Source organism: Hydra vulgaris, chromosome 01, assembly GCF_038396675.1.
Source record: "Hydra vulgaris chromosome 01, alternate assembly HydraT2T_AEP".
In the NCBI taxonomy this organism is placed as follows: domain Eukaryota; kingdom Metazoa; phylum Cnidaria; class Hydrozoa; order Anthoathecata; family Hydridae; genus Hydra; species Hydra vulgaris.
In genome coordinates, this window is record NC_088920.1 from 13,544,665 (window position 1) to 13,616,753 (window position 72,089).

Sequence of the window (72,089 nt, forward strand, 5' to 3'; positions counted from 1 at the left end):
CATATCATAAAATACAGTTATCGGATGACAACTTAACTTAGGTATCCAACAACATTCATTGTAAATATAAGTTGATCACTGAGCGTATTAACATACTATTCGTATTTTATTAATAATGGCGTTGCGCATTGTATTTAAAGTGTTCTAATGTAAAACGTCATTCATGAAATATTATTTATTAAATTATATTAAAAAAATTATAAAACAATGTTTAAAAAAAAAAAAAAATCAAATCAAACTATTCTGAAGAAATCAAATCAAGCTATTCTAAAATTCTGCACTAAAAATCGGCCAATTAAAAAAATGAACAAGGATTTTTTTAAATAAAATTTAAAAAAAAAAAACTCTCAGATTCGTAGATACTATGTTTGGATGTCTTTGTCTTCATTGTGAATTGATCTGCACATTTTTGTCGCGCTAAACTGTGGGTCGAAAAGTTATTTATATTCTTGATATTATTTAAATTTTTGATTTAAGAAAAAAGGGAAATATTTTGAAGATCATATCTTATGCATGACATTTTCTTGTTATAGCATAATTAACTAAATGAGTGATAAGTTTTTTAAAAACGGCATCGTATTAAGTTTTTGTTGTTGCAAGTGCAATTTAAAAACAATCTTGATATTTTGCGTCATCTGGTATAATAGAATTCTTTATAAAGAAACCGTCAAAACAGACCGTTATAGAAAATAGCGTTTAAAAAAGGAAATTTAATATATTTAATAAAAAAAGAAAACTAACAAATATGTTGGTGATATCATTAAAACCTAATAAAAATAAAACAATAAAAAGAAAAGGATGTATTCTTAATCATAGAGAAAAAATATACAACCTTTTTTTTACAAAAATTACAATTTTTTGTAATATTTTTGACTAAAATTTTTAGTCAAAAATATTACAAAAAATTGTAATTTTAATTTTTAGTAAAAATTAAACTTCTTGCAATCAGCTAAATTTAGCATTAAATGAGAGAACCTATCAATCAATCTATTATTATAAGATAACTTTTATAAGCAATTTGAAATTAATTTTAAGTAAATACCTTCAAATACTATAACAAATCAAACAATAATATTAGTTTTATGTTTTTTATTGCAAAAATAAGGTGCTTTTTTTGTTTTATAAAAATATTTTATGAGACAAACTTTAACAACCTTTTTTGCATGCTCTGATTTTGATAGAACATGCCGAACAAATGATGCAATTATAACTGCAAGAATAACTCAAACTCACAATAGGAGTAAATAAACATGTTCGAGTTCTTTATTTCAATTTTTAGTTTCAAAAAAGTTTATTTTTTATTATAAAAAATACGTGTGTAAAAAATACGTGTGTAAAAAATACGTGTGTGATGGGGAGGAAAAAACGGTTTTGAGTGAAGGCGATTCTACGGGTGAGGGAGGGAAGGGGTGTCATTCTGCCCCCATCTTAGAATAGTATAAAGCTAGTTAAGTATTTGAAAAGCGGAAAAAATACTTTCATAAATATTTTAAAATAGAGATTCTTGCTAATGTTGTTTTTAATCAGGACGAATTTTAGTGTATTTTACAAATTCCAAATTTGGATAGGTGTTAAAGCCAAGTGGACTAACCTTAATTTTCGAAATTATTCAGGAGACAGTTTTTTTAGTTAATTATAAATTATATTCAATAAAAATATTTGTAACAATTATCCACTCGGTTATAAATAAAATATAGTCTTATTAATGCAGAAACACAATAATAATAAAAACCGAAAATTGAAATGTTAGTCCACTTGGCTTTTTCACCATCCGTTTACAAGTACTAAATTTAATAACCTTAAATATTGATCAAGTTATATAGAACTATCAACAATTGGAGAGTTCACGGGAAAAAACGACAGAGTAATATTTAAAAAGTTTTGAGAAAGTATATATTAATCATCTACAAAAGTTTTCATATAAAGCATAGAAGTAAATTAGAAAAAAATATTTTTTGATTAATTTATCTGAAGTTTACATTTTTAATAAAATATATGTAATTTTTATTATAAAAAATTTTTTCCTTACTTTATACAAAGACTTTTATAAATGATTAATATATACTTTCTCAAAACTTTTTAAATGTGACTCCGTTTTTTCCCGTGAACTCTTCAATTAGATTGATAGAGATAAAGGAGTAGATTTATAAATCAAAATGATGGTGTCAGATTCAAGGATTTATTTATTGCTTTTTAGCGGAAGAAAATCCTAATAAGATTAGGAAATACAAAAGAATATAGCAAAATAAATTTAAAACAATTTTTGCATATATATAATTATATTTATATCAAATAGAAATAAATAAGGATTAAAAATACAAAAGATTAAAAGTAAAACAAAAAAAATCAAATAATATAAATACAAAACAATTTTAAAATCAATAGATGGTTACAACAAGGAAACCTTATTGTAACCAAGGAAACCAGTACACTTTGAAAGTAAAGCTTTGAAATAAAAACATATTTATTTTATTAATCAAAGTGTTTAAGTAAAAAACAAATTTAAAATGGAATGAATATAAGTAAAAAATAAAAAACTATGAATGAAATGAAGTAAAAACCACAAAGAGCAAAAATGTACGAACATTGAATAAAACATTCATAAACAAGCTGTAAAACTTTAAATTCTACTTAGGGTAAGGTTGCTAATATTGTATCCCCTAAAACTAAATTAAAAAATGCAGACCATCTACTGAGTTTAAACGTGGATATTCAATTGTATTTCATAATTTAGGGATTGATTGTTGTAAAGATTTTAAAAAAACTCATAATTTAAAAAGCGCTAAGTTCAAAGAATCAAATTAAAAAAATAGCGCTAAGAGTACTATTAAGGAAACTAGATCCTTAATTATACCATTGTAATCCAATATTGTATCACTTTCTTGATTTCAAATACTTTACAACTTAGCAAATATTTTATAATTTTAGAAGAACTGATTAAAACGAATGGTTTTTGTAAAATCAGCAATTGGAAATATTCTGATATAACATAACATAACACTTAACTGCCCATAATCAAAATAGATAAAGTTTTTTATTTAATAAACTCTATGCAACTTGAATTTTTTTTTCTTTTGGAAAATGTCAAAAACACGTATCACCAAATATGGCACAATTTTTATTTAAATTTTATGCTTATCAAAGGGCTAGCTACGATTAGAATAGATAAGGAAGGCAGGTATTAAAGACAGTTATATTAAATAATGTAAAAATATACTAAATTATACTAAATAATGTATAAGTTATACTAAGTTATACTAAATAATGTAAAACAATATATACTATATCTGTTTTAAAAACAATTATACAAAATAATGTAAAATAAAATACATAAAAACTTTTTTTTTTGTGGCAAAAGTTGCAAATATATTGTTTCTGTTTTTGATTAACACCTGCACAGTCAATAGGACACCAGCCTTGACAAGCAAGACACTTTATCATATTCTTTTCTATATTTTCTTCACAAAGGTAACAAAACCAACTTTCACTAAGAGAAGATGTATTTGCATGCTTGAACCCTTTTACACCATTCCTACCCTATTCTATCTTTATAGTTAATATTGGTAAAATTAGCTAGAGAGAGCATCTTTATAAGGACTACTTGCCAATACAAGAGTAGTACTGAAATTTTTCTTTTTTTGTTTAAGTGTTAAAGTTCGTATTGGAAGTATGGATATTTCTTAATTAGAATCTCAAAATTAAAAAATATGTTAACATAAAATAGGTAACAATTGTTAAATTTGAATAACCAACAACAATTGGATAATTTTAATTAGAAAATAACTACTTACTGCTAGGAAAGTTTTTGATTGTTGTTTATTTGAACTCAACTCTGAGTAAATTGGAAGGTGCAAAGTCTTCTTCCTGAAACACTGAGTTGTCTACTGGTCATATCCCAGTGTCTCTAAATCCATTAATAGCTATTTCCATACCAGCAATCTTTGCATAAGCCTCTCCAAAAAATTGAGACACTTGAAATTGAGTAATACATCTGCCTGGATGACTTAACATCCATTTATTACAGGCAATGTTATATTTAGAATTCAAAGCTTTGAAAAACGATCTATCTAAAGGTTGTAGCCTATGAGTAGTATGTAATGTCAAAAAATAGCATTACTATTTCATGATCTTGAGCTAAAACTAATGCTTCTAGATTTTTGTGTGTATTTAATAACCATCAACGATAAGAAGGACTTTTTTTTGTTCTGGATGTTCTGGGAAAATTTTAAGACAAAGATAGTTTATAAAATGCGTAATTTAAAAAGTAAACAAATCTGTGGTTATCCAACCACTATCAGAACATCCAAAAAATGTCAATAGTGGTGCTCCATCTTTGAGCTCATTTTTGAATCTCTTGCCTTTAAAAATTAGCAAAGGAGGTACAAAAGATCCAGCAGCATTCATGCAACATATTTCAGTGGTATTTGAACCTCTCTCTCTGGTTTCTGAACTGTACTTATTCCAGTTTCATCTACGTTGTAGATCAAACCAGCAGTAATATTGTAATTATCAACAACTTTTATAAGTTTATTGAAAAGTAGTTCAAACTTTTCTCTACAGAAACCAGTGGCTCTTACCATAGATGTTGGTTTGGGTAACCTCAAACTGAGGCAGGGGTGACGTTTCATGAATTGGTAATACCACTTCTTTCCAGTCATGCCCAAATTCTTGTTGAACTGATGAGGTATTTTATTCTTCTCAGCAATTTCAAATGCCAATCGTCTTAGGACTTTAGTGTTAATTCCAAATATACACGATTCGAGTTTCAAGACATGTTCAACTAACTCTTTCTCAATTTCAAGAGATAATTACTACACCTACCAAAATGTTTAGTTGAGTTACTTGTCTATACATTTTTATGTTCCACATGCCTTTTAAAGATTGGTTTAGGATTTCTGTATTTTAAACAAACGGCATTTATTCCGATATCGCTATTACGATAAGCAAAAATAGCCTTTTCCATATCCTTTTCTCTCAATGATCCATATCTATGTGTTGACATTTCAAATTTTATTTTTTATAAAAGGGAATTTGTTAAACTTTTTACGCATTTTTTAGTGGTCAAAATGGTAGCGTCGGTACACTTTAGGATTTGCCTTGAGGTACAATTTACGCAACTAATCTGATATTCGGTTAACTAAAATATTTGACAACTGATAATAAGGTATTTTAAATTCTAGGTAGTTATTATAAATTTAGATAAATTATGCTTTAACATAAATACACTGAACAAATCATATCTTCTACTTTCTTTAGTGAAATACGCTTAGCCACAAATCCCTAAAATAAGAAATCTCCAATAACAAACCAAAAAGAGCTTACTCCGATCTTAATGCAGTTGGATGACAAAAAAACAGTTGACTCCTTAATTTTATTTAGCAAAGATAAAAAATGAATTAAAAAACTTCTTGTCGGTTGTAAAAATAACGAGTTATGTTAATAGTACAGTATAGGCATTGGTACAATATTAGCAACCTTACCCTATGTTCTAATCTTACTTAATTTTTAGGGGCTACTACGGTAAAATAGACTACTTTTTATATATTTTAAATATGTTTTTCTAACCCTCTCTTAATCAAAAGAGCTCCGAAACACGAAACTTTATGAGCCAAGCCGAAAATAACTGAGTATGACAATAAATAAAAAGTTGCCATTTAATATGACAGATTACTCAAATAAAAACATGTTAAATCTAAACAAAATATACTAAATGTTGTATATTATTGTATATTTATTTTAATTATTTACTTTTATATAATATTTTTATTCTTTCAAACTCATTTGCACTAATTTCAAAACGAGTATTAAAATTAGTGCTAATGAGTTTGGTAGACTGAAACCAGTTCTAATACATAACAGTTTTGAAATTCTAAAAAAAATATTTTTCAAAACCTGAAGTTTAAAAAAAAATCATTAAGTTAATAAATCTTTTCATGTCTTTTAACTGACCATTTTTTTAACCCTTAAGACCTTTAACCCTTAATTTTAAACAAATATTTAAACCCTTGTTTAAATATTTGTTTAAAAGAATATCTAAATATAAAAGTAAACCTTTTTGATAAAAAATTATGCTTTACATTATTAAACAAAAATATTCCCCTTCTAAATTGGAAGAATAAATACATATATTCAATGCTAAACAATTGCATGTAATCAACAGCAAAATTATTAATGAAGACTTTACCTTCACATCCGCCAAGTTTCGTTCTCTAGTCTAAATACAGTATGAGTATATATATATATATATATATATATATATATATATATATATATATATATATATATATATATATATATATATATATATATATATATAAATATATATATATATATATATATACGAATGATATTATAATATATATTCTAAAGTTTTGGACCATAGTAAGATAATGCTCGAATTTATTTGCTGGTCATTTACTTGATATTCTATTCAGGGCTAGCGTATTTTATTACAACGAAGAAAGCGTTTTTTGCGTTTTTAGCGTTTAATGAACATCTCAGTATCCGAAAGTTTAAAATTAAATATTTTCAGAAAAAAAAAAATAGACATTAAAGAGTTTAGGTAAATTCCGCGCTCCATAAAAGTAAGCATTTTACACCACAAATATTTCTTATCGGTGCTTAAACGAAAAATTAGACAATAATTTTCAAATTTGAATGGATCATTTGTAATTTTTCATGACAAACATATTAGTTTTTTATAAATGGGCAGCAGAATTTATATTTATATTCTAAATTTCTGATAACAATTTCGGATCAGAAAAATTTTGCTGTGCAGTATTGCTTTTTTAAGATGAGCCAGTGCCACCTGGATGGGTTTGTCTACAAGTACATTCAATTTTTCCCAAAATCAAGCTAACATAATTTACAAGATGGTGTTACAGAGTTACGGGTTGTTTAAAATAAAGAACTTTTGATATTAGAAACTTTTCCATTTGATAGCTATATTATAATATTAGGAATATCATTTATATCACTTTCAGCAAAAATTTTTGTTTCAAGATTATGTTCTTTACTCTCTTTCAGGGGCACACAGAGGGCGGGGGATCCGAGTCGGTTTCCCCCAAGCATCACGTGTATGGGACATCATCATATATAGAAAAAAATTATCAGTATGCTAAATTAAAAAATTGTAAGCATCCGATAAAGAAATAAACTGTTTGTTACTTTCATCCATCATAATACAGAGAGATTTTTGGCTCTCAAACAGCAATGTAGACTATTTTCCTTGATTTGTTCTACGCCGGAAATCAGTTCAGAAATAACAAACAGTCAAGAAACTAAAGTTAAAGATCTTGTAACTCTGAATCCAAACGATCTTAGTGAAGACAAGTTTATTGATGAGTTCCGCCACTTTTCGTCTGTTCGACGCCATCTACTGACAAAGAATCGGCTCTTAGATCTTCTAAATAACATTTATGCAAAGTGTTTTAAGGGAAATTTTTACCATATATGCATCTGTCTTTCTATCTTTTTTATTTTTCCAGTATCTGCGGCTGAAGGTGACAGAACTTTTAGCAAGTTAGCTCTCCTCAAGAACTCTCCATGAACTAACATGAGACAGAATCGTCTTAACTACTGTCGTACCCTTTCAGTCCAAACCAGAGTTGTTAGTCCTTGGCCTTGGTCTTGGCCTGGCCTTAAAACCAAAAATTGAGGCGCTGGCCTTGGTCTTTGCCTTGAAACTTTTGGCCTTGACCTTGAAAATTTTGGCCTTGGCCTTATTTGTATTAGCCTTGGCCTTAAAAAAAACAACATATTTTCTTATTGATTTCGTTGAATTTTGCGCATAACCTTGGTCTATTTTTACAAAATGTGGCTTTATTGTCACAGCACCTGCTCCTTACAGCTTTGTTAATAATTGGCCTTATCGTAAGGCAAAAATTGAAGTCTTCGGTCTTGAAAATGTTTGCTTAGGCTTTGGTCTTGAAACTCTTAATCTTAGCCTTGCCATTAAAACTCTTGGCCTTAGCCTTGTAACTTGTAGCCTTGACCTTGGCATTGGCCTTTCTACTTTTGGCCTTGTTAACAACTCTGGTCGAAACAGATCTTGCGAAAAAAGTTAATCATGATGTTGTAACTTCCAACTTTGCTGCTAGACAAGCTCGTAAAGTCTTGGTATAACGTCAGAAAAACTTGATACCAAATCCGTAAATGTATATTTTTTCTTTGTTGTGCTTAATTGTTTGATTGGAGAACTTTTAAATACAGAATACTTGAAATATTTTATGAATACGATAAATTATAGCTTTATTTATCTTATTATTTTTACTATGGTGGTGTTTATAGGGGTGAGGGAGAGAGCATCCAGTAATTTTTTTTAATATACCCTGGGTATCATGATGTCTCTGTGCGCCCCTGCTATCTTAAGTCTTAAGGGTACACTTGGTACAGAAAAAAATACATTGTTGGAAGAACATTCAGCCACTCACCGAGATTTTAATTGAATTAAAAAAAGCAATTGCCACCTTCAAATCCTCAGTTTATAAAAAAAAATAAACTCAATTGATTCCTTTTCTTTATTAGCAATTTTAGATATGGTTAGTCCCTATTGTGACTCTACTTCATTTTTAAAAGAATGAGTGAAAATTGATTTAATTGATTTTCATTGTGTATTCAAAAACGTACAAGTTTTTCTGGGTTTCAATCATCGAACAACATTTACAAGTTGTATTGTTGTACAAGTTTAGGAAACTAATCTAAAAATAAATTAATTTATTGTATTTTAATTCATGGTTCAAGGCGCTTGCGCTCTCGGTAACCGTAAATTCAAACGCACATTTTTAGCTTAAGAAATATGACTACATTTTGAGCGGTCTGGCGTCAGAAATTACTTTATCGTTGCAATCTTATAAATATATATATTTTTTATCGATTTATATATATATATATATATATATATATATATATATATATATATATATATATATATATATATATATATATATATATATATATATATATATATATATATATATATATATATATATATATATATATATATATATATATATATATATATATATATATATATAAAACTTAGTAATACTAATAATAATATATATATATATATATTAGTAGTAGAATATAATTGCTCTGTTCTTTTAAGAACATTGAGCACTCTATTGTGTAGAATACTTTTTAAAGTTGTTTAAATATATATATATATATATATATATATATATATATATATATATATATATATATATATATATATATATATATATATATATATATATATATATCTGTGTGTGTGTGTGTGTGTGTGTAACGATGTAGTTTTGTGCATATACGATGTATATTTTGTGCATATATCAAGAAAGTGCTTGATGATATATATAATATATATTGCAGATATATAAAGACTACTGTAAAGAAACCAGCGTTGTTATATTTTAAAGATTTTGAGAAAGTATTTATTGATTATTCTAATTTGTGTGACAAACTTTTAATTTTTCTTTACTGTTAAACTTTTTTCTCAACCAAACTATTATTCATAAAAATGTTATTAGTTTATGTGTTAGTTTGACAATTTCCAATAAAAGGTTGCACTAGTTCACTAATTGTGACAGTTTAATCAAGTTTGAAGCTTTTTAAATATTTTGATCTGAATGTTATGAAATTGATTGAGAAGCAGTAGCAAAGTAACAAAAAATATATAGAAGAAGGTTGGCTCTATAATCTGCAAAGGCGTTAAGTAAGAGCCATTCAAAGGTTAAGTTTTATACCAACACCAACATACTAAAACTATCAACAAATCAGTCAAGAATCATCAACAACCATAAAAAGATTTTCAAATGCAGCTAGAAACATTTCAAAAAAGCATTTCTGTTAATGCAGCTGTTAGAAAATCTATGCTGATGGCTGGAGATTGATAATGTAAAGAGAATGTAAAGTGGAAACTTTTCCGAAGTAAATAAAAATTACTTTAAAGCGGGAATGCGGAGTCCCAAAAAGGACTCCAGATTTGAAAGTCACAAAAGATTACTTTTTCTTAGTTTTTGGTATCCAGGAGCTCTAAAAATATAAATAAGTTTATGGACTTCTTTAGAAAAAAGCTTAAGACTTTTAGGTCAGAGGAACAATCATTTTTTGAACCCAAAGTCCTTAAGTATAATGGCGGCAAGGACTCTGGGACTCCGGGCTTAAAAACAATAAGTTTCAAGTCATTAAATCTCGTGAATTTTTTTCTTATAGCAGATCATAAGTTATAGCAAACATATTTAGAGCTTCTAGACACTACAGACTATCAATCACCTAACTAAAAAAGTTCAAATCAGCAAGGTGTTAAGGTAATTTGCGTGGTACATAGGCTGGATCAACCAAAACATCAAAAGGCACTTAAGAACTGCACAGTTCCATAAATATACATGATTGATTGAAATGAATGGTGCCAGTTTCACCAAAATATGGAATAGTTAAGGTTTATATAAGATCTATAAATAACTTAAAGCAAAAACTAGATACCATTTAAAGAAAAGGTTCCAACTGAAATTTTCAACAATTTTGTTAAATCAATATAAAAATGATTTGTAGCTTGCAAAAAAGCATGTGGTGGATATTCAAATCCTAGTTTATATGTTTATTTAAAATATTTTTTTTATCAATTAATTAAAAATTTGTTCATTAAATTTAATTTAAAAAAAGTTATTATTAGAAAAATAATTCACACTAGTCTTGTACCGCCAATAATTGTTTCAATAGATGTTTTTTATAAAGTTGTCATGGTTATCAAATTTCATTTGTCTAACAAATCTCTTGAATAATATAATTTTTGTATTTTCATAATTTATTGTAATTAATTGTAGTAACTAAATCACAAGTTTCTATTAATGCATTTTATGATAAATTTAAATTAGCTTCAGACAACAAAATTTTAACGTGGTTTTTTTTTTTTGAAAGTACTGCGGTTTGTGTGTAAAAAACATGTTTTAGTGCATTTATTATGAACTCTAATTATGAGAAGTTCATTCCATATAAAACAAACAAGTCTGAAGGTTTAAGGAATAATTTCTTTAATTTGATGTTAAAATTACTAATGTAAAATTAAAAAAAACTGCACTAAAAAACTTATTGTTGCTGATTTTTAAAAATGTATTTTTTTAATCCTTTAGAAAATTTTTTTTTTTAATTATGCAACCCAGTTTCTGGGTTTTTTTGTAAAAAGTTTTTTTAAATGCCATTAATGATATCATAATAAAATCTGCTGGAAAAACTGGAAAAAAGGCTGTTTTTAAAGAACACGCTGGAAAAACTGAAAAATTAATGCTTTAAATTCCAAGGGCTGAATATTTCACCATCAGTAAGTTCATCAGGAAGCTTCGTGATGAACCTACTGATGGTGAAATATTATGTTGAAGATAAAAGATAGATAAGTGTTTTTATTAATTTATTATTGCTCTGTTCTTTAAGAACATTGAGCACTCTATTTGTAGAATACACTAATATAATTTATATATATATATATATATATATATATATATATATATATATATATATATATATATATATATATATTTATATATATATTTATATATACAACCTTCGGAATTAAGAAAAATTAGGTAGGCAATAATTTGCCAACCTCAATCTTTTAGAGGTCAGCATCAGGTCGAATAAAAAAATTTGATACTAAGGTCTGACCATAAAACATAGAAATGAGGCAATTTTTTGCTGACCTCAAACACTCTGTGGTCAGCAGTTAGGTTATGCCAACCCTTATTCCATGAGCTGTGTATATATATCTATTTAATGTATATTTATCTATATAATCTGAATTCTGAGGGCTAGATATATGATATGTTACAAATTATTTAAGATTACACTAATATGTTGATTTATTTCTAATCATTTTTTTTATATTTATTTTTCATTATGTGTTTTATATTATGTATTAATGTATACAAATTTAAAATTAGGCAATTTTAAAATTAACAAATAAAAATTTTGTAATTGAAAAAGATTTCCTGTACAGAGAAGTAGAATGGCGGAGTATCTTGCTTCGATATTTGGTACTGAGAAAGACAAGTAAGTTTAAATTGTTTTTGATGTAAATAGGTATTATATACAGGATTTAGAATAACTTTAAAGCCACAGTTCATTGTTTGCTTTTTTTTATTTTCAATCTCACAGTTTTAAAAAAAAAAAACATTTAGTGATGCATTTTCATCAGATTCATCAATTGCTCAATAAATAAATAAACTTATTTATTTGTTGTAGCTGTAATACTTATTAAAGGGATTTTGGTAATGTACGCATTGATGCACTTAATCTAAAAAAATTAAAAAAAAAGATAAACAACAATAATAGTTAAAAAACTTGAAATAAATTCAAAATAAAAAAAAGAAATTTAATTTAAAAAATTTAAATGGAGAATTTGAACCCGCAACCATGTGACTGATTCACTTAAAGTATTTAAATATTTTTTCACATGCAAATAATGTTTATAATTTGTAGTGATGTACCGGTTAGTCGTCATTGGCATTAGCTTAATTGGCCTCATTTTACACAATCAGAATCAGTATTGGCATTGACTTTTTTTTTATTAATTTACCGATTTTCCAACTGATGGCATTTTAATATTTTCATCCTGCATTATGATAATAATTAAATGATAATTAAACTTTATGCATTACTTAGAGTTTTTTTGAGAAATTGTTTATTTTGACTTTTGTGCTTATACTTTTATAACCATAATTTAGTTTTTAGAATAATTGTGTTGTTCCAAGTCTTCCCAGGAAACACGTGTGGTTTTTTGTCTTGTATGTCCACGCAGGGGTATTTTATTTTAGACAACTTGGTCATGGCCATTTGCAAGTTTTATTATATCAAGTGTTACTGAAAAAATTTCAAAAACAAAGAAAGCAAAACTTACAAAATAGTAAATTAAAATAAAATTTAATCATTAAAAAAAATAAATAATAATAATGTAAATAATTTGTGTACTGTTTTTATTTTTGTTTCTTTAAAGTGATTGTTATTTTCAGCAACGAAAAATGAGTAAAAAAGAGTTTAAAGTTAACATAAAAAAGAATAATTTACCTATATTTTATTTGTTTTTTTTTTAAAAGCGAAAATATTAATTGCCATCTGTTTGTAAAATATATTTGCATAATTTAATATAATAAGTATATATTATCCATATAAGAAAAGGTCTATGCTATGCATGCATATACTTTTTTGTATAACTTTTTGTATTATACAGTTATATTTATTTGCTCTTAAGTATGTGCACGTTTAGCTTATTTTGATTAGACGTTAACTTCAAACAAGAAAATCCATGATTTGATTCCTACAACTGTCCAATTTTTTTGTTTTTTTTCTAAATGGTCATATGTTTGCTTTGTAACCATTTATCTTTTCTTATTTGTATATAAAAAATCTTTTTGTTGTATGTTTTTGAATGATAAAAATCTCATCACATTCAGATTTTTTCAGTGTGTTTTCAAGGCGCACATATATACATAATTTTTAAGTTTCAATTAGACCATGTTGTCACATAGCTTTAATTATTTCATGTTATCTTTCATTTTTTATTACAATTTTTTAGCGAAGACACGTTTTTTTTAATATTCAGCTCTGTGTGTGTGTAAAAAACACACAGAGAAAAATTTAGAAAGAGGTGGGCTTCGAATCACAAACATTCAGTTTACGAAGTCTTTTAGTTTACGAATTTTTATAATTAAATATAATTATATAGTACAAAAAATATATGCTTGCATTAAATAGATGTTTTCATAAATGGACAATATATACTAGTTACATTGAAATAATACTAATATATTTTACAAACACATTGCAATTTATATTTTTGTTTTCTTTAAAAAACAAAATCAAAATATAGGAAAATCATTCTTTTTAATGTAGATTTAAAAATTGTTTTTTTTTTTTTTGCTTTGCCTTATCTAATTTTGTTGCTGAAAATAAAAACCAATTTCAAGAAGCAAAAATAAAATTAGTACACAAATTATTTAAATTCTTTTGAATTTTTTTCTGTCTAGGTTTCTTTTTATTTTCTATTTTGTTGGCTCTGTTTTTTTGTTTTTGAAATTAGGTTTTATTCCGCAATGATTAATATAATAAAACTTGCAAACACCCGTGACCAAATTATCTAAAATAAAATACTCATGTGTGGGTCGTACAACATAAAAAATACTTATTTAAGAATTATTTTTTTAATATGTTTAAACGCTCGTACAATTTTCTTATGTTCTAGTTAATAAAAGAAATTGTGGAAAAAAAAACATTGGCACTGACTTTAAAAATATAGTTTTATTGTTATTTCAAATAGTTACTTTTCTTTTTATAGAATTTTCGAATTTATTAAAAAACAAACTGGAACTGCAGATAAAATTTAATAGTCGCCCTTTTGAGCGACTTTATTGCATCAAAAGAATATCTTTAGTTGCCCTTGACAAAATTTGGTTGTCTGGTATTGTTGGGTGACACTCTTGCATGTTCGTCTTTAAGTTTCTGCCGTAAAATATCAGTTGTAGGTTTTTTTAATTTTAAAGGCCAGAAATTTTTTTTTTGATAGACTGTCTGCCCCAACCAAACCCTATTTTTTATAAAAGGGTTTGGTTGGGGTAAATCTATTTTTTACCACAAACATATTTTCTCAGCAGTAAACTATGGGAATATATATATATATATATATATATATATATATATATATATATATATATATATATATATATATATATATATGTATGTATGTATATATATATATATACACACACACACACACACACACACACAGCCCTCAGAATTAGGAAAAATAAGGTTGGCTATAATTTGCTGACCTTATTCTGTGTGAGGTCGACAAAAAAAATGTAAAACAAAGGTTTGGCCATAAAACATGAAAGCAAGGTCGGCAATTTTTTGCCAACCCCAAACACTTCCAGGTCGGCAGTTAGGTCAGCATTGCCAAATGCTGACCCTAATTCTGAGGGTTGTATATATATTTGAGTCATACTTCACATTTTGCAGGAGTTACTGAAACATCGCTGGGGTAGAAATTGCTGTTGCCTTTGACGTGCAAGTGAGATAAAGTGAAGTACGATTCATTGTCTAAAATGCAACACTTTTTTCACAAACTTTTTAATCAGCCAACAAAATCTAGCTCTAATCTTTTCTTTCTGGTCCTCCATTGGCTTCAAAATCCAGATTTTCGTTCTTGAGCATTAGGAAGGTGTATTTATGACTGCATTGAAATTTTCAAACTGCTTGGCATTGCAAAACAGTGTCTTTATGGTCAAAAATTGTTTTTAGTTGCTTTATCTTGGTTTTGGTCATGATCTCTTTGATCTATTAACTAAATAAAACTTGTACCCACATTTTCTTTGCGTCTCTTATTCGCTGATGCATCTTGGTTTTATTTTTGAAAATGATTTCTAAAATAAATACAGATAAGTGGTCAGTTTGAAATTTGCTACAAAATATGTGGTTGACATTAATATAAATAATTTGACATAACATTTTTTGTCTGCTAAACTTTGTGCCATTTTCAATTTGCCACCTGTTAACAAAGAAAATATAATGATTTCGATCATTAATTACATTTTTGTAAAAGTTTTGTTACACTAATGTTTTTTATCGCACACATTACATCATGGAAACAACAGTCAGCAACAGTTGTTTTTCTGAAATTTACTTATTCAATCATTGTTAAAAATTGTTTAAAATGAAAAATGAAAAATTGATAAAAAGAAGTTGCATTTGACCAAATTTTTTGTCTTTATTTGAGTATATATTTATATCACTTTTTTTATCAAAACAACTCATTATTTTATAAATATTTTGTTTACTGTTTATTCTTAAATTTATTTTAAGTTCATTTATTACTTATTTTTTTTGTGAAATTGTTTTGAAAAAAAGAGATATAATAAAATTTAAAAACTTAAGCATATAAATTTGCCGAATGGTCACACGGTAATATTACTGGCATTTCTATGAGGATCAGCTCTAATAACTAGTTTATCCCGTCAGACAAACGTCATCGCCATTTATGCTTTACCCTGCGGCTTACGCCTAATCCATACTGCAATAAAAAGACTCACTACAATGTTGTTCTAATAAAAACACCAGAACAAAACTAAAGCAATTAAAGTATGCAAACAGAAAGTACTAATAAATTTTCCCTTAAGACCATTTAAACCAAATAGGTACTTCCAGCATAAATAAACCAAAAACAATCAAATGGCAGTATACCCTATTAAAAACCCTTTTAAAATAAAATAAAACACAATAGAGTCTTCAATAAACTCTAACACTGTCATAGCTCCAAGCTAGAGAGCCAGTAATTATAAGGCTTTTGTAATTAAAACTTGAATAAATAAGTTTGTTATTACATAATTTGAATTTTAACAAAGTTTTTTAACTTTTGAAAATGCCTAATATTATGTTTTGATTAAGTCATATTTTACATACCAAAATTTTTTGTTTTGTAAAATACGCAACTATAAAAATATTGCTTATTACAAAATTCTTTGGTTTTTAGAATAAATTGTTTGTTTTTTTATTTTTTCATGCTAATTCAATCCCCAAGGCCAAGAGGGTCATTGTAGTCGAGGAGGCTAGTTTGGTTACAACCCACTCTTAACTCTATAACACCAAAACATAAGCCATGACAAACAAGGCCACTGCGGGGAGAAACAAGTTGAATTAAAAAAAAAAATTTTCAATTGAAAATTAAATACTTTTAGTACTATTAGTAATAAGTTTAAATGGCTTCTTTGAAAACTATTGAAACAATAGTTCTTTGCTGTTGCTTTTTTTTATTTTTTATTTTTCTTGCAGTTTTTAAATACGCTTTTAAATTTAAATTTAAATTCTTATACTAATCATTTGAATTTAAAGAACAGTGTTTCCTAACGTGGGGCGTAGGAAACTTTCAGGGGGCAATTTAGTTGTTCGGGGGCAATAAAAAAAAAATTACTTTTTCAGTCTAAATTTAACCACATAGTCGAATCTCCAGGAAACGTCCATTAGAAGTGCATCATGCAAAATTTTTTTGCTGGAATGAATTTTGAAAACTAAGATTTGCTTCAGCTAACTAGGATTCGGAAAACTAGAATTTGGACTAGGATTATGGGTTGCTTGTATTGTATATTATTGTTAATTGAAAATAAAAGTAGTGTTGTGCTTATAAAAGAAGTGATGTGCTTACTAGAAACAAAAGCAGTTTTTCAAATTTATCATTGTTTTCAAATTTTTAATACATTTTACAAATAAATATAATTGATATTTAAATATAAGTCGTAAGTTAATATAATTGCAAATATATTTAATTATTTAGAATTTAGATGCCTCATAGAAAAATAAAGAAATATGTAATGATTGTTACGAAAACAATTCCCTCTGGACAATCATTTCAAACGCCAGTTCAGAATAACGAATAGCAATTGCGGAGAAAAGCATTTCCCTTTGGAGTGTTGCATGAAAACTTATTGCAAAAGTATTCCCTTGAAAGAATAATTCCGCACGAGGAATTCTCACTTAAAAGCCATAGCGCTAAACATAGTAACAGTTGGAATAACAAGTCAAGAAGACTACACATAGTTTATATATAACTAGTTGTTTATAATTTAATATTCAAATATAGAAATAAATATAGTTTAAAAACCAAGGTGGATTCGCTTTCTCTGATAAATAAGAATACGAAACATTACAAAATATATATTTTTAATTTCCTTATTGATTTTAAAGTTCATTTTCAAATTAATTCAAATTTGAATTATTTTCAAATTTTAAAGAAATATTATGAAAAAAGAGCAACGTTAAAGTCTCCTTACTGCTCATAATGTTAATATTAATCACACTCTTGAGGCTAGCTATTAAATTTCATTACTCATCGCTAAATCTGGGAAAAATCATACAATAGGAGAGCAGTTAATCAAGCCTTCAATATCAACATTTGTTAAAACTGTTTTTGGAAAAGATGACCAAGACATAAAAACCATGCCACTAAGTAACAATACTGTCAGCAGAAGAATTGACAAACAAAACTTTTTTCGGTGCAAATGGACAAATCAACATTGAGAGACAGCGAAGCAGTATTACTTAAATATGTCAGATACATTGATAATAATGATTTTGCTGAAAAAATGTTATTTTGCAAATCATTAAAAAGCAGCACTACCGCTAAAGATATATATAGTACTCTAAAAAGTTCTAATATGAAGTGCTCCTAATATGATGGGCAAAAAAATTGTTGCTTAAAACTGATGAAGTATGAAAATCCAGATGTGCTTCTTGTGCACTGTGTTATTCACAGGGAAAACTTGGTAGCTAAAAATTTTTCTCCTGTTCTAAATAAAATAATGAACTTGGTTGTAAAATGCATTAATTCTATTAAAGCAAGTGCAAAACAAGAGTGCATTTTTAAATTATTTTGTGAAGAAAACAATGAAGCCCAGGTCAGACTTTTACTTCACATTGAGGTAAAATGGCTTTCGAAAGGGAACTGTTTAAAAAGATTTATGGAAGTGTTTGATACCCTTCGTGATTTTTTAAGCGACAAAACGGAAATGCAATATCTGTTAATGATCAATTCTAAGGCATATTTGAGTTATTTAACCAATATTTTTGAAAAACTTTAATATATTGAATAAAGAACTTCAAGCAACAAATAAAACTCTTGTTGATGCAAAAGCAAAGATATTTGGTTTTATTACGTCTATTGAACTATTCAAAAAGATGTTTACCAAAAACAATTTAGAAAGTTTCATTGGCTTCAGAAATGTGAAGTAACTGATATCTCTATACTTAATATTGTTGAGCATCTAAAAAACTTATCAGCTAATTTAAAAGGTTAATTTGGTAGTAGAAAATTTTGGTAGTAGAAAATTTTGGTAGTAGAAAATTTAAAAAAAATATAAAAGGAAGATTTTCCGATTTGAAGGAAATTAATTTTCCAACTTGGTTGATGCAGCCAATATTAGTTAATTTATCTCATATTTCAAATATGCAGTACCAAGAAGAATTTGTAGAAATGCAAAATGACGAGTCAGTTAAAACTTTATTTAATATAAAAGGATCGTTGGCATGGTTTTTTGAAGAGACCAAAATTAAATATTCAAGCGCAACAGAATGTGCAAGAAAACTAATATTATATATATTACTGTTTCCTTCTTCATATTTAGCTGAAAGCGGATTTAGTGCCATAACTGATTTGTTACTTAAAAAAAGAAATCGCTCGGATATAACACAACGGGGAGATCTAAGAATGAAGCAAACAAAATTGGAACCCAATATAAAATCTCTTTGTAACCACTATCAAGCACAAGGATCTCACTAAATTTCATTTATTTTAGACTTGAATACCTGATGTATTTTATTTTATTTACTTATATATTGTTTACTATATTTTGTTTACTTTAATTTTTTTGTTCAATAAATAAGTTTTTGTGATTTCTTCCTGCAGTATATCATTTGTAACATGGGGGCAGATTTCAAGTTTTTATAAACTTTGGTGAGGCATGGCACTAAAAAGTTTGTTAAACACTTATAGAGTTTGTCAAATAAAAAAATACATTACAACAAAAATAAATATTTTTTCATTTTTTTTTTTTTCCAATTATTTTTACTGCAAATTGCATATAACTTATTGAAGGGATTTTTTTTTAATTAACGAGATGTTGTTCACTGTTTTTTAATGTAAAGTAAAACATGATGCAATCTAAAAAACATATTTAATAAAAAATTTTTGAATTTTGATATTAAAAAAAATCATTTTGAACTGGCCTAATTTTGCCCGTTTAAACCGACTCATATATATATTTTTTGCTAGACATCAGTGTTTTGGAATTACTTCCTGTTTTCTGAGACCTGGCATACAGTTGACACTTTTTAAAGTCTTCTATCAATCACTTTCTTACTAATTATTTATGATCTCATTACTGAATAATTTATTTCTTCACCTAGTTGTATGACTAACATTTTTACATTTTGTTTTCGAACATGCTGATATAAATATAATATATGCTGGCTTTTTCTTAAATACCATTATGTATAGTATACATCCCGAATTCCAAACAAGATTCGGATTCACAAGATATCTATTACAGTGGTGGCTCAAAAAATTAGAGTCACCATAAAATTTCCACATTTTAAAGGTTTAGGTGCCAAAATCACTGATTTTGGCATACATTGAATTTGTAAATCAATTGGTTTATGAACATTTAGGTATTTAAAAAAAAAAAAGGTGATAACTTTTATGTTTTATTACAAAAAAAAAATACACTTTAACATTTACATTGACATCAATATTTTGTATGACCACCTTTAGCTGGGATGATTGCTGCAACTCTCCTTGGCATGCTCTCTATCAAATTTAAGCACTGTTTTTGAATGTTTTCGTTATGGTGCCATACTTCAATTAATCTTTCTATTAAATTTTGTTTATTAGTTACCAAAATTTTTGACATTTCCCGCTTTAAAAGTTCCCATAAATTTTCTATTGGATTTAGGTCCTGTGAATTTCCTGGCCAGGGTAAAACAGTAATTTTTTTGTTGTCTAAATACGCTTTTTGCTTTATGGCATGAAGCCGAATCATATTGGAAAATAAATTTTCCATCTTGAAACCACTCCTTTGCCTGAGGTATGAGGCGTTCCTTGAGAACTTTAATGTACTGATCCTAGCGCATCGTATTTTGTACAATTAACTTATAACAGACCACACCATTATTTTAAGTTGGTGTTTTACTCTTTGCACCAAACAGTCCTCATTAAACTTCTCGTCTTCTCTTCTTCTCACAAAATTGGTTTTATCCATCATGATCTCTATAGTGGATTCGTCTGAGAAGCAAACCTTAAAAGTCAAAGTTATAAAAATTAAAAAACACCATTTTTTTAATAAGTTGCCAAAATATGTAAAAGAATTCAGTTTATAAGAATGATTTTTTTCAAATATACCTTTTTCCAATCATCAACAGTAAAGTGTAAATGATTTTTTGCCAATTGTAGGCGCTTTTCTTTCATAGCTTCAGTGAGCTTGGGTCTGATTGCAGGTCTACAAGCTTTGAAGCCCTGTTCTGCCAAACTTCTTGTTCCTTAAGGATTTCTTTATGGACTTTTTTTGATTTTCTCCTATTTTCCACCACTATATTTCTTATTTTTCTCTTTGTACGTGGGGTTGTCACTCAATGTCTGCCACAGTTTTTCCTCTTTTCTGACAACAATGGTTCATTTTTCCCCATTCTTAATACTATCGACTGTTGCCCTAGAAACCTTTACATTCTTTGCTATTTGTCTATTGGAGCTATTTCCAGCCAATATAAGACCCTGAATTAGTCTAATTAGAGATGGTAAAATATCCTTTTGTTTTCCCATTGCTTTAAAGATAACAAAAAAAGGTTAGGTTATATTGAAAAATAAAATAAATATAGATAAAAGAATATTAGATTTTTTAAACGTTCAAATTGAAGAAGCACTTACCTTAGTTCAGAAAAAAAAAATTTATAATTTTCAGTGAAAAATATGAAAATAAAAGTAATTTGTTCTTGGACTAAATATAAATATTGCTGTCAAAAATCCATGTGTATTCAAAAAAATATCGTTAATAACTCAAATGCTACTAACTTCATTACAATGCAATAAAATGTGTTGCCACTATAATAAAATAATGCTAAGAAGTGGCGTAATGCATATTTGTGACATATACTTATTGAAATCAAATGACTACAAACAATTTGGTATTTCAAATACATATTTTATGAAGAATTTAGGGCAGCTCTAATTTTTTGAGCCACCACTGTATATAGGTGTTAAATTAGGTATTACTTAATCATTTCAGTTGGTAAATGTTTGCATCTTATTGTAAAAAATTTCTTTAACTCTTTCACTATATTTTCACTCATATTTAAATAAGAAAATGCAATGTTTGTTATATTAAAATCAAAAAACTTTTCGCATGTGAGTGGTTTCCAAACCACTCACATGCGGAAACATCAACAAAATAAAATTTAAAAATTTTATTTTATTTTTCATTATAGTTTAAATGTTATAATATGCTAGTCATTTTTATTTATTATTGTTTTTAGTTGTTTTTATTCATTGTTGTTGTTTATTTATTTTAGAGTAAACTGCTCATTTTATTTTAAAATTGGAGCATGCCGACATGGTGACAAATGTTCTAGACTTCACAACAAGCCCACTTATAGTCAGGTAGTTCATTATTTTCAAAATTTATGACAAGGCAAAGTGTATTAAATTAAAATAATTTTTTTCAAAATTTTTCAAAAATATGTGATAAAATTTAGCTGTGGTACTAGCTAGAGGTATGCAAAAGAGAATATTCTGCCAGATATCCAGCTGGTAACATTGGGTATATCATGTTAATAAATGTTAGGAAAAAACTTGTTTTAACTATTGCTGCAGTCTTAAAGATACACAATTGTTTTGTTAGCTGCAGTCTTAAATATTCAGACCAAATCAAACCATTTGGTAATTAACTGACTAAGAGAACCTATAGCACAAATTCTAAAGTGTTATTTTAAAATAATCTAATGTTAGTAGATTCAAAAAATTTTGTTCCAGTTATATAGTTCAAGTAAACAGCTCTCAGAATTAGGGTTGCCATTCAGCAATGCTTGAGCTAAGTGCTGACCTAGTGTTTGAGGTTGGCAAAAAAGTACCTACCTCGTTTCTATATTTTATGGTAAAACTTTTGTATGAAATCTTTTTTGCCAACCTGATGCCGACTGGCAAAATATTACCAACCTCATTTTTGCTAATTTCGAGGGGTGAGTAAATAAGAATTAATTGTGCACAAGAAATACAGATTTTATCACTCATGTATTAAATGATTTGGACTATTTTGAATAAATAATAGCATTTCTCTGTGTTCTCTCTAAAAAAGCAGGAGATTTTGATAGTGCTAATAGTTTAAGGGCAGTAAATGATAACCAAACATTTAGTTATTCTTACAATTAGTAGTACTTAATTTACTTAACCAATTAATAGTACTTAACCAATTAGTAGTTACTTAACCAATTAGTAGTACTTAATACTACTAATTGGTTGGTTATCTAATTTAATCATCTTTTTATGTATTTGACTTTTTATCAATTAATATCCTATATCATTTTGATTTAAAATTTATTTTAAATGTGAAGTGAAATAGCAAATGTTTAATTTTTGCTTTTTTAATTTAAGTTATTTTTAATATTATTATATATTTATTAACAATTATTATGGTGCCAATTGTTTCAGGAATCATTTGTTTTAGAAACTTTTTATTTTAAAGTATTTACTGTGGGGAAATTTTAAAATATCTCACATCAAAATAAGCATCAAATGTTTTGTAATGAAGACATGTTTTTAGAAGCAGTATCTATTAGGGAAAGGAAATATTCAAGTTTTTTCCAAAACTGGTTTTTCGAATAAACCTGCGGTTTTCAATGTTTTAAAAACCAGTTTTCCAGTTTTCTAGTGTATTTTTTTATTATATATATTTCAGGGGAACAACAGCAGCAAAAATATAAATATATATAGCAACTATTCATATGCTTATATTGAATACAATGGAGCAGCAAACAAATAACTCTTTATAATGGGTAATTTTATGTTTCTTAAGACAATAAGCACCTAAAAACATAAAGCAGCAAGTGTTTCATCATTTAACCTTGACCTTAGTTTAGTAACAAATAGACTACTTGCAGAAAATGACCTTTTAGTCTCCACACTTGGTACTTGGATTGACTTTAAAGCCGTGTGCAACAAATCTAAGTTGCTTGTTTTGTTTTTTTTGATTCTAAGTTGATTCTATTTTTTGTTTCTTTGGTGAAACCCCTTTGACTGTCTCTCTGATGGAGAGCTTGAGCTCTTCCGACAAGGAAGTAAATTGTTGTACTTGTTCCCGACTAGTTTCATTTTCTGACAAATTTTCCTCATCTATAGACTCATTTCTCTTTTGCTCAAACAAACGATTAAACCAACTTGATGCAGTAGTAACAATTACATTTCTCTTTGGCATGGAATTTTTGAAAATGTCATGAGTTGCTCTATTAATGATATCAGGATTATTCAGATATTTAACTAAGTTTACTAATATAGCATTCCTCTCAGTGACTCTTTTAGGAAATGAGTCAACTAGCTCTTGACCAAAGGTGTTTTCCTGGCTTTTTAGCTGCTTGAAAATGAACTTCAGAATGCTATCAGATGAGAGCAAGTTTAAGTCTCTTCTGCAAAGTGCTTGCGCATTAACCTTGATTGGTCCTTAAGCATTTACTAGATTTTGTAAGGTGGTAAATTCAGACTCAGAAATCATAATATCGCTTGATAACTCAATCAGTGACATTTGAATACATTTCTTAAGGATAACAAATCTTGAAATCATATCTAGTAAGCTGTTCCAATGTGTCTTAAAGTCTAAGATTAGCTCCTTTCCAAACTCAGATTGGACATGCTTTTGCAGAATCATGTCATTTTTAACTGGAGACTTTCGAAACAATCTGACACATTTTCTGACCTTGTTAATGAGTTCTGTGACAGCCTCCCTGATCATTGGTAGAGCTGATGCACCTGCTTCTGCTGAAACTTCTAATCCTCCTTCCTCATCGCTGTCTTCATCTTCTTGGTCCTCTTCTAGAATAGTGACTTGCTCAGGTTTACCATTATCTTCTTTCCTAGACTGCCTATATAGAAAATTACAGACAGCCAAGTGGATTCCATGTGCGAGGTAGAGCTGATGGTCTGGTAAAATTGAGCTACCAAGTTTTTTTATTACAGCATTTCCTCTGTGGTTACTGCAACAATATCACAGGCAAAATTTAGCCCAAATTCTTTCAGTTTCTTGTCAACAATTACACAACATTTCTCTGCTGGCATAGATCGATGTACCCTGATCATTCCAAGGTTCCAATAATCATCTTCCATATGAACATTTATGTTCATATATCTTCTGTTTCTGGATGAAGTATACTCATTAAGGGTTAAGCTAAACTTGTGACCAGCAAGCTTCTTTTCTTCATAATATTTCATCAGCAGAGCCTTAACTGATTTAGCATCTTTGGGCAATTTATATCCTTGTGTCTCTAGAGCTGTTCTCAAATGTTGACTAGTTGAGAAAATACGAAAGGGCAGCCCATCTCATGAAATAAGCTCAGCCAAAACAACATCAACAGAATCCTTTGTCTTTAAAAATGAATCAATGGGTTTGATGGCTTCGAGTTTCCTCTCAGGAGTAACAACAGCAGCAAACGTGATGTTGTGATTTGTCCTCAGGTGATTCTTCATGGAGCTTGTGGTTCCTCCTTTGCATTTAATTTCTTGGTCGAAGAGCTTGCACTTGGCCAATATTTTTTTTTTTTATATATTCTTTCAATTGGTCAATTATTGGCCAAGTTCTTTTGAGTGCAAACCAAAACTGGTGTGTTATCCTTGTGGAATTCTGAAAACGACATTTTCGTTTTTGTGAAAATTTGTTTTACTTTTTTACATCACAAGTTGTCGTAACTTACTGTTAAAGTTTAAGTGGAAGCAAATTGAATGTTTTCATTTATTTTCTAGAGCAACTACACATCAAGAAAAATGTTTTTGAATTGCCAAACAACCAAGTAAAGTTTGTACAAAAGATATATATCAAAAAACTGGTTCTGAAAATAACATTTTCGGTTTATTTCCAAAAATTTTACGGTTTCTGGAAACTGGAAACCGGTTTTCTTTTCCCTAGTATCTAAAATTATATCTAGCTAGATAATTTTCAATTATCCCTAGTAATAGTTAATGTCTTTTCATCTTTAATGTCTTTATATTATCATGCATACATATACTATATATTCATATATATCATAGATTGTCATACATACATAATGTATTACATATTTTCTTCAAAACGCGCTAAGTCACACAAAAAAATTTTTTTGAGTTAATTCCATTTCCACATTCTATATACTTGAATCTATCATCTATTTAAATATTACACCAATTGAAAAATTTTTGGTCCTTAAAATAGACAAAAAAAAAATCAGTTAATGCGCAACTAAGAGTAGTGAAGTTTTATATTGTTTAATTCAATTTACTTGGACTTAATGCGTTTTGCAAATGGGCAAAAAAAGAGATATAAAGCAGGGCTTTTATTAGCTCCCTGCAACCCTGATGCTACTAAAGTCTTTTGTATATAGACCATTACCACTACCTACAAATATGCAGTAACAATTTTGTTGAAACATCTAATATGCATTCAATTATGCTATATTCTCAAGACATCTTCTTTTAGCAACTGCAAAAATATAAATGTTGACTTAAGTCGCATAAAATATTCTGTCTGCAAGTTTGTAAAATTTGTTTTTAACTCAGTTTTTAATTTTTGACTAGATTCTTAAATTTGATATTTTAAGAGGTGTGTATTGTGATTGTTTTTACTTCATTTGTTTTCTTTTGCTTTCACTTTTTTTGATCTTCAGTTCTGATTTTATTGACTGTTAAGTGATAGACAATGGTTTGATTGCATATCTTTGGGAACTTAAGCATGAATTAATAACCAGTTTAGTGTTTCTATTAGATTTTTTTTATATATAACATTATAAGGATAACAACAGTTTTTTGAATGTTTTAGACCATCTTACTTCAAAATATGTTTCAAAATCCTCAAAATCTTGCAGTGACTAATGAATTTGGTCAAAGCAACGCAGGTAATTCTCACTTATTTTTGTAATTAATAGTTTTGACTATTTATAATTTTATTTAAAGAAGGGGGAAAAAAAAATTTCCCCCCCCCCTTTTTTAAATAAAATTATAAATAGTCAAACAATAGTCAGATAAAATAGTCAAAAATAGTCAAAAAATAGTCAAAACAAGTCTATATTTTTTTTAGCTTCAATAATGAATGATGTGGAAGCCCAAGAACATTATGATAATTTTTTTGAAGACGTATTTCTTGAACTTGAAGCAAAGGTAACCTATTGTTTTTGTATAAAAATTTTATAACCAGAAACCATAAAATGTTGTACTTTTAAATATATATCTTATATAAATATGTCAATACAATTACATATATACGTCTCTTGCAATATTGTGTATATATATATATATATATATATATATATATATATATATATATATATATATATATATATATATATATATATATATATATATATTTATATATATATGTCACTTGCAAAAACATTTGTTACAAAATCACCAAAAAGTCATAAAGAGCTCAAGATTCTGGGCTCTATCAACAGAGCAATTGCATCTGCAATTGATCTGTTAATAGAGGTCTCACAATAATGTCTTATGTTATATGTCTTGTCTTTTTTAGCATTTTTTGTTACAACACCCGGCATTGCAAAAGGAAAGCATAGGCATTGGCTAAAATCTGATATTAAAGATAAATATTTTTTAAATTTGAAAAACTTCTGAATCAAATCTTGGTTATCAAAGAAAGTACTATCACAATTTATCACAATTTTTTTTTTTTTTTTGATAAATCCATAAGTAATAATAAGTATACAGTTTAGGTGATGTCAAATTGTTTGTTTGTCCGAAAATCAATCCCACAATCAATTGCAATTTTAGAAAATTCTATTGATTTTGTGCTGTGTTTCTTTAACTATCCCTAAATGCCTTTCGGTACTAAAAAAAAAACCTTTACTTTCTGATCTTTAGGTATAGGCTAAAGATTCTGATCTCTAGGCAAAGTGGCAGCACTTCTTTTGCTATTAAGTAAGCAACCTCAAATTTCTTTTGTATTTCCAGCTGCCACTTGATTTTTGCACACTTCCATTTTATGATTATTTTATACTTTCTATTTAATAATTTCTAAAATCTTAAAACAAAAACTATTTTATTCAATTTAAATCATCATTATGTTTTTAAAACAACATTTTTACAACCAATCATAAACTTGCTTTATTATTTTTCAGACATTCAAAGTAATGTTTGTAAACATTTGTATTTATTAATTCATTTTATTCAAAAGAATTTGCTTCATTTAAAAAAAGTTTGAAGTGTTAAATTTTATCAGAGAAAAATAGTGCATAAAGATATTTTTTCAAGTTTTCAAGACATTTTAATTAGTTTTAATTTAAATAAATCTGTCAAATTTTTTTAACTTTTTGATTTACTTATTAAAAAGAGTTTTTTTTTTATGACTTTGTATAGGGATTATCTTTTTCCTGATATTTCCGCAGTTCTGGATAATATTCTCAACTTTTACTTTTTCCACATATCAAAGCATTTTTTCTGGATAATTTACCAAAACAATTATCTGGATTTTTTAAATACGACCTGGATGATCTATGTAAATTATTTATAATTATAAATATATTTATATATATTTATTTATTTACTTATTTATAACTGAAAAGTGTTATGCCTTTGAGTTACAAATTGAGAGCAGTACTACCAGGGGTGTGGTGGAAACGAACTCGGAACTTCTTGTTTATGAGGCGAGCACTCTTCCACTACACCACTACCTAGTGCCACTACCATGTACCGTGTATATATATATATATATATATATATATATATATATATATATATATATATATATATATATATATATATATATATATATATATATATATATAAACACACAGATACATATACTTAAATATTTGTTTATTTAAAAGTGCTTCTTTTAGGCTATATAAAAGGTTTGGGTATATTTTTATATTATAAAACATTTAGTTAATTAAAAAATTGCATTAAATTTTTACATAAAAAAAAGCTTCAACATGATTTTGCTCATAGGTTTTCTGATTAGTTTGTTTTTACATCTTTAAATTTCATTCCTTCCTTCTAATCTATGCTATGCCATTAAAATACACCATTAATAATGAAATATATGAAATACCAAGTAACATCAAAATAATTGATAATTATTTATCAAAAAAATATTTTTAACTTCTCTTATCATAATATATTTTAGTATGGTGAGATAGAAGAAATGAATGTCTGTGATAACCTTGGTGATCATTTAGTGGGTAATGTCTACGTTAAATTTCGTTTTGAAGAAGATGCAGAAAAAGCTGTGGACAATGTCAACAATAGATGGTACAATGGTAAGTTAAACTTATTATAAATATACTAAAGAGTTATTCACTAGGATTAAAAAAAAAGAAACTTATTCCAATTTTTAAAAATGTTTTAATTAAAGATAGTTTTAATGCTCTGTCAATTTAACCATGTGTTTGATATGTATATGTATATGATATATATATATATATATATATATATATATATATATATATATATATATATATATATATATATATATATATATATATATATATATTAGTAAAAACACTTATCTAACTTTTATCTTCAACATTATGTTTCACCATCAGTAGGTCCATCAGGAAGAATATTCTTCCTGATGAACCTATTGGTGGTGAAACATAATGTTGAACATAAAAGTTAGATAAGTGTTTTTACTAATTTATAATTGCTCTGTTCTTTAAGAATATTGAGCACTCTTTTTGTAGAATACACTGACATAATTTATATATATATATATATATATATATATATATATATATATATATATATATATATATATATATATATATATATATATATATATATATATATATAATGCAACTAACTGTTTTCCTTCAGTCTAAATTAGTATCTTATAAAAGTGAATAAAGAAAGTCACAGAAAAAATTGGAACTCTGAAAATTTGATTTAAAAGTTGATCTTTGAATTTTAGTTTGCGTGACTTTGAGATTTTGAGTAGTTAGATTAGTAATCAGAATTTTTGTGAAGAAATTGAAGAATCAGAGCATTAAATAAAATATTTCATTAATAATTTCATCAATAAAAAAGCATATATAAAACATTTAAGTTTATTTATACTTTATTTGTACTTACATATGCGCTCACATGTTTTTTAACTTTACTTCAAATGGTAAAGAAATGTTGTTAACCATTAATCTTGATGATTTTATTTGACAATCATCATTTTTTTTAATTAAGAATGTTTTTGTTTTCATTTTTTTGAAATACTTTTATTATTTCGCTTTGTTTATTTAATAGTTTTATTGAAGTGTAGTAAAGTACAAATGTAGACTGTTTTTGTAACTGATAAATAATGTAGCTGACTGATTTTGGTTGAATGAATGCATTAGCTAGCTTTGGTTTAAGCAGACAGTCTATTAATTTAAAGGAATTTTGAGTTATAAAATGTTTTAAGGCTTTATCTTTTTTTTTTTTTTTCCATAAATTTTACACATACTTTTCAGGTCAACCAATTTATGCAGAGCTCTCACCTGTTACAGATTTTAGGTAAAAAACATATTTTGTTTTAATTTTTTATTACATAGAAATGTTAATTTATGAAACAAATATAATATCATATTTTAATAGTTAAGGGTATTAAGACTTTAACATTTAGTTAGCTGAATGTTAAAGTTTTTATGTCTGATGACATTAGACTAAAATAATGATAGGAAGCAGCATAGACACAGATATTAGGTGAAAAGCTAGGGTGCGGGGTGTACATTTTAGTATCCACTAAGTTTTTGTTCTCTTCTTCCTCTTTTTTTTCACTAGTGTTTATTTTTACACTTACATTTGTTTTGTTTTCTTGTTTAATGCATTTGGTAATACAACTTGAAAAACAAAAGTTTAATAAATTCAACTGCTATCATAAAAATTGTGAATGTATGTATGTTTTTATAGATATATATATAAATTCAATTTTAAAAATGTTGCCTAGGTATTGCCGAGGTAAATGATACTTTTGGAGTCAAACCCTCTGCATTTGTTTGTCTCAATTAAAAAAGTTGAATTTCGCAAACTATCCATATATATATATATATATATATATATATATATATATATATATATATATATATATATATATATATATATATATATATATATATATATATTTATATATTTATATATATATTTGGATAAATATTTATGTATATATTTGGATATATATATATATATATATATATATATATATATATATATATATATATATATATATATATATATATATATATATATATATATATATGTATATATATTTATTATAGTATAAGTTTTTTGATATAATTTATTATAAAAAATAATAGAGATTTTGTTTAAAATTTAGGGAATCTTGCTGTCGCCAATATGAAATGGGGTAAATCTTTACTTATATGCACAATTTTTTTTGTTAACTTTTTTAAATTTATGATTGTAAAATGTTGTAAAATGTGGGATGTTTAAAAAGTTACACTTTTCCACTCATAACTTATTTATAAATTTTTTATTCTTAGGGAATGCACTCGTGGTGGATTTTGTAATTTTATGCATCTTAAACCTATATCTAGAGAATTGAGGTAAATCTAGTGGAGAATATATAATTATTTAATTACAATAAGTATTATGTTTATGACAAAAGTAATATAAGTAATGACTTTAGTCTCATTAAGTCAGACAATTTTTACATTTTTCATTCATATAATTTAGGCGAAGACTTTATGGTAGAAGACGTGGTGGTGCTGGAGTTGGTGGTGGTGCTGCAAGCGGACCAATGGTAAAACGTGGAAGGTGTGTTTTAATTTGTATTCAATATTTCTTATTTTGATGCATTAAAGTTTTTATTTGTTTGAATTATTATTTATTTTTTAATAAAAAAAAATGCTAATTTCAATAATGATGTTTAGACTGAAACATTTTTATAAAATTGTGTAAAATTTTCGAGAAACATTTGAATGTCTTCAAATCTTAACAATTGACCAAATTTTTGTTTTTATTTTGTCTGTTAATTAATTTCTAAGAATACTTCTAATACATTTCAAATGATTCTAAAAATTAGTAAGACATAAACTGAAGACCTCATTTATAAAGACGCATACTCAAGATTGTTGATTCTAAGAATTAGACTAGAATTTAAAGAAGCATATAAAATGTTTGATTAATAAACACTTGTTAGATTTAATTTTAAGACACGAAATTATGCTTTGCATTTGGTTAAAAAAGGTATAATTTGGTTAAATAAGGTATTATTGAAGAAAACTTTTGAATCTTAAAAAATTTAGGAGGATCGAATGAAAGTATTAATCAAATTTTTTTGAAAATAAAATAGTAACAAGTAATAGTAGTATACAAAATTATTTGTTTTATTATCATGCATATTTCCTGGATAATTTTAAATTACTTCGAAAACAATTTTGCATTCTTTGGACCAATGTTTGCGTTGTTTAAGTTATGTTTAAAAATAGATCTCTTAAATCCTTCATTTTATTTCAGAATAACCTCAAGTGCTTATTGGGGCAGATCTAGCGATTGTGGGGGCTAAATAAATATCTTAATAGTATTAGTTTTAAAGTACTAAGAAGATATATGAGATGTATGCTTGGGGTTATTTTATGAAAGATATATTAATTCATTTTTATTTAAATATACTCAATTCAATTTTAGTTACGCCATCATTGAGATTTTTATCCAGAATATTGACACAGAATATTGACCAGCGCCATTTGTTTTAAAATTTAATTAAACTAAGTTGTTGATAAATGTTGAAAAACAGCGCTTTATCATAATTTTTACCTTTGCATTACAGTAGTTTGAATGCAATTCTGTTTTAATAATTATTGTTTTAATTAAATTCATTGATTTCAGTTACACAGTTGATTTAGAAGCATTTAATATTTACAGGGATTATCTTTCCAGAATTTCCGGAAATCCGGATATTCATCTCAATTTTTAATTTTTCCGGATATCCAAAACGTTTTCTATACACACAAGTTTAGTTATATTTTTCTAATATGTTTCTTTTTTAAACTTTTTCACTCAATACTCATACCAAGTTTGAAAAATAAGTTAGAAACAACTCTGTTAAAAGCAAAGTTAAAAGGAAAATATATTCCGGATTTTTCCGGATTTTCTACCTAAACAATTTTCCGACTATTTAAAATATGGTCCGGATGTGTTTACTATTAGTAATGTAGGTTATATATGTAGTGTAGATTGGAAAAAGTGTTTTATGTAGATTGAGCTGCATGTACTTTTAAACTTCTTATTGTTCTTATTATTTCTCTAGTTGAAAGATAATATTTTTTCTTGATCTTATCTTTAAATTATTCCATTTTCTCTGTTACAATCAATTATTGAACTGAGTTATGCATTTAATATTATTGCATTTATTTAAAAAATCATTTTTGAATTAAAATTTTAATTAAAAAGTTATAGTTTTTTAAGAAAAATTTTTTATAGTTTTTTTTCAATTCAATGTTTATATTATTAGTTTATAATTGAATTTATTTTTCATCAAATCAATTTTAACAAATAAAAAATTTTTTTTTTATGAGTATGGTTAGATTTTAAATCAATTTAAACACAGTCAAAAAAGTAACTGATGTAATTGAAGCTCCATAGATGCAGTGCAACTAGGGATTGCAATCCCGGGATCCCGTATCCCGTGATCCCGGACGTTTTTGGGTCCCGAAAATCCCGGGATTCTAACCACAAAATCCCGAGATTTTCGGGATTATAGCAGGATTGAACTAATTTAATTATTTTGTATAACAAAATGTTCAAAGTTGGTAACTATACTGAATTATAACGAGTTATATAATGCTGCTTTGCATTATATAATAACAGGTTTATCCTGTTTATGTTTTATCCTTACGATAAATGGAACAAATTTTTGAATAGACCATGGAGTTCGGGAGTTTATCATTGAAAAAAGTTTCACAAACACAAATTAAGGCAGGTTTGTTTGACTATTGTATAAAAAACAATCGTTAAGTTTGTTGGCAAGACTTCTATTCCACCGACGAGCATCGAACCTGAGCGGGCATTTTCTGCAGCTGGGTATTTGGGAAGTAAAATAAGGAGTAGGCTAAATGACCAAACCTTAAATGCTCTACTATTCCTCCGGGCATATTTTCAGACAAAAAAAGAAAGTTTGTAAATAAAATATGCATTTAATATGAATTGTTTTTTTGTTTTACATTTATTATTCAGCTACCATTTATTTATAAATATAAAATAAAGATTTTCTTTAATTTTTGTCTCTCAATATTAACAAACAACTTATTATGTTATTTTTTACAAAGTAGCTTGTTGCTACAGCAGCTACATCGGTAGCCAAATTTAAGAAAATTTATGTTTACAAATTTATTTTAAAATTTTGATTGTTTAGTTACTTTAGTCAAATGCACTTTAAATGTTCAAATGTTATTTACATATCCAATTATTTGATGAAGGTTGTTCTGTAAAGTCTGTAATCTTAAAACATAATATGGAAGGTACCGTATATATATTTCTGCATTATTTTAAGATCTTTATATACACCTGCTGCCTGTTACACAATTAAAACAATTTAAGGCGCCATAGAAAATTAATTTAAGTCATTAAGGCATAATGAAATTAAATAAAAAATTGATAACATCGAAAAGTATATTCATATATGCAGTATTAAGTTCTGTTTTTAAGCAAATATCTCACATTATATAAAATCCCGGGATCCCGGGATTTTATTTACTTCAATCCCGAAATCCCGGGATCGTAATTCATGCCCTGGATTGCAATCCCTAAGTGCAACTTAAGAGTAGGCAAACTCTGAAATAAAACCCCCCAATATATTTGTGGGTAAGCATTGGAGAGGTCAATATATTTAAAAAAAAAAAAGCCATATTTAGATAAAATGGAATTACTGAAGCGAGACTAACTACACAATTGTGTAATCAAAGACATTAAACATAAGAACATTTATTTATAGTTGGAGTCATTTCTTAACGGATCTAACAATGTTAGCCGAACTGTTTAAATGAGCCGAACCTGTTAAAGATTGGCGGGATTTTTTCAAATAGCGAAAAAGATATTTTTAAAATTTTATTTCCTCGATGTTTTCGACTCATTTATTTCGACTAAAAGTTGTGACTATTATTGTAACTTTTCATTATTATTCAAAAAAGATTTAACTAATTCTTTAGAAAAGTGGAAAGTCTTAGTTATTTTTGTTTGTTTTATCACTTTTAGATCACGTTCCATCTCACCTTCACCGCCAATAAAACGATCTCGTTCACGCTCTCCTCGTCGACGACGAAGATCTAGAAGTCGTTAAATGTTCAAAAAGACGATGAAAATCCAAAGTTTTCGAATGAATCTTAGTCTAACATTCCGTCAACTCTTTGCTTGTATTTTTCTGATGGTTAAGACAACGTTCTCTACTCTGTTAGTAACATACCAAAGTTTTTAAAATAGTTTAGTAAAAAATCTAGTGTTAAAAAAGACTGTTTTTTTATCAGTTTTTTCAATAATTCTTTTATCAAAATTATAAATGTTTTCAAACCGTGTTTGTATAACAGGCTAGTTTTTCTAATTATGAAAAAGACTGTTTGCAGCCTCTGTAATAGACTAACAATAAACTTAAAGGTTACTTATATTATTCCATTGTTTTTTTTTGTTAACTGGATCTTTGCTCGGTTTCGGCTAAAAAGCTCGGTAAGCTGATTGAATGAGACGATCTAGAAAAGTTATCAGGGTGTCTAAAATTGGCTCTTATTTCAATTTTTTGAAACTCGTATATAAATGTAAGTGCAAAAGTTGTGAAACTTAAGCACATTAACCATTCTGAAAAATTTGATATAATGCGAAGTTGCAACCACGGCTCCTCTTTAATCCTTAAGCTATTGTTTTCTTCAACAAATTTTAGTACAATTTTACCAATAATAAAAACTAAAAAATTAAATACTGCACTTAAAGTAATGATTAATCTCAGGTAGCATATTGTAATTGTATTTATATTATAAGAAACTAATCGGTACGATGAAAATGTTTGTAAAATGCAATATAATAGTCCTGTTCCAAATGCAAGAAAGGCAGCCAAGTAGTGAATAGATCGCTCGTACATAATATACATTTGATCTGCGTTTAAACTATTGGAAACTTTTTCTGACCGAAAATTGGCAACAAATGTTACGCCAATACCGCCGACGATGCCGTTAATTAAGCACCAAAAATTAATTTTTTTAACTAAAGTCAAATTTGAATCATTCAGCTGAGCTAAATACAAGCTACATTGCTCGTAGCGTACAAATACGTTGCATATTGATAAAAATCCTGACAGATTTAGTAATTGACGGAAAAAAAACGACTCCGGTAAATTGATTCCAGTATCACTTATAGCAGGAAAAATGAATTTTACGTGACCATTTTTCGTAGAAATTATATAAGGTATAATGTATCCAAGTACCGTAATAGTAAAAAACAAACTTGGAATTAAAACTAACGTCTCCATAAGAGTTTACATGTATGCATTACTTTTCTCATTATATTTTGTTATGAGAAATTAAAAACTCGAATCTATTTTTTTCAATTTTTAAAATTGCCTTTTCTAAACAAATTATGACTCGATTGAACTTATATCACATTTTTGCATACATTACCGAAGGTGAGGAAGCTTTTCATTTGATATTCAGAAAGAATATTAAATTAAATGCTTCAAAAAACCAATCAAGTTTTATTTTGAAACGAGGTGGATTTACTTAAGTTAACCGCGAAAAATAGCTTTAAAAAAAATCTAAAAACCAATTTTTTATTTTACAACGTTTTAAAAATATTCTATGCCGCTAAACAAGCGAAATCACGCAAGTTTCACGATTTTTTTAAGTTTATATAGAAAATAATATAGAAATATAAAGAAATGTATGCACACAAATATTTTATCAAACTGGGATTAGACTTTTGTTTCCCCCCAAAATGTATTTTTTTTTATGAATTAAATTTGTACCTAAACCGTGTATTTTTAGAACTTGGACTTTGGTCTGCATATAATGTCATTGACAAGGTCTTACTAAAATAGGATTGATAAGGGCCTATTTCATTAAAGCTATTTCATTAGAAAAATCCTATTTTTTTAATATAATCTTTGACTAAAAGTTATTTTATTCATAGGGTTTAGGCAGGCAGATACATCAAATATAGTTTTTTATTCATCTTTATTCTTGTCAGAAAAAAGTATTTAAATGTATTTAATTTTGATATTAAGTTCAGTTGAACATAATTCTATATAAATGTATATTCAAATTTTAAGATATCAATGTCTTATTATTACTTATTGCATATAGCGGCGATTTTACATATATAGCGGTGAATCGCCTCTGATTCTTTTGCGTTAGTTCGATAACGCTAGAGCCAGAATAGCTTCTTGCGCATGCCCGCGAATTTATAGTATTTAAACTAAATTTAGAATTCTCTCTTTGCAGTTACGCCCTTTACTTTGCACTCAGCTCTTGTATATTTGGACTATTGTAATTTGTGTTGAGCATCCTGAAATATATGTATGGTAATCAAATCGCAATTTTATTCTAAAGATTATAGTTGCCCCACGCAGTATTTAGTCTTTTAGTGGAGCACACGGACAAATCATGCTTGTTATAGAACACATGATTAAGTAGATATTGGATAATTAAATAGCTAAGTATTTTTTCTATATTATTAAATTTATTGCAAATTATGATTATTTATTTATTATTTACTATTTCATTACTACATTTTATGTATTTTTTGATTAGTATTATTAAAGAAATTCTTCGTGGAGAATTTGTTCGTTGCAAAAGATTATCAGGATTATCAGCTGAGTATTTTTTTTTTATTTATTTTTGAGATATTTGTTAAAAGTAATTATTTAAGAGCGGCGGGCGTGTGTTTTAGGCAGGGTTGGGGTTAGTCCATCTTTAGTACGTCCGTAAAACACGCTTATACGAAACGATTATTGTTGAAAACCATTCCCTAACCATAACCCCAACCCTGAAACTTAGGGTTAGGCTCCAGGTTTGTTTTAGGTTTGGCTTAGGGTTTGGTTTGGGTATGGCTTTCAATAGAATAAACTTTATTTTTGGGTATGATTTTCAATAAATATTATGCGTAAAACGTAACACGTTTTTTACGGACTTCTAAAGGGGGTACCTGAAATACATGTCCGCCTTAAGAGCTTAATGTTAGGTAATAAGTTAAGATATTTTACGCTAAGATACTATAAGTTGAGATATTTTAAGTTAAGATATTTAAGTTAGGATATTATAGATTAAGAAATCTTAAATTAGGAAGAATTAAGGTTAAAATTTCATTTATATATTTTAATACCAACGGCTTGCGGTCAAATCTTAGAAAAATCAAAAGCCTCTGTCAGCTGCTTGCGGTAGTGAAAGAGTTAATCATTCACACTGAATTTTTTAATAAAAAAAAAATAAAGGCGGGAAAATCTCTTCTTGTCAAATTTGATGCTTATATTTATTTTTGAACAATACATTTTTAATGAAAGTTTCGATATTCTCGTCAGGATATCGAGTGCCCTTCGATATTTGTGCAGAAAAATATTGTATAACTTCAAAACTTTTGATATTTAAAAAAAAATTTGAATATCGAACATTCGATATTATAGAATGTCAAAATGTCGGTATTATACCATGTTTCGATACTACCGTATTGATATCGCAATAAAACATGCAGTTGGTACAACCTAATAACAGTTTGACTTTATAATGAAAACAACGTAATTAAATTATGTGCATGTATTATTTTGAACCATGGTATATTTTGAACCAAATATTTTTTTACATTGCCTAAAACTTTGACTTGAAAAAAAAAAGGCGCCATTGGTAAGGAAGGAGGCTTGAACCTCCGATTTAAATCCAATTTCGCTGTGCTTTCGACAAGACCGTTATGCATTATTGGGGCACCTTAAACAAAAATTAAAATTAAAAAAAAAAATTTAGATAGGCTAATTAAGATACTGACCGCTAAAAAGTTTAGAGGGTCCGAATGGCGAGTCCAAGGATAATTAATTTTTAACGATTAGGGTTGTTTTGAAACAAAAGTTTTAAAAATTTGATAAAAATAGTTGCAGTCTGTAATAGAATATCGTATCCGCCTAGAATATCGTATCCCCCATAAGAAAATTGAAAACACAGATGCGATTTAAAATTATAGTGTTTAGAAGTGCACCTAAGCCGTCCGAAATAACAAACAAATGAGTTTTTTGGAAAATTTTATTGATTTATAGCAGTGGAAAATATAATTTTTGACATATGAGTTCTAATACATTTCCTAGTTAAATTAGAAAGAGTTAAATAATATTGAAAAAATTAAATATCATATATCATATCATATGACATGATTGACCATATGACTTATGGTCAATGATGTTCAAATAAAACTTACCATGGGGGATATGATATTCTAAGCAACAAATTCATTTGATATACAAGGTTATACAAACACGTATGTTACGAGTAGTATTATAAGTATCAATATGAAACAAATATTTATAGATAAAGATAAAATAGATCTATTAAATAGTTTTTTAGGGTTTGCTTTTCACTGCTTTTATAGTAATACTTTATAGTATAATGTGTTAGTTTATGCAATAAAATTTATACAAAACATATTAGCATTTTAATTCTAATACTTATTTTGAAAATGAAAATGCTACTCTCTCTCTCTCTCTCTCTCTCTCCCTCTCTCTCTCTCTCTCTCTCTCTCTCTCTCTCTCTCTCTATATATATATATATATATATATATATATATATATATATTATATTATATATAGATAGATTATATATTATATATATAGATATATATATATATATATATATATATATATATATATATATATATATATATGTATATATATATATATATATATATATATATATATATATATATATATATATATATATATATAATTAAAGCATATATATATGTATATATATTATTAAAGTATAAGTCTATTTATTTATTTCGTTTTAATTCATATATTCGAATATGTAAAATAATATTAATTTTTAATTAAGTTTACATATATGCAATGGAGAAAATATTGGTAAATTGTGTGTTGTGTAAAAAATCTACTGATAATGATAAATATCATTTTGGATGTTATAAATTATGGGAAAATGATCTGCTTAAAATTTGCAATACATGTGCAGGTATACAATTTTTTATGTCATTTTTAATTTGTCTTTAGTTTGATTATATAAATTTAATAGATATATTCCTTTATTTAATAGACTCAATAAGTGGTATTTCTTATCAAGAAAAAGTTGTTATAGTTGAAAAAGGTATCATTGTCACACTATATTTGTACTATCTATTATGTATGTATATAAATATGTGTGTGTCTGTTTGTGTGTCTATATATATGCATAATAATATATGTGTATATTATTTAGCTTTTCAAAAGTTCACAAAGCAATCAATTTGTGAAAAATTATCATCAGCATTGCTAAAGTCAATTTTTGTGGGTCAAGTATGTGTAATTTATGTCACCGTTACTGTTAAAAGTTGCTTATTTCTTTCGGATTTAATTAAGAAAATTTAATAATGAAAATAGCTTCAAACAAGTATTAAAACATAATGTCAAAATTTGTAAAAATAAAAAAAAATAGCCATTTTTTTAATTTAAAATTTTTTAGTAATTAAGTAATGTTATTTTAGACTTTTTAAAAATGAAGTTTTATTTATTGCTTTATAGCTATACAGTTATAGACATATTATATATAGTTCTGGTATGAAATCAAAACGTAAGTTTTATTTTAAATTTTACCAATATTATGTTAACATTATTGTTTTTCTTTTGTAAACTTTATCAAGTATTTGTATTTTACTTTTCACAGATAATTTAAGGTTATATTTTGTAATAGACATAAGAAAACATAATCACAAGATTCAACTTAATTTTAAAATAAAAGGGAACCTTATGGACCAAGATTTGATGTACTTATTGACAAATCAACAAAAAGATGACTTATTGATGACTTTAGGCAAATTCTCGAATAATCTCAAGGTAAGTGTTATATATAAGCAAATAAGAAATTGATTATCTATGTTTAAAGTTGTTTAATATTATTTTAAAATAAAGAAAAGTTTAAAATTTTGTTTTTTCATTTAGGATAGTGATTTTAAATTTAAAGTCTTGGTCCCTGAAGCAATATTATATCTGTTTGCTGAATTGGAAGGAATCTCAAGAAATAAAGTATTGTTCATTAAATTGCAACATTCTGCATAATAATTAATCAAACCTTGTAATATGCTATGATAAAATCTTGTAATTAAGCATTATGATTGTTTGATTTGAAACAAAATCAACCAATCATCATTATTATCCATATTTTTAACATTATTAGTTTATTACAGACAGAGCGCTCCATATATATATATATATATATATATATATATATATATATATATATATATATATATATATATATATATATATATATATATATATATATATATTCTCCTGGCAAGTGATCAGAAAAAGGTAAGATTTTTTTCAGAAATTTTTTTAATTAATAACAATATACCAGTGTTAAAGGTATCTTATATTACCTGAGTAGGTATTTACTGCAATGCTGCTTAAACTATATATATATATATATATATATATATATATATATATATATATATATATATATATATATATATATATATATATATATATGTATATATATATATATATATATATATATATATATATACATATATATATATATATATATATATATATATATATATATATATATATATATACATATATATATATATATATATATATATATATATATATATATATATATATATATATATATATATATATATATATAAATATATATATATAAATTAAATTAGTAAAAAACACTTATCTAACTTTTGTCTTCAACTTTAAGTTTCACCATTGCTGGATCATCAGGAAGAGTTTATATATATATATATATATATATATATATATATATATATATATATATATATATATATATATATATATATATATATATATATATATATATATATATATATATACACACATTTCTGATGAGTCTTTATTGATGAAACACAGTGTAAAATAAAAAAATAAATTTTGTTAAGTGATTTTTTACTAATATATATGTGTGTACATATATATATATATATATATATATATATATATATATATATATATATATATATATATATTTATATATGGATGTGTGTTTATATATAGAATTTTATAATAAGTATCGAATCAAAGTATTGGCACCAGCTGGGTTACTTTCATTAGAGGAGTTGCCACATCAAACTGACTTTATAAGAAGGAAAAATGTGGTAATTTATTGCCTTGTGCTGTCTCTATTTTTTTTAATAATGTAAAGATATATGAAGGTATTAATGCTAATAAAATTTATGTTTCATTTCAGAATGCGCTCTTTAAGCATGATATTTTAATATGCTGTGTTGTTGCAAATTTTCATTGGACGCTGACAGTAAATATATTAAAATTTTTTTTTTAATTGTGCCTTTTTTTTTTTGAATAAGAAATATTTTTAATGTGTGAACAAGGCGTTATTTTCCAATGTTAACCAACCAATGTTAAAATAGTCTACATGTTTAGTAGCCTCTTTAGTGTTTTAGTTGCACAATACTGAACATTTGATCTGTAGTGTAATTTCTATAATAAAATTTAGAGGCTTTACTTTTTAAGATTATCAAACCACATGAGAAAACAATCCATTATATCAACCCTCTTGGTGAAGCCAAAGCTTCTATACTAAAAGAAGAAACAAAATGGAAGTATGAAATCAATGATTTTAAATTTTCCAATTTGAAATCAAATTCAAAAAAAGATTTTCAAAAAATTTAAATAATTCTTTTGTAAATATCTTAGTAGTTACTTGCTGCAAAGATACAGTGTTGATGAGAAATTCAAGCTAGTGACATCACCACATGTGTTACAAACAGACAATTTATCATGTGGAGTCTTTTGTCTTAAGGTAATTTTATTGAAACATACATAGTTAGGATAAATTTGAACATAATTTGAAAAAATGAAAAGTACATCAAAAAATGTTGACTGAGTGTCAAAGCCTAATAATTTTTAAACAAGAAAGATAAGGCAAAGGTTAAAATGAGATAATAAGAACTTAAAATAAATCTGCATGGTCATAGCACTGCATACTAAAACTGCAAGTCATAAATTTACAGTGAATGGTTTCACTGTTAATTTATGGTTTGCAGTGAAACCATTGAAGTTATGAAGTCATAAGATTCAAAGATTTACTTAAAACGAATTAATGAAAATTGACAATGATTTCTTTTTAATTATAGTTGTATCATTTAATTAAATCAGGAGTTTGTAAAAAAATTTTTTTTAGTTTGCTGAAAATTATATGAACGGGGAAGAGTTGGTGCTTAACTTTCCAATTGAAGATGTTATAGAGTTTAGAAAGAGAGTGGTGCATTTACTTATTGATAGAGGAGGTAATTTAACTGTATTTGTAATTATGACAGAAAATAAATTAAAAAAAAAAGCAGTAAATGGTGGTGCATGTTTAAATTATTAGGTCAGAGAAGTTGGCAAGATAAACTTTGTCGAATATGTGGGAATAAAGTAGGACCAAACACACAGCAAATTAAAAATTTAGATAAATGGGTATATGAACTAAATTTGCTTCCGTTTTCTATTATTACGTTTTAAAATTTTATTTTTATTTTTTTATCAACTAAAAGACGATATATTACCTAAAAAACCACTACTATTTTATAGATAAAATGCGATAACTGCATTCCAAATCGATGGTTTCACTTGGAATGCATTGGTTATGCTAAAAAAACAAGTGCTTTATTTACTTGCTCAAACATTTCTCTTGCTAATGTAAGTTGTTAAAAAAATCGATTTTAGTTTTTTTTGCTTTATCAACTTTATACTTAATTTCGTGAAAATTTTTGAATAAATAAAACAATAAATTATTTGGACTAATATCATGTTTTTAGATATGTCTGCCACGGTTAGCCCTAGAGAAGATGCATCAAAAGTAGGTTTAGATTTTTTGAAAAAACGCAGACTTAGAATGCGCGTCATAAGTTTAGCGCATGCGTTGTTGCTTAAATGTTCCGTCGTAAAACCTCGTGGATACAAAGTCACTGTATTTTTTATTTAAAGCAAGTTGACTATTTATTTTGAGGATCAAGATGATCGAAAATAACGTGCACCAAGATTTGGAAGATGTAACGAGTAAGATTTTTTATTATTACTTTATTATTTATCTATTATCAGTTTCTATTCAAGTATTAAGTAAAATTTTCATTTATTTCAAAAATAAATGTAAGTGTAAACACATAAATATTTCTAACATATATATATATATATATATATATATATATATATATATATATATATATATATATATATATAGATATATATATATATATATATATATATATATATATATATATATATACACATATATATACATGTATGTATATATATGTATAAGTATATATATATACGTATATATACATATATATGTATGTCTATATAGAAATATATCTATGTACGACTATATATACATATCTACGAACATGTATATATATATATATATATATATATATATATATATATATATATATATATATATATATATATATATATATATATATATATATATATATATATATATATATATACATATATACATGTACGTAGATATGTATACATAGACGTACATTTATATGTATATATGTATATATATATATATATATATATATATATATATATATATATATATGTACATGTATATATACACACACACACACACACACACACACACACACACACACACACACACACACACACACACACACACACACATATATATAAATACATACATACATACATACATACATATATACATCTGATAGGGTAGATGTTATTTTTATCTTACAAAAATGACAAAACATTTGCTAAAATAATTGCTGAAGGTGAGGAAAGGATAGGAAACCTGCTGAGGAAGATGGTAGAAAAAGAGCAACTGGAGGAGACTAAGAGCAACCTTTGATTAAAAAAAAAAAAAGAGTACCAATTTCTGGAAAGAGCAGCAGAAGAAGAAGGTTTGAAAAATTTGCATGTTGTCTTCCCTATTCTGAGTTGGGGGATTTAATATTGACATGTTGAACATTTCCAAGTCGCAGATGACAAGAATAAACTATTAAATTATAGAAAATAAAACACTTTTAATAGTAGAACAGAACCTGGATAAAATTAGGGGTTTAAAACTTGTTCTTCACTTAGGCACAAAGTTGGTCAAACAGTACTGGCCAGACGTAATGGTTTCAGAAACAGTATAAAGGATGGCAAATAATGTTTCCTCTCCATAGTCGGGTTTACTTTCTTCTAGTAGTACTTGAAGTACCCTCCTCCAAAGTCTTGTGGAATATTATGACTTAACAGACCAGATCATATCTTGTTGTGCTGACACAACTTGCTCTAACACTGGAAAACATGTTGCAATTAGATGCAAACGACCAAGAATTACAACAAGCAACTCAGTATCGACAAGAGAAAGGTAATACAGGATGCAACAGGTTATTTAATGATCTTTCACTGTTTATCCTTCTTGAAGAGTCCAATGGCTGCTCATGCTCCATCCATTCAAGAGTATTCAAGATTTCATCGCAGATCATGATAGATCCACTTTCTCAGACACACTTGGTATTTTACACCACAGTGTGTTCTCTTAGCTTTATCTTTAGTTAGCTTTAGCAACGCTTAGAGGAGGAAGAGTGGATGGATATTCTTTTGTAATTGTTAAAATGTGATGTTCCAATGATAAACAGTTTTGACAGAGAACAACCTTTTACACTGGTCTGTCCCCTCTCAAAGCAATCAGACTTTGTTTCTCAGTTTTTTTTTTTTTTTTCTCCATCTTGATATAACCAAAGATAACATTCTCTCATGGAAAGAAGAGAAAGAAAGTTTAATAGTAATAACTTTTTTGAGTTTCAATCAAATAATGAAAAAAAACTCTAAAAATTTATATAAAATTTTCTTTTAAAATACCTTCAGCTACACGGTTTCTTTGAACCCATTTATTTGTATGGTCTACTGGAAAGATTTTCATAAGGCACAATTTTGTATTAGATTTTCTTCTAGGACACCCTAATATATGTGTGTATATATATATATATATATATATATATATATATATATATAAATATATATATATTAGGGCTGTTCATGTGAACACAGGAAAAAAAATTTTTTCTCGGATTTGAATGCATAGTTGTTTATTTTGTGCCATTTGACATAGTAATTGACTGTGGAAAAAATCTTTCCAATCAGATAATGTTTAGGGGGTGCTCAATGACCATAAAGTTTTACGAAAAACGTCAAAAACGTGTAAAAAGTTCCAAAGTTCCAAAAATTTCTAGAACCTGGTTAGTTAGATTTTTTCCACTGAAATATTGTCTGATTGCGTGCTATATAGATTAATTAAAGTGCAGCAGATTAACTGTCATCAGGGCACCAGACTAAAAAATGGCTGCTAGTGTTTAAAACAACTGTGTTTATATCATTTTGTTAAAATTTGTATTCATAATTTTAATACTATTATTTAACTCAATTTAGAATTTGTTCAAACAGAATAAAAAGGTTTACAAGTATAAATATTATTTTTATTTGGAATTTCAGTTTGACAACAAATGTATTAATATTTTGATAGTACCTAACCTTAGTAACCTATTACAGAAAACTAGCATGGTAGTCTGGTAGTGTATTGTTTGTTATTAAGTGCAGATAATAATAATTTCTAATTTGAAAATATTTATTTAATTTCTTTAGTAATAATTATTATAATATATTGCTGCAGATGCATAAACCAACAACTGAATGATAAGTTTGTATAATATGGTATTGAGTTTTGATTTTCTCATAATATTTCAGTTATCATTGAAATGGCAGCATCATCTCGTGTTGCTATTCTCTACACGACTTCAAACCAAAATCTTTTTAATTGGACAACCAGAGCCAAATCTTCCAGATAAAGTTCTTCCCTTAACATCTGATGTTTTAAAAACATTTTTTTATCATCTTAATTCAACCAAAAAGTCAGTGCCTGAAAGTCTTAAAACAACTGTTGATGAACTGATTATTATTTGGAATAAAGCCCGTATTCCGACAGCATTTCATCCAAATGTAGTTTTAAAGTTGAAAACTTTAGTCCAGGAATTTAAATTAATAAAAAAAAATAAATCCAGATTGTCAGATTCTCAGAAATCGTGAGAGAAATCATTTACAGACACCATTGGCCTACTTTTTGACATTGCCCACAAGGATGCTGAAACCATGATCAGAATTGAAGAAGATAAAGAATTTTTATTGGATCAGAGATGTCAGAGAAAAATGGTGATGTTTGGAGAGGACAAAGAACTTTCAAAATTAGAAGAAAGAAATGAAGCAAGGAAACAAGCAGAGAGGGAACGAAAGCTAAAAGAAGAGCAAAGACAATCTGGTGCGAGTGCAATAGTTCCTGTTATTGAACCTTTACATGACAAAAGTTATAGTGATGACAACGATAACGATGCTGTTGATAATGACAAAATGGTTGATAGAGATTTTGAGATAGAAATCCCTGTTTATTACAGACAACAAGTCAGTAAAGCAAGTTCTTCAGGGTCAGCTGAATCAAGTTTAGCAAGTACTCCAAAACGACAATGTATCTTAGATACAATTCTTGACTCGCCTGATGTTTCATCAACATTAGACAGAATTAATCTATCTGACACAAAATTTACTATACTAGCAGCAGCAATTGCAAGGGCTGGTGGACAGAACCTCGATGATGGATCATTGTCACGTTCTACAGTCCGTAGAAAATGAACCTATCATCGATCAAATATTGAAGCCACTGTTCGAACTGAATTCTGCGATTTGGACAAACCACCATTAATCGTCCACTGGGATGGCAAACTGATGATAGATCGTACAAATTCTGCAGCCCCTAAAGCAAATGTTGACTGGCTATCTGTAGGTGTGACAGGTCACAATGTTGACAAAATACTTGGAATAGCAAAACTATCAGCTGGAACTGGAGAAGCCCAAGCAAAAGCAGTTATTCATCTGCTTAATTTCTGGGACATAATTGGTGATGTTATTGGAATGAGTTTTGATACTACAGCCTCTAACACTGGCTTTAAAAATGGTGCATGTGTAGTTCTAGAGAAACATATAGGTAGAAATTTGTTATATTACGCTTGCAGACACCATGTTCATGAGATCATAGTAGCAGGAGTGTTTGGATCACTATTTGGACCATCATCTGGTCCCAACATACCTCTTTTCCAGAGATTTCAGCAATATTGGCCCAAAGTTAATCAAGGAAATTTTAAACCTCTGGATGACATTCGAATGAAATTACCCCTGGTGCAAGAACTACAAAATGAAGTGATTGCATTCCTCAAAGAAAACCTGCATGTTAAAATGCCAAGGGATGACTACAAAGAAATCATGGATCTCTGTCTGTTAATACTTGGAAAACTCCCTGATCAAGAAGAGAAAAATTATCATTTCAAGATCCCTGGTGCTTATCACATGGCTCGCTGGATGGCCAAGGTTATTTATTGTTTTAAGATTTATTTATTTCGTGAAGAGTTCAAGTTGACCACAAAAGAGGAAAAAAATCTCTGTGAATTTTGCTTATTTGCTAGTCTGGTTTATGTAAAATCTTGGATATCATGCACAAATGCCAGCGATGCTCCAGTTAATGACTTGTTTCTGTTTCAGCAACTTAAGCAGTTTGCAGTTGTGAATAAAACGATTTCCGAAGCAGCAGTCAAGAACTTTCAAAACCATTTGTGGTACCTTTCACCAGAATTGGTCCCACTAGCTTTGTTTTCAAACAAACTTCAAACGGAAGAGAAGCGAAAAATGATTTCCAACATGAAATTTCACGGTGAGAACTGGTCTGAAAGGTTGATCAAATTAAAGAACATTGAAAGTCTAGAGAAGAAATCTCTGGACATGCTGGTGACATCAGTTTCAGCAAGTGCGTTGCGGTCAATGAAGGTTGATATTGATTTTCTGTTCAACAACGATCCAGCTACCTGGAATGATTCCCCAGAATACCAAGAAGGAAAAAATTTAGTATATTCATTGAAAGTAGTAAATGATGCTGCCGAACGAACTGTGGCTTTAATGTCGATGTTTAATGAATCGATTACAAGGAATGAATCTGAAATGCAGAGGTTAATTCAGGTGGTTGAGGATCACAGAAAGCGAGTGCCAGATGCCAGAAAGTGTACTCTGAAGAGTTGTAGTCCTCGCTAGCATTAACATTGCACGAACTATAACATTACGATAATTAAATTATAATTGCTCATATGTTTTTTTGTTTATAATTCGTATTTTAATCAATGACAAAGAGTCAAAAATCCTAGTGTTTTATTTTGGAAAAATTCTGATATAACAAAAACCGCAGAACTTTAGTCGTATTGCAGTATTTTATTTCATTAATTTCTCTGCTAATAAACCAGTCTAAAGTGGATGTGGATTGTAATTTGTATTCAGAATTTAATATTTAGAGATGATTAAAACTGATCAAATCTGAAAAATCTAATTAACCAGGTTTTAGAAATTTGTGGAACTTTGTTACTTTTTCCATGTTTTTCACATTTTTCGTAAAACTTTATGGTCATTGAGCACCCCCTAAACATTATCTGATTGGAAAGATTTTTTGCACAGTTAATTACTATGTCAAATGGCACAAAGTAAACAACTATGCAATCAAATCTGAAAAAAAAAATTTTTTTGGACAGCCATAATATATATATATATATATATATATATAATATATATATATATATATATATATATATATATATATATATATATATATATATATATAATATATTATATTATAGTATTTGTTGAAAAGAGAAAGAGAAGCAGCATTACAACAATGTGATAATGGTTGGAGGTTAACTGCAATAGCAGGTCCAACTATGTTTGCAATGTGTTTTTGCACCTTGTCTTATAGAGAAAGGGCATCATTAGAAGATACGCCCCAGACATGGCAACAGTATTCCATACAAGGCCGGATTTGAGATTTATAGAAATAGAGAATAGAATCCAAAGTACGAAATTGTCGAGCTCGATAAAGAGATGCAACCTTAGCAGATGCTAATTTTGCAACTGAATTGATATATGGTTTCCAAGAAAGATTGGAAGTAAGAGTTAATCCTAGAAGATGAAGAGTAGATGGCTCATCGAGTACATCACTGTTCATAAATATAGGAAGATCTAAATTATTGCGATAACGATTCGCTGAAAAAAATTGAGTTTTATCTGTATTGAAGTTCACCAGCCACTGTGAGCCCCATGCTGTAGCAGAAGTGAGATCCTTTTCAAGCTCAAATGCCCCCTCCAAGCAACCAGAGAGTGTTGGTTTCTTATCTCAACAAGAGTAAATGGTAGTATCATCAGCAAACAATGCCACCTTAGATGTGAGAATATCTGGAAGATCGTTAATGTAAATTAAAAAGAGTATAGGGCCAAGGATAGAACCTTGAGGAACCCCTGAAGTTACAGAGAGTGTTGTCCATCGAGGACAACTTTCATGCTACGATTGGAAAGGAAGGATTAAATAATCTTAAAGGTGTTGCAAGATACACCATAAGAGGAAAGCTTATGGAGAAGACCACCATGTTTAAACTTTATCAAAGGCTTTTGAAATGTCAAGAGCGATGACCTTAACCTCTCCACCTTTATATAATGCAGGATAAAATCTATCAGTTATTACTGTTAGCAAATCAGCTGTAGAACGACAAGATCGAAATCCATATTGATGGTCAGAATGGAAGTTTTTAGATTCAAGATGTGAAATTAAGTGTTGGTTAATTAAAGATTCCAAAACTTTGCTTATGATAGGAAGAAGACTAATGGGATAATAATTAGACAAATCAGATCACTCTCCAGAATTTTTGAAGATAGGTATAACAGAGGCCGCTTTCCAGCATGCCGGAAAACAAGACTGATAAGCACTTGTTGAATAGTTTTAAGAGTATAGACGATAGCTCCGCAGAACACTTCTGCAAGACAATGAGCTGTAGAAGAATCTAGACAGGAAATTGCTTTAGATACAGAAGCTGGAGTGATATGAATGTCAAGCAATGGATCAACCTGTTTGTTGGCAATATTAGGTAGAACGCAACTAGTGGAATCAAGAGATTATTGATGAAAGGTTTTTAGCAAACAATTCAGGTTTGTCTTTAGGTGAGGTGACAAAGTCTGAACCATACAAGAGAGGTGGAATTAAAGATTTGCCCTTATTAATACTACTAAAGATTCTCCTGAAGTCATGAGAGTCTAATTTTCGTGATGAAATACGAGATTTCATGACCTGAGAATGGCGGGCTTTGCCTTTGGCTATATTTTTTTACAATTGTTTCTAGCAGTAATAAACAGATGTCTGTTTTCTGGAGAATTGTTTTGCTGATAAATATGGAAGTAACGGTTTCGATTGGCAATCGCAGCAACACAGTGTGAGGAAAACCATGGTGGAGAGTGAGACTTGACCTGGAATCGTCAGAGGAAACAAAAGATTCCATGCCAGCCTGAATCCATGAAGTTATATAAGAAGCACATTTGTCGACAGGAAGATAAAAGATTTCTACCCAAGGGTCATCGCAAAGAAAATCACGGAAAGAATCCCAGTCAGCTTTACTGTAGTTGTAAGAGGTGCGATAATAGGGGATTCAGGTGATTAAGAAGAATGAGATATTATTTTTAGAGAAATCAAATTGTGATCAGAAGCACCTAAGGGTGAATGTGGAGAGACTAAGCACTGACTAGGATCAGAAACAAGACATAAGTCGAGTAGAGAAGGTAATTGATTCGGGTTGTCTAGAAAGCGAGTTGGAAAGTTGAATATTTGAGTTTGAGATTGAGAAAGGCAAAAGTTGTGGGCTTTAAGGCCTGCAGAATCTCTGACACTAGAGCCAAGCCATTCAGAGTTGTGAGCATTAAAGTCACCGACAACAACTATAATTATAACTATAATCACCGACAACAACTATATTAGCTGATGGATAAAGAGAGAGGGCTCGGTCAATATGATCAGTAGTAACTGCAAAAAGAGTGCAGTCTTGTGATGAAGGAGAGGGAAATAGAACAAAGAGAAAGGCGATAGAGTGAAGTGGTGCTAAACGAAAGCACGTAAAAGAATAGTCTGTGGATTCAAACTTAATTTCACGACAAATGGGTGAATTCTTACGAATGTAAATGCCCAGGCCAAGCATGTGACTATTGGAGTCTTTACGAATTAAAGGAAGATAACCATCAACACTAAGATCGCAAGATGATGCATCTGAACTCAAATTAGTCTCACAAAGAGCAAGTAGGTCTGGTGAACTTTGCAAGAGATAAGACTCAACAGAAGAAAAGTTTCTTCGAAGACCACGAATATTAGTGAATGGTAGGTTTAGAGAACTTGGTGATGATGGTTTTTTTTGTTTTATAGGTTTTGGTACTTTATTCATTTTTAAATTTGATTGAAGAACTTCAGTCAAAGCATAGATAATACTCAGAACACTGTTTAATAGCCCAAGCAATTGCCTCATTACTACTAATAAACCCTAAGCCATAACAAAATGTGGCCTCTGCAATGCACACCAAAAGTACAAACAGGGACCCTATATATATATATATATATATATATATATATATATATATATATATATATATATATATATATATATATATATATATATATATATATATATATATCCATATCCATATATATCCATATATATCCATATCCATATATATATCCATATCCATATATATATCCATATCTATATATATATCCATGTATGTATATATATATATATATATATATATATATATATATATATATATATATATATATATCCTTATATACTAATACTTATAATAATTTATTTTCTTATATAACTTTTATGCATTTATTTACTTATGTAATAAATAATAAAAAAAAATTTTATTCTTTGTTATATTTATTTAGACTTTTTTTTTTTGTTCTTCACCTCTTCAAGGCCGAGAACGCCACTACTGATGAGGAGGCAACTTAATAGTGGTTATAACCCTCTCTCCACCCTATAACTCCGAAATACGAACCTTGACGAACAAGGCCGCTGCGCGGAGAAACAAGTTTAGCGCGGTACTACCAGGGACGTGGTGGGGATCGAACTCGGAGCCTTTTGCTTATGAATCGAGCACTTTAACACTACCGCACTTAATTTTACTTAATATGAGAGATTTACAAAAAAGAGATGTTACAATTTGTAATACAATTACAAAAAAGAGATGATTACAAAAAAGAGATGTACTTAATATGAGAGATTTACAAAAAATAGACTTAAATGTCTCTTTTTTGATAATATATATTATTCATTGTACCTCAGTGCATTTAAGATATTGACTCTCAGTTGAAATAATGTAATCTTATTTTTAATTTGTTTAGTTTTAAAAGAAGTTCCTTCAAAAGGTAATTTATTAAAATGTGATTGCAAAATGAAAATAAATAATATAAACACTCTCCAAGTTACACACACTCAAACACACACACACGGAGTGTGTGTATTAATGTATGTATGTATATATATATATATATATATATATATATATATATATATATATATATATATATATATATATATATATATATATATATATATATATATATAATGTGTATATATATGTATGTATATAGTTCTATATATGTATGTATATATATAAATATATTTATATTTATATGTATGTATGTATGCATTATTGTTACTATATTGGTGTAATTCTATTTAAATCTTCCAGATTATTAAGTTGCAATAGTTTGTAATTTTTAAAATACATGTTATTGGACTTTAGTATTCGCTTCTAGCTTACTTTACACCACATTTAAGGACTTTCAACCAATTTTATACTAACAACTCATACCATCAAGACATTCTATCACAGTAGACACACAAGTACACTGCATTGACTGTCTACATTACATACACATCTATAAGACTCAAAGCATTTCACAACTCTCACTGACCCACGTTATACTGCAACAGAGCACTGCACTTATCGACACTCATGTCAAAAAAGTGACTTACAATTGTATGCAAGTTGTACTTAGCCCCACCAAGTGTCCTCTGGTCCCAGTGTCAATTTAGAAGTCTGGCAATCGTCCTGACAGGATACTCTGAGAATAGTCCTTTTGGGATAACACAATGGTACACCTTGACAAGATACCCTGGTGTAGATCCAGAGTGGAACTTCTTTTGGGGTGCCGGTCTCGGGCGAAAGTTGGAGTCTTCTTGTGTTCATACTGTACCATAAGGCGAAAATCCATACGGTACTCAAGACGTCCATGGCACACTTATATTGATAATGTATGTTTACCACCCTAATAATACACACCACATGATAACTACATATAAAATGAATAATTCTGCTTCATCACTGATACTGTCTACACATCACACTTACGCTGGACACTAACGACAATTTAGTGGAACAACAGTAAATGACTCTTATGTATCTCCACTATTGTTTATTGTTATTGTTAATTTTTAAAACATTTTACTTATCATTTTTTTAGTATTTTTCTACTTTGAGGCTCTTTGTTTTCCACAGGACATCTGTCCTATTGTACTTTTATCTCACTCTGCTAAACTCTTTTTAACTTATTATTCATCCCTAAGGCGTTCACTGCTCGGTGCAGCTTCACTAAAATGCATTGCATTTACAACGCTATATATGTATCATATATATCTATCATATATATATCATATATATATATATATCATATATATATATATCATATATATATATATATATATATATATATATATATATATATATATATATATATATATATATAATATATATATATGATCCATCAATGGTGATGTTATACATATGTCGAGAGTGCTACTTATCATAGCACTCTCAACATATGTATAACTTTCCTTTCATCTTTAATGAAGCAGCTCTTGCTGTTAAGAGTTGAGATAATTCTCTGAACTTGGCCCAAGCAGACCTTACTCTTGCCTTAGATGCTTCAACTGCTCGACCAGCTGTTCACACTATCTTTTCTACACTTTTTGTTTCAATCAAAATTCAATATATATATATATATATATATATATATATATATATATATATATATATATATATATACATAGGTATATATGTGTATGTGTGCGGGTGTATATATATATGTATATATATATATATATATATATATATATATATATATATATATATATATATATATATATATATATATATATTCATACATCAGAAAAGCCATTTTAATGCTGTATAATCATTGTCACAGAGCAAAAATAAATTAGTAAAAATACTTATCTAACACTTCCTGAAGAGCCTCTTGAAGGTGATACAGACTGTAGACGAAAAAGTCAGATTATTGTTGTTACTACTTTATATTAATAATAATAATACATATATATGTATATATATATATACAAATATATTACTCATTTACCTTATTTTTTTAGCATTTATCAAAGAGCAAATAGGTATCAGCTATTTATATATCTTTCTATAAAACAGCATTCGTATTAATTATTTTTTAATTTCTTTTTTTGATTTTTAGCTAGCAAAAAAATAGAATTAGGTAGGTAATCTGTTTAAATTTTATTTTTATTTTGTATTTTTTTACAGACTTCTATCAGAAATATTGGTAAACCAAATAACTTCGTTATTTTGTTAAAAAAAATTTTGTTTTTATTTTAGCTAAAAGGCGTGAGATTCTTGGTATAAATTATTTTTTTTTACAACCCTTTTAATTTAGTTTACCTTTTTTGTTTATCTCTGAATCTTTTAGCAATTATGTTGTCCAGAAGGCGGAGTTGTATGTTAAAATTATAACCTAGTAACAATTTACTAGCAATTTACTAATTACACATTGGTGGTCATTAAAGATACTGATGATGATGAGTACAAATAGTGTAAATAAATAGGCAAATAATATATAATTTGTTGATACCTATTATATTTAATCAAAGAAGAAAAATGCTAGATTAAATGACAACAAATGCAGTTTTTTCACAACATAAGGATGTTATTTGCGAAGGTTGCATTATAAAGGGCTTGATAAAAAATACTTACAAATGAAATAAATTAGGTACAAATGCTAAATTTGTACCTGTTTTAAAATTTAATATGAATAAAGACTTATAACTTCTTTATACTCCTATTATAACTCCAAATAATTCCTTTTCTGACATTAAGGGCTGTATTATTAAAGATTAAAAAGGTGTTATACAATATATGCACGCAGAGTGTTATAATATATGGCAGTATAACAAGCGTTGTAGGTTGATGATCTTCACCCTCTGGAAAAAACAGAAGAAGATGATTAGTAAGTGACTGATATTTGACCGAAGCCATTGGTGGGTAAATTACTATAAAAAAAATAGATTTTTAAAAATTTTAAATATGTTATTGATTTACTTGTATTTATTTACAATTTCTTGACTTTTTTGGTTGAAAACTGTTTACAACTATTCTTATGTTGCTGTTTTCAGCTTTAGATGTTGCTGAGCAAAGTTGTGCTGGTATTTCTCTTCTAAATATTTTATATATAAACGTTTTATTACAGGGTTTTATTTACCAGCTTTCTTGAAATTTTTATTGTTTACTAAATTATTTACTCTGTGTTTTAACAAATTTGAAATTGTTTTTTAATAAATAGCTAATGATGAAGATAAAGAATATGCTAAAGGTAATTAGCTGTAATATTGATCTACGTTTGCGAATTAAATAATTTTTGAATATACTGTTCTAATTAACTTAAAAATTTTAAATTTCAAGCCAATGCATGGCCAGTAGGTGGACAAAAATGTGAAAAAATTTAGTTGTCTAATCTTGAAAAAAATTTAATTGTAGCATCTATATGTTAAGAGAAATTTATTAATAATTTATTTATATTAAATTTCTTAGTTAACAGGGCTCTGAGCATTGGAATATTTGAAAAATGATTTGAAAAGAAATTTGAAATAAAGTTAAAATAATTATAAAAAAGTATTTTCGGTGACATCAACATTGTGATATTTCAATTACATCTGCGTTGTCCATACACAAAATTAGTACATGTTATTTTAGAGTAATTAGAGATGAGAAAAACCATTATGTTGAATAAATTTGTCATAGTATTCTATCTCAGTTATACTTTGAAAATCAGATTTAATAAATAAATTTACAAATAAATAACTATAACTAATAATTGACACAATTTGCCATGTTCTATCTAATATTCATTTGAGCTATATGATGCCTCAACCGAGTTTCCATTTATTGATCATCTCTTTGAGTTCTCGTCAAGATTTTATATATGTTTTTAGTTGCTATGGTACCTTAATTTTGTATAGCAACAATTTATTTTTAAATTAACCTTTTAATAGTATTTTATTTGCGCTAAGACAATATCGGGCGTAAGAATTAAAAGTAAAAAACTGTGCACTTTTCAGATTTTTTTCAATTTTGTTTTAAAGTTTAATCGAATTTATATATGTATATATATATATATATATATATATATATATATATATATATATATATATATATATATATATATATATATATATATATATCTCACATACATATTTATTTAGACCTCGAAGTACTCAAGCAATTGCGTATGTCTGTTTACATTTATATTTTTGGTTCTTCATTTTAAAATTTTTAAACTAAACTAATATTTATTTATATATATTTCAATTTTATCAATTTTTGTTTAATAAGTCAAATGTAACAGTAATTGTTTCATATGCGATTATTGATAGTAATTACAGTAATTGTTTCGTATGCGAATATTGATAGTAATTACAATCTTTTTTTTTGTATCTAGGAGTGGAAGAGGACGAAATAGGTAAGGGTTTTAAAATGAAAAGTCTGGTCACTTTTTCATACTTAACTATTAACAAATATAATACATGATATATTTAATTGTTAACCGTAACTTATATTATATATTTAGCTTTAAAAGAGTTAAAAATAAGAAAAGGTTAGTTGTTTACTAAATATCTTCATTTTTTATATTTAATATTTTACGATAGAATCTTATTTATTTTGCGATAAATCTATTAATTTCGTATCTTTTTTTATAGAATCGATTAAAAAGCAGATAGGTATTTGTTATTTCTTTTCTGATAAATAATTATCTATAGTGACACGGATTTCATAACTGCTAACAGGTCCCGGTGCATAGGGAGTGTAACACCTATCATAGAATATAAAATCACTGTATTCTGTGTCAGTCCAAGTAACAGTTATGAATATCGTACTTAAATTACTGAACTATTTACTTAAGTAAAATGACTTCAGTAAACTGATTTACTTAAGTAAAATGGCTTAAGTTACATTTACGTTGCAGCATTTTTTTAAAAATTTTCAATTATTTGATTGCAGTAAGCTGGAATTATTATTATTATTTTTTTTTTAGCTAAAAGAAAAGCAATTCTTGGTAAATAAAATTGTTAATAAGTATATTTAAAGTTTAATTTTTTTTTGGTACGTAATATTCTGCAACTTTCCAGCTTAGTAATGAGCAACCTTTTATTTCTCTCTGCAAGTCTCAGTTTGTCGGTACGCACTCTTGTCAAATCCTTATTCCAACGTTGGGCGTCCTTCGTGTCCGATAACCCGAAATTGTGCTAAAAAAAAGTGCACATGCATCGACTGACTTTAAGGGAGAACATGCAGCAGAGTGTGCACACATCGACTGAGGGTTTGGGTATAGTAGGTTCGCTTGTAAAACAAGAAATAGTTTTTTCATATTTTCGGACCTTAAGGACCGCATCGGAAAAAGGGACAATCTAGGTAGGCTCTAGGTTGGTCGACAATTTAGAGCCTACCTAGATTGTCGACCAACCTAACCTAAAGTAATTTAACTTTCAAAATTTGCTTCAAATATTTTTGGATTTAGAATTTGCCGAGAATAAAATTGTTTCAGGTATTTCATATTTTAAAACTAGTTTTATATTTAATTTTTTCTATTTCTAAGTACTTCTTGACTATTCGTCAGTCGAGATGCAAGTGGTCGTATGTCCACATTTTGTGTTTTTCCGGTTTATTATCAATAAATGATCCTCGATCAATGGGTTGGGTGTCCACTAAATATGGTCACAAGAATAACTCGTCAAGATTTTGATGCCTATCGGCGAAGCCACCCTGGGCCCAAATCGAGGGCCGCTTTTAGGGTGTGGAAAGAAAATGGGGCGGACCGGCCAGGATTTACACCATACCCGCGCCGTGTTCGCGGTCGTGATCGTGGTGGAAGCACCGTTGTCAATAATTTTTCGTACACCTTTTAGGTGATTAAAAGTTAACATATATATAAGGCAAGTGTATATATTTTTATGGTATTTACATATTTAAGAAAATAATATTTGTTAATGAATCCGCTTTTTTCTTCAACGGTGGTACATATTAAAGAATCTTAAAAAACAGCTTAAAAATACAATACATGATAAATTGTAAGTTTATACAAAATAAATAAGTTACCAATGCCTTTATTGTAACAGTTGTATAGTCCCAATAATGTTGGGGTGTTGAAAATTAAAACATTATCAGGGCCAATGACACAAGGGGCAACAAATACTCTTCCCACCCGGACTTTTTGTTTGTTTTTATAAAGGAAAACATTTTAGAAAAAATAATTGAAAAGAATGTCTTTAAAGTTTTTTTAAATTTACTAGTTGTTATTGAGGTAATAAAAGCGCATATAACAGAGCACCTCAAAAATAAAAATATTGAAACTGACTAAACATGAAATTATTCTACTTGAATACAAGTGAGAGCTGTTTTTAAGCATTTTATTACATAATTAAGTTATAGCATTCATCGCTGAAATTAGGCCTTTGTTTGATTTCAATATAGGCATTGTTTCCCGATTACGCAATTGCATTCATATGTTCAAGTTATCTTCTTTATTTAATTCTTATTCATTAAATGACATTCTAAAATGTATATTTTATGAAAGTCTTGATTGTTTTATAAATGTTTAAAACTGAAACTTATCAATATCATATAAAAAATTAGTATTTTAATTATTTAGTTAATTATACGTATTTGATTCATAAAACGTAATTAAATATATTTATTATCCCGCGTTTCGTAAGTTTTTTTCCATTAAGAACTGCTTCGCAAGCTGCGGTGCGAAAGAGTTTCGTTTCGAAAGAAATTTGGTTTTTTATCATTATTTTTAAAATAAAACCTTAAAATGTTCATATGTTGCAATACTGAAAATAAAATTTTATTATAAACACTTTTGTATATAAAAGTTTTGTTTTTTTAAATTGTATCCGTTTGGCCAACAAGCTTGATGTTTAGACTTTAAAACATCGTTTAAGCTTGGTTTCCAATAGTTGTAGAAATGTTGTGCAACAGTTGTGCGTTTTTGTTTTGTACAACAATTGTTGCCGAGATTGGTTTGATTCTATTTCCGCAACTTTTGTTTTACAACATAAATTTTGTTGTACAACCGACGTTAAGTTGTGCAACTTATGCAAGAAAATGTTTCCATTATAAAGCATTATTGTTGTACAACAGTTGTACGACATTTCTACAACTATTGGAAACCAAGCTTTAGCGAAAGAGTTCGCCTCACAAGTGCGACTTCCGTAAGCGCCACTTTCGTATGTAGCAAAATAGTTTTATTTCGAAATTCAACTCGCGAAAGGCTACATTTCTTAGGTAGCATTTCGGTACGAAAAAAAAAAATTCCTGATTCTCAATATCCTTCCAAAAGAACTTTATTTATCCGGAATTGTACGAAATTTTCCGGTTAACAACTCTAATTGTAATACTGTTTTAAAATAAACGCTGAATAATTAATAGAATTTTTTTCTTTTTGTGAAAAAAGTATTCAATTTGGCTTTCCTAAGATTGCTAATTAGAATTGCGAATTAAGACCTGCTTCGATTCGATACAAAAAAATCCCGATTCGCAGGGCCCTATTATATATATATATATATATATATATATATATATATATATATATATATATATATATATATATATTTGGGTTTGGGGTCTCTTGATGTCAAAAATTGTACTTCAAATGTGTCAAGCAAAGGTTATAGAGATAAATACAGTATTATAGGTTTTTTTTATTTATTTATTACGTTTCTACCAACCATTTGATAAACTAAAATATAAATTTTACAATATAAAACTCAATGGAAAAAATTTTACAATTTGCTATTGCGTTTAAATTGCTGTTGCATTTTGATTTAAAAAAAAGGAAATAAGTTAGCATTTTGATATTGTAATCATTGCAAAAAACCATTTTCGTCATTTCTATTAACAATAGCAGAGTATATGCTATGATATATTTTAGCTATAAACCCCTAACGGCTTACACCACAAAAAGGCTATACATATTAAGTATGCCGATATCAAATAAGGTATAAGCAGTTCAATGTCAATATATAAAGCACCATGACACAAACATATCAATTAGGGGAGTTTATACCAGTATCAAAGTGGCCGTATATATGTGCTTAATTAAAAAAATACCTGCCACTTAAATAGTATAAACATCTATGCCTATAGTTAAGACATAAACACTATAAAATCATAGGTACCACTATACGTAAAATAAAAAATAAATAAAATAGGTTTTTGCAATAACATTGTGTAAAAATGCAACGTAAGAAAACCTTGGATGATTGCAACACGCTAGCCGAGAACCAATAGGCCAAATGTCCATCTTTTGTGTTTCCGAGAAAATCGAGTTTTGAATTTTAATTTATAGAATTTATATACACCCTGGAATTTTTTTATTCTTGTGACTAGATTTAGTGGACACACACCTCATTTAATATTGAATATATTTTGATAATAAATTGGGATAACATAAAAACGTGGACATGACGCTATACGGTTCTCGGCTGACAATCACGTTAAATAATTTAAGCAATATCTAAAATGGTGTTACTAGCAAATTATGTAAATGTATTGAAGTTGGAAGTTGAAGATGGCGTAATTACAACATAGCAAACGTGTGCAATGCCGACAGCCTTAAATATGTATCAAAATATTCAAATAACAGGTCTCAGTTCTATGAAAAACACGGTACTCCGGGTGTCGTTTTCACAGGCATGTCAAAATTCTTTTGCGAGGATACCATTTTATGCAAGCAGCAGGTACCTTTAAAAACAATTTTTTTTAAAAAATAGTAACATTTAATGAATAAACAATTTCAACGGTGAGCGTGGCGGCCATCCAAACTTCTAAATGATATCTATTGTACCTTCTTTATTTATTATATCTATGTGATATCTATAATATCACGTTATTGAAGAAACTTAGGAGTAATTTTACAATTTTTTTCTTTCTTATAAAAACATTTAAAAAAAAATCAAAAACTATTCAAATTTACCTGCTATAAAATTTGTGAATGGATTTTTCTAGTAAAGTCGGTTACTTTGCATTGGTGGTATGTATTACTTAATTAGCAAAGCATTTAAAGAATTGCAATTTGTAGATGTTGCATAGCAGGCTCTTTTTGTGGAGTATGGAGTGCATTAAAAATAAATAAAATCTATATAAAACAAAATGATATATGTCAGGGTCAGGGTTATTCATAGTTAATAACCTCACTATCCCTTGTTTCAGTTTTTTTTTTCTAATTGATTTTGTTATATACTGGTTAAATTAAATATTTTCAAGTAAAAATTTATGCTAACTTTGTAATATTGAAGAATCGATATGCAAGAGATACTTAAAAGTACAGCATTTGAAGTTATTAATAGCAAAAGTGCTGTATACAAAATATTATTATTAAAAAATTGATCTTTTATCTTACTATTATTTTGATTGGTTCTGGCAATCTTGACAAATCCAAATTTCATCTTCTTTTTCATAAGCACTTAGTGGGATTTGTTCACAGTCACGATGAAACCATTTACTACAACCACAGCATTGTGCCATTTGCCTTAAAAAATAAATAAATTTCCATCAAAATATAAAAACCTGATAAAATCAAAATATGAATTAAAGCATTGCATTTGTAATTGTTTTTATTAGTAACTAAACTCATTAGTAATTGTGAAAATATACCTGTTAAATATGTCTTCGTCTCCAGGTAGCCAAAACATGCGACATGAGCAATGCAGTGGAACACGAAAAATCTTAGCAACACATCTTCTAAACAATAAAGGCTTTGCAGTGGCTGGAAATATATCCATCCTGTTGTTTGATATACATTTTAGGAGATGACTTCTCATTTCACTTTGTTCAAACATCATATTTGTTGATGGTACACCTTTTGTTTCAAGAATCTGACGAGCCCATGCAACAGCATAAATTCCACAATCCACACCATTTGTTTGCTGTTGAACTGGTAAAACTTTTAAAACAAGATTATTTTGTTGACAATGTAAAATGGCGCATATTTGCCTTTTTGTCTGCATGCTGACTGAACCGTGGAAAAGGCTGTCAAATATATATATCTCCCCTGGTTTGCAATCATATGTTGTCACACATATCCAGTGAAGATTTCCATCATGAAGAATTTGGACAAATGGTGTGCTGGTGTAGATATGAAAAGATAAAACTTGTCCTTTAATAGGATCTTGCAGACCAACATTAATATTTAATTGAAGTGACATTAGTTGCTGACAAAAATGAATCACCTTATCATTTAGCATCTGCCCGTTAGAAATGTCATATTGTTCTCTACTTCCAATCAATGAAGATTTAAGACTTTGAATGCGTCTAGAAATCTTTTCGAGTTGTTTTTTATCTTCAATTATGTTAGCATCATACGAGTGATTGCTATCATCGGTTGAAAGATGCTTTATTTCAATTGCATCGTTAGAAACAGTAAATGTGTCACAATTGTCAAAATCAATCAAATCATTTGTGACCTCAGAAACAGTCAGGGTATCATTCATACTTTTTTTAGCCATTACACTGATATCTGTGGCTGCCTTACAAATATCATATTTATTACCAAATCTTTTAGTCATTTTTCTTTTGCACCGCTTAGGAATGTGGCAAAGTTTTGGTGAATTTGTTAGTGACTTACTCCAAGTATCAGGTTGAATCTCTGGGCGTAGCAGAATTCCTTTTTCTGCTGGAAGACTGTCAGCTAAATTTTTTTTAAGTTGACGTAACCCTTCAAACAAATTATCAATGGTTTGTTGTGATTGACATAAATAACTCATTTGCCTAATTTCACTTAAAAGCTCACGACAAGTTGCAGATGTATGGTCCTCAGCTATCAGACCATGACTATTATTTACTTGTGTGCAATCAATACTTTTTAATTCCATTACATTCTCTTTAGTAAGCGGAGATGAAGGCGATTTAGATAGTGGTGCTGTATGTTCGAAATGTGCTGTATGTTCAAAATGAATATTTTGTAAGGAAATTTCATTGGATTGTGCTAAACTTATTTCCTGTGAAAATAAATCCAGCTTGAAATAAGGAGAGTTTGCATATGAGGTGCCAAATGCAGACCATGTGAGATTTTCTTTAATAAAAATGGCAAAGAAATGCTTACAAGGATAGGAGCTACGAAACCAATTAGGACATGAACAAGTCGGCAAGTGTTCTGAATCCCCAAGGTAACATTGGTATATTTCTCTAATATTTGAATTAAAAGAAGCAACATTGTACAGTTTGTCTGTCACGGCAGTAACGCCACGCAAATCCACACCTTGTAATTTATCTATCAACTTCATACAATGCTTAACTAAAGATGGTGGCCGATTAATCAAATAAGCTGGAATTTGATCATGGTATTTCCTATATGAGGAATGTGCTCTTCTATTTTCATCACAATAACTAAAAAAAAGGTAGACAATCTACGAATTCTTTTAACAGTGGAATTTAGGCAACCTTCAGAATTATTTTTTTTTTAAACTTACTTATTGTTAAAGTTTCATTTTTACCTGGTAACTAGACAAAAATACAAAACCTAAGTTGGATTCTACTTGCCATAATGGTTTTAAATTTTGTAGTATGTATGACAATATTATTGCTTATGTATAAACTAGACATTATAAAACAATTATGAATAGACAGATTATGTAGTTGAAGCAACAAACTGCTAAATAAATTTATCTCTTTTACTAAATTTAAATTCACTAACAGATTTTAAACTTAATAATCTTATATTGCTAGAAAGTTATGACTATGTCTTAAAGATTTTTTTGTTTGTTCAATTTACAAATCTGGAATATAATGAGTTTTAAATATTTTTAATGATATAGAAAATCATAAAATAATCGATAACTATCAAAAGAACTAGTGAAGTAAGAATAAAAAAAGTGTTCTTAATTATTTATAAATGACATGTATTAAACCAAAAAAAAAAAAAGTAGTTGTAGTAAATGTATCAACTAACTTATCATATTTGTGCGGAAGAAATTCTTCTATGCAAATACTGAGCATAGCTGTTAGAGAAGAATTCTTTCGTTTTTCCAAAAAACTGTATTTGAAATATTGGTTCTGCCTTTCAGTTCCATTATTGGTGTTGACATTCAGCAAAATTCGATCTAGCCTATAAGCAAATACCCATCTCTAAAAGTGAAATAAAGTTTATAAACACTTCAGTAATATAAGTACTATATAAAGGCAAAGCTATACTCAAAAATTAAGATCAAACTTTTTCCAATAAAAACATTATATTAACTTTTATGAGAGTATAAAATTTTTTGTTTTTATTATATAGAAACAACCTTTTGAATACATAACCAAGTGCTTTTCAAATATTCTACAAGTTTTGGGTTATTTCGCCATTCTAGTGATTCCTCTAAGTTCTGAATAGCTTTTTTGCAATCATCTATTGTTTTAGCATGTGCAATTTCACGAAGCTTAACTTTAACGTCATCTTTTACATTGCTACAGCCATTAGTAGTTTTAGACAGCCATCGTTCCCAAGCTTGTTCTCGATGAAAATCACAAATAGACACTTTACATCCTAAGTTAAATTACTATATTTAAACTATATTTGCAATTATGAATTACAAACAATCGTCAGCTGAGAACCAAGAGGCCGTATTTCAAAATTTTGTGTTACTGAGAAAATCGAGTTTTAAACTTTAATTTGTAAAGACTTCCTGCTTAAGTTTCCGACTAATTGTCTAAATATTTCCTAAATGTTTATCATTTTTTGACTAGATTTTTTGGTGGACACACACCCCATCCCATCATAAAATGTGGACATACAGCCTCTTTGTTCTCAGCTGACGCAATGACAATAAATCATATCAAGATACATATAAAAAGAAGAGAAAATTGTAATACAGAAATTCATTAACTACCACTATATTTATTTTATGGAGACTCTAATAAACGCTTTAAAAAAAAATTAAGCATACGCATGCATATTATTGAGACTCGACTTAATTTAAAATAAAAAATTACTGTGTATGTATGTATGTATATATACACACACATATATATACATAATATACATATACATATATATATATATATATATATATATAATATATATATATATATATATATATATATATATATATATATATATATATATATATATATATATATATATATACACACACACACACACAAGTATATACATATATATATACATATATATATATATACATATATGTATATATATATATATATATATAAATACATATGTGTATATATGTATATATATGTATATATATACACACATGTATATACATATATGTATATATATATATATATATATGTTTATATATGTATATGTATGTATATATATATGTATACATATGTATATATAAGTATATGTATATATATGTATATGTATATATATATGTACATGTATATGTATATATATATGTACATGTATATGTATATATACATGTACACACATATATACATCACTATATACATATATATATATATATATATATATATATATATATATACATATAAATATATATATAAATGTACATATATATATACATTTACATATATATATATATATATATATATATATAGGTCAGCATCAGGTCGGCAAAAATTATTTGATACCAAAGTCTTAACATAAAACATACAAATGAGGTCGGCTATTTTTTGCCGACCTCAAACACTTTCAGGTAAGCAATTAGGTCTATATATATATATATATATATATATATATATATATATATATATATACATATATATACATATATATATATATATATATACATATATATATACAACAAACAATATATATATATATATATATATATATATACTACAAACAATATATATATATATATACTACAAACAATAACAATTAACTAACAAATACAATTTTAACCTGGAAACACAGATTCAAGTGAATTTATTTCTTCATTTGAATAATCAGTACAAAAAAACTTTGGCTGGAACAATGGATTCCATTCTTTGATGCACATAAGTGCCTCTGTTATAGCTTCAGTAGTTTCATACTCACACACAAAAATAGCCACAATTTGGTAATCAATATTAGTTTTAACAACAAGGAAAAAGAGAGGCAGCGCATATCTGGTTGTTCGGTACGTAGCATCGAGAAAGGCAAGTTCATTACCATATCGTAACAGCAGTCTCTTTTGCCATATATCTTGATATACGAACAACAATGAACTTTTAAGTTCTAAATTATTCTTTTCTGAATTAAATCCTCCTTTGGGTCTAAACTTGATTGTTGCATCTTGAAAGTATATTTTCCATTCATTAATCTTGTCCAAAAGACATTCTTGATCTATCAGTGATCTGCAAAGCTTTTGTCTAGCTCTCAATATATGATTTGCAATTGTTTCATCACTTGGGAAAAAACGTTTGTTTGTCTTTTGAAGAATGTTATTTGAATTAAATTCCACCTGAATGAAGGCATCTAGATGACGTCTCATTTCAGAAACAGAATTTACACCCTTTTTGACCAACTCACCGATTTTAATTATGAGTTCTTGGCATATAGGTTGATTAAGACCTGCGACCTAATAATTAGAAAAAAAGTGGAAATTATTTTCAATTAAAAAAGATTAAGCAAAATAGCCAATAACAAGATGCTAATGTCGAGTTTTTTTATAGTGTTACTTACATCACCAATAAGATGGTTGGTATGAGCAGAAATTGAAGGAATTAGCAATATATATTTTCTGCACATTAAAACTGTATTTTTCAAAGCTAAAACTGCACGTAATTTTTTGGAAACTTCTTTTCTTAGCCAACTTGAATCTCGATCCAGCTAAACAAATTTTCACCATTACATACATATTTAAAAGTGCTATGAATATAATGAATACATATGAATATTAAAACCTAAGGATTTATGGAAATTAAGAATACAAACTTTATATTCAGAAAATTCAATAATTTCTTTGATATAAACTTTGGCAGGACAATCAAATTTCTTGGTAACCTGGAGAGTCATTCTTTTTTTTTTGCAAGAATGATCTAAACTCTGAACATAAATAAAATTATTTATGTTCAGAGTGAACATAAATAAAATTATTTAATTAGAAAATTATTGTTTAAGGCAACTAAGTTAGAAAACATTTTGGTTTGGCAATAGTAAAAATAAACAGAAAAGAAATAATAAATTAACTTATGAATTCTCCAGTTTGTCCTTAGATCTGAAAAAGTAACTTACCGCATCTTTTTTTTTTTTAATTTTGTACAGAGCTTTTTTATTGCTATTTTTGTCCTTGCCGTGTTGACAGTCTAGAGTGCTATTTGATGAAACAATGAATGGTACTCCTGTGTAAGAGATATCTTTATCCTCAAAAAACACTTTATGATTTCTCAAAAATACTTCTAAAAAAGCAGATTTTTATATAAATAGTTACAGCATATAATGCAAATTTTCAGAAAATATACATACTTAAATTAACATGCAAATAAATTTTTCTACTCAATAAAACTACCATAGTAAATTTATTTGCATATTTGTAAGTATGTAACAATGAGAATATAAGAACAATAATTTAGCTATTTAATTAAGTGAATAACAAAAGCAATCAAGGTTAATATGTTTGCTAGAACAATTTTAAACAATTTTCCGTAACTAATGTTTTCCTCTTGAGTTTAGTTAATTTTTTTTAATTTAATCTAAACATAATTTTAATCTTTGAAAAACTAAAAAAAAAAAAGCTTTATTGTATACTAAAGCAAAATCAGCTATATTGCATGCCAAAAATCTATATTGACCAGCCATTCTTTAAAAAAATACATATATATTATGCAAAACAAAATCTTTTTTTTAAAAAAATTTCCCGAGTTTTACAGATTTTACTGTGAAAACATGCTATTTCAAGGTAGAGTCTAAATATTTCCCAGTCAATATTTTAGGATTTACAAAAGACATTTATAAAAAATTACCCAGTTTACATGAGCAAAATATCACTCATTTCATAAACCAGATAGTTATGCAATTTGCGTAACACCTCGTTCCTTTTGTTTATCATCAACACACACAATATAATAGGTAACTTAGTCATATAAAAATATAATATTATTATAAATATGAAAAATATGACAAAAAACCTTCGAAGCTTTTTTCCATGCATCTTGTAAAACCAACAATGTAATGAACAGTGTGCAATAATTCATGCTCTTTTATTTTAGCACAAACATCTGCATATGTAGCTAAAATGTGCTTTGTTTCCATAACGGAAGTTGAACTTGACAGTGAAGTTGATGCAACAGAATTTGCATCTAAAAAGATAATAAACCTTTTAAATGATGGTTTTAAATCTCATTTATGCAACAGTACAAATACTGTTGTAATATATATATATATATATATACATATATATATATATATATATATATATATATATATATATATATACATATAAATGTACGTCTATGTATACATATCTACGTACATGTGTATATATATATATATATATATATATATATATATATACATATATATATATATATATATATATATATATATATATACATGTTCGTAGATATGTATATATAGTCGTACATGTATATATTTCTATATAGACATACATATATATGTATATATACGTATATATATATACTTATACATATATATACATATATGTATATATATGTATATATATATATATATATATATACTTATATATATATATATATAAATATATATGTATATATATATATATATATATATATATATATATATATATATATATATATATATATATATATATATATATATATATATATAGATATATATATTTGTAACATATATGTATCATACATATATATTTGTAACATATATGTATCATACATTGTATGTGTTTACACTTACATTTATTTTTGAAATAAATGAAAATTTTACTTAATACTTGAATAGAAACTGATAATAGATAAATAATAAAGTAATAATAAAAAATCTTACTCGTTACATCTTCCAAATCTTGGTGCACGTTATTTTCGATCATCTAGATCCTCAAAATAAATAGTCAACTTGCTTTAAATAAAAAATACAGTGACTTTGTATCCACGAGGTTTTACGACGGAACATTTAAGCAACAACGCATGCGCTAAACTTATGACGCGCATTCTAAGTCTGCGTTTTTTCAAAAAATCTAAACCTACTTTTGATGCATCTTCTCTAGGGCTAACCGTCTGCCACGATGAGAGTTGATTTCGTTATAGTTGAAACTTTGATTCTTAAAAGATTATTTTTTTAAAAACGTTGTTATTATTAATTGTTTTTTAAGTTTAACAATAATTATTTTTTTATGTGGGAAGATATTTTTATTCAGAATTTAATTCGATTAAAAAAATTATAGCAAATCAATTTGTTTAAAAATCAAATCCGATATATCAAATTTTACTTAGAATATCATATCCCCCTTGTGTAACATTCGTTTTTGACGTAGCACTTAGTAAATTATAGAATATAGTATCAATTTTTTACCTAGAATATCATATCCCCCACATATAAGAACCGTTTTTGACATAGATGTTAGTAAAGTATAAGATATACTTTTATATTTTACTTAGAATATCATATCCCCCTCGTATAAGAATCGTATTTGACAAAGAAATTAGTAAAATATAGGATTTAGTATCAAATTTTTACTTAAAATATCATATCCTGCTTGCGTAATATTCTTATTCGGCATAGAACTAAGTTAATTATAGGATATAGTATCAATTTTTTACTTAGAATATCATATCCCCCTTCTATAAAAATCGTATTTGACAAAGGAGTTAGTAAAATATAGGATTTAGTATCAAATTTTAACTTAGAATATCATATCCCCCTCGTATAGGAATCGTATTTGACAAAGAAGTTAGTAAAATATAGGATATACTATTATATTTTACTTAGATTATTATTTTTCCCTTGTTTAACATTCGTTTTCGACATAAAACTTAGTAAAATATAGGATATAGTATCAAATTTTGGTTAGAATGTTATATCCCCTTTGTATAATAATCGTATTTGACATAAAACTTAAGAAATATAGGGTACATTATTATTTTTCACTGAGAATATTATATCCTTCTTGCATAAGAATTTTATTAGATATATAATTTAGTATAATATAGGATATAATATCAATTTTTTACTTTAAATAACATTTATGCATAAATTCGATCTTACTTTTTTACCATTTATAAACATTGTTTATGTCCGATTATTCTTTCGGACGGCCTAGGTGCACTTCTAAATGTTATAACTTTAAATATCGTCTGCGTTTTCAATGTTCTTATGGGGGATATGATATTCTAGGCGGATACGATATTCTATTACAAGTCACACAAAGGAAAAGTTTTTATCGAAAGAGAAAAATGTTATGAAGGGAGAATAATTAGTTGAAGAGCAGTGAAAATCATTTTTGGACAGCGCCATCATATAAGATCATTTATATAAGATCATATATATAAGATCTTATATAAATTGTCAATAAGTATGACAAGTATCATTAATTTAAATAATTAATTAATTGCAAGGAAATAATTATTTAAGTAATATGTATATATATATGTAATGGGATTGAAATTACATATATAATATATATATGTAATTTCAATCCCAATTTAATTATTTACTAATTTAAAAAAAATTAATAATTAATAAAACACAAAAAAGAAAAAAGAAGAATCAATAAAAACGAAAAGATAAAAAAGAAAAAAAGGATAAAAGTTTCAGAATAATATTTGTTCCCTATTTAAGATGATAACCGTAAATATGACGATTTTTACGTACTTTGCATAGCTTCGATATCTCAAAAGTTTCTATTTAATAAAGTTAGAACTATAATTTTCAAAATTAGGGCATTAAAAACATAAATATTTTTAATGTCCTAATTTTGAAACTTTTAGTTAAAACTTATAAATTTATAGATTATATATATACTGTATAAAATATTAAATATT

The 72,089-nt window shown here is 27.4% G+C and overlaps 4 protein-coding genes and 2 long non-coding RNA genes across 12 annotated transcripts; 4 read left to right on the plus strand and 2 right to left on the minus strand.

Moving 5' to 3' along the window:
* Window positions 1-11,910: 11,910 nt before the first annotated feature.
* LOC100207704 (splicing factor U2AF 26 kDa subunit) lies at window positions 11,911-35,342 on the plus strand. The gene is made up of 10 exons (XM_065787433.1): window positions 11,911-12,027; window positions 22,078-22,165; window positions 26,559-26,634; window positions 26,817-26,896; window positions 28,878-29,010; window positions 30,193-30,235; window positions 31,056-31,085; window positions 31,222-31,284; window positions 31,415-31,495; window positions 34,934-35,342. Exons 1-10 carry the CDS (start codon window positions 11,984-11,986, stop codon window positions 35,016-35,018), a joined length of 723 nt encoding a protein of 240 aa, XP_065643505.1. The 5' UTR covers window positions 11,911-11,983; the 3' UTR covers window positions 35,019-35,342.
* LOC105846752 (DNA damage-regulated autophagy modulator protein 2) lies at window positions 35,297-36,279 on the minus strand. Its single transcript, XM_065787432.1, has one exon. It carries the CDS (start codon window positions 36,192-36,194, stop codon window positions 35,361-35,363), a length of 834 nt encoding a protein of 277 aa, XP_065643504.1. The 5' UTR covers window positions 36,195-36,279; the 3' UTR covers window positions 35,297-35,360.
* Window positions 36,280-39,964: 3,685 nt separating this feature from the next.
* Window positions 39,965-40,748, plus strand: LOC136074788 (uncharacterized). The gene is made up of 3 exons (XR_010635438.1): window positions 39,965-40,017; window positions 40,431-40,479; window positions 40,648-40,748. It is a non-coding gene; the product is annotated as an uncharacterized LOC136074788 (long non-coding RNA).
* A 2,339-nt stretch (window positions 40,749-43,087) lies between these two features.
* Window positions 43,088-43,586, plus strand: LOC136074789 (uncharacterized). The gene is made up of 3 exons (XR_010635439.1): window positions 43,088-43,192; window positions 43,276-43,364; window positions 43,479-43,586. It is a non-coding gene; the product is annotated as an uncharacterized LOC136074789 (long non-coding RNA).
* Window positions 43,587-43,723: 137 nt separating this feature from the next.
* LOC136075121 (uncharacterized) lies at window positions 43,724-58,887 on the plus strand. Of its 5 annotated transcripts, XM_065787434.1 has the most exons (12): window positions 43,724-43,946; window positions 53,206-53,229; window positions 55,253-55,273; window positions 55,351-55,371; window positions 55,491-55,511; window positions 56,285-56,314; window positions 56,452-56,481; window positions 57,371-57,394; window positions 57,607-57,627; window positions 57,736-57,762; window positions 57,866-57,886; window positions 58,201-58,887. In XM_065787434.1, the coding sequence occupies exons 1-12, from the start codon at window positions 43,904-43,906 to the stop codon at window positions 58,227-58,229; spliced, it is 312 nt and encodes a 103-aa protein (XP_065643506.1). In that variant the 5' UTR covers window positions 43,724-43,903; the 3' UTR covers window positions 58,230-58,887. The 5 variants fall into 5 exon arrangements, with proteins under 5 accessions (XP_065643506.1, XP_065643510.1, XP_065643507.1 ...); XM_065787438.1 differs by lacking the exons at window positions 56,285-56,314; window positions 56,452-56,481; XM_065787435.1 differs by lacking the exons at window positions 57,371-57,394; window positions 58,201-58,887 and having other exon boundaries at window positions 57,866-57,928.
* Window positions 58,888-60,862: 1,975 nt separating this feature from the next.
* On the minus strand, window positions 60,863-70,323 carry LOC124810593 (uncharacterized). Of its 3 annotated transcripts, XR_010635697.1 has the most exons (12): window positions 70,096-70,323; window positions 69,243-69,413; window positions 68,350-68,513; window positions 68,050-68,160; window positions 67,798-67,944; window positions 67,036-67,693; window positions 65,450-65,691; window positions 65,116-65,291; window positions 62,823-64,553; window positions 62,569-62,697; window positions 62,143-62,304; window positions 60,863-61,910 (listed from the first exon to the last, which is right to left on the minus strand). XR_010635697.1 is itself a non-coding variant. In XM_065787439.1 (11 exons), exons 1-10 carry the CDS (start codon window positions 70,136-70,138, stop codon window positions 62,571-62,573), a joined length of 3,570 nt encoding a protein of 1,189 aa, XP_065643511.1. In that variant the 5' UTR covers window positions 70,139-70,323; the 3' UTR covers window positions 61,771-61,910; window positions 62,569-62,570. The 3 variants fall into 3 exon arrangements, 2 of the variants coding, with proteins under 2 accessions (XP_065643511.1, XP_065643512.1); XM_065787439.1 differs by lacking the exon at window positions 62,143-62,304 and having other exon boundaries at window positions 61,771-61,910; XM_065787440.1 differs by lacking the exons at window positions 62,143-62,304; window positions 68,050-68,160 and having other exon boundaries at window positions 61,771-61,910; window positions 70,096-70,231.
* Between the last annotated feature and the right edge of the window lie 1,766 nt (window positions 70,324-72,089).

Bases quoted from the DNA above. Each gene is read 5' to 3' on its own strand.
- LOC100207704 (XM_065787433.1), top strand. From the start codon at position 11,984: ATGGCGGAGTATCTTGCTTCGATATTTGGTACTGAGAAAGACAA. The intron at 26,897-28,877 runs GTAACCTATTGT...AATATATTTTAG, and splicing joins TTCTTGAACTTGAAGCAAAG to TATGGTGAGATAGAAGAAAT. The intron at 31,285-31,414 runs GTAAATCTAGTG...CATATAATTTAG, and splicing joins CCTATATCTAGAGAATTGAG to GCGAAGACTTTATGGTAGAA.
- LOC105846752 (XM_065787432.1), bottom strand. From the start codon at position 36,194: ATGGAGACGTTAGTTTTAATTCCAAGTTTGTTTTTTACTATTACGGTA.
- LOC136075121 (XM_065787434.1), top strand. From the start codon at position 43,904: ATGATCGAAAATAACGTGCACCAAGATTTGGAAGATGTAACGA. The intron at 53,230-55,252 runs GTAATTTATTAA...TTATTTTTTTAG, and splicing joins AAAAGAAGTTCCTTCAAAAG to CATTTATCAAAGAGCAAATA. The intron at 57,395-57,606 runs GTATGTCTGTTT...TTTTGTATCTAG, and splicing joins CGAAGTACTCAAGCAATTGC to GAGTGGAAGAGGACGAAATA.
- LOC124810593 (XM_065787439.1), bottom strand. From the start codon at position 70,138: ATGATCGAAAATAACGTGCACCAAGATTTGGAAGATGTAACGA. The intron at 68,514-69,242 runs GTTTTTTGTCAT...CTGCTTTTTTAG, and splicing joins CATGGAAAAAAGCTTCGAAG to AAGTATTTTTGAGAAATCAT. The intron at 62,698-62,822 runs GTATATTTTCAC...TTATTTTTTAAG, and splicing joins GACGAAGACATATTTAACAG to GCAAATGGCACAATGCTGTG.